The sequence below is a fragment of the Aythya fuligula genome, chromosome Z, assembly GCF_009819795.1.
Source record: "Aythya fuligula isolate bAytFul2 chromosome Z, bAytFul2.pri, whole genome shotgun sequence".
NCBI lineage: Eukaryota > Metazoa > Chordata > Aves > Anseriformes > Anatidae > Aythya > Aythya fuligula.
In genome coordinates this window covers 38,364,573-38,425,520 of record NC_045593.1, presented here as the reverse complement: position 1 = coordinate 38,425,520, position 60,948 = coordinate 38,364,573, and the positions used below count along the sequence as shown (strand labels likewise).

Here is a 60,948-nt window from a genome sequence, read left to right as displayed (position 1 = left end):
TTTAGACATTGTTCATGGAGCAGGGTTGATTAATGGAGTTAAATCCTGTTGGTACAGTGTAGGAAGAAGAAATAGTTCAAGTAAAGCTCTAACTGAAAACTTCTGTAGTCCAGAAGCCTTTGCTCTCAATAAGGATTCCGAGCAGAGAGAGGCATAGTATTGTAACATCCATGGTCACTCTCTTTCATATGCAGTGTTGAAATTATTTAAAAAAAAAAAAAAAAAAGTTGTGTTTTTCCTCCATGCAAACTTTCGGCTTAGAAATGAAGGCACAAATGTCCGGCCTTAACAGGAAAAATCCATTAGTTAATAATGGAACTATTAAAGTAACTATGACATCATCCTGCAAAAAGGGACTAGAAATAATGGAAAGCATTTAAACAAGTTATTGTCCAGTGCCATAATGTTCAAATACTAAAAACAACCTTGATTCCTTACCACAAGCTTCTTGCATTTTAAAGAAAGTTCTGAGTAAGGATGAAGGTTGGTACTGAAATTAACCAATACATTAAGAAAACAAATGGCTACCATGACACTTCCTCTCAGTACAGTAATTATTAATGTTTTCTCATTTATATAACTTGAGTGACAGAAGATTCAGCTTTTCTTGTATGAAGATTCAGACAGGATAAATATCCACCAAAGCCTCATTAGACAGGAAAAAAGTTAGGATAAGGAACCAAGAAGTAAGCCAGGGTAGCATGGGTAAGGTGCCTAAAGCTACAATGAAATTGCCTGCCAATTGTCCTGCATATGTTGACTTAGACAATGAAGCCACGAGGTTACAGTACATTATATTTCACAAGTAGCTTTTTTTTTTTTCTTTTGAGAAAGAAGGATTTTTTTTCTGTCAAAATTAAGATATATGGCATGGATAACAGCTTTGTTATTAACTTTAAGAAAGAGAAGAGTTTTCTGTTAGTTACACCTTTAAAACTTTGGCTTAAGCAGGAAGTGGGTGACTCAAAAATCAATTCATTTTTAAGACTGCAAAGCATCCAATATTTCAATTTCAACACTAAGGGACTAATCAGAACTGGTTTATTCCTGAACTGAGGTTAGTATACTGGTTTTCTGTTACATGCTGCTCTTCTTCACTTGGTTCTCCACTTTAACTGAGTATTTCAAACTGCCTACCGATTCTGCGTGTCAATAAAACTGTTAACACTGTTACAGGCAAAAATTATAATTTTTAACAATAATCTACTTCCTTCTTATTTTTGGTTCCACAGAGAACACTGTAACAATTCTTTTGGTTATTTTATCTGTTCAGAATCATATTATCACTTTTGAACCATTTCAGATTTTGTAATTTTAAATGTATGTTTAAAAATACTTTCTTAAACATGACACAGAAAGTACATTAAGTACCTCCAAGCAGAGAAAAAAGGAAATCACTATGGATCTGAGAAAAATGAAGCAGCATATGCGGAAAACTAGCCTGATTCTGGTGAACATTAAGTTTTATACCCAATAAAACATTTTTGTTTTTAAATTCATTCCAAAGCATAAAGACAGTGTATGCAAACATTTCCTCCTCCATTTTCACTATAGTACAAATATGCATGGCATAGTACATGTCTGGATAGCAACATAGATATTAAGAAAATAGACACTATCTAAATCTTATTAGGAATAAGAAGGCACCACTGATTTGAGGTTGTGTCCAGACAGCACATCACTCAGTCCATTTTACATTTGATTCTAGCATTCAAGTCAACTTTTTTTTTTCTTTTCTGACTAACCTACTCAAATCACTCTTATTCTGGTTTTCTCACCACAAACAACACACATTCATAGTAGTATTTCATCATGGAGAGTTCATTCACAGTGTAAGTTGACAGTACAGATTCTTTTTCCACCTGGAAAAAAAAAGCTCAAGTTTTCAAAACACCCTCTCTTCAAGCACTACACAAGTTTCTCTTAGTATGAAAGAAAATGCTATAAATTTACTACCCACTGATTTTTAAGTCCATCTGTACACTTTCCAACACACGACGAATGTAAATTTGCAACATAATTACACACATTTACCTCTCCTAGAAGTCATTAGTCTGTGGCATTAGCGTGAACTAACTTCAAGGTAAAAAATCATTGAAGGAGTTTGACCAGTCTCTACAAATAGTACTTAGTCCAAACTGTATCTTCTTACCTCTATATGGAATCCATACTGCAGTATAACATTTTTTATATCCTCGTAGCTTAATTCTATAGAAAGCTCATTTGCCAAGTTTTCAAAGTGGTAAAGTAGAGGACCTACAGTACAGAGATACAGTGAAAATGCTATAAACTTCTTTAAAATCAAAAGCACATACTGAAAGTGTGAAAAATGTTAATACCCAGACTCACTAAATTCAAACATGCTGCTATTACTCAAGTATAATTCTTATAATACATTTCAGAATCAGGGCAAAATTAAAAACAAATAGTTCAACTGCTTATTCAAGAATGAAGTCTCCTATGCCACCAAACTATGTTTTCTGTATCCTAAACTTCTGTATCCTAAACTCCCTTCTACCAGTCTAGCACCATTGCTGTCTGTACAAAAGAGAAGGCAGGATACCTGTGGTCTACTCAAGAGCTACGCTCACTATGACTGATCAGTGACTGATGAGTTTCTACTGTACAAACTACACAAAAGTCTCTCTCTGTCATACTGTACAAATGTCTGAGTTTTGTCTGCCAGTCCCTCACCATGGGAGACCTAATAATTTAAGTCTGTCTTCTTTCAAACTAAGGCATCCATAAATCTCCTTCCCAAACCTTCTACTTCGGAGGATTAATTAGACAACTGACTAAGAAAAAAAATCAAGGATTTCTACAGGCAGAACAAGTTTTATTTTCCTAGGAAAACAGCAAGAAGAATATAGAACACTATACTTGTGATGCATAAATGAGAAACTTGCCACTGGTAAGCCATACTTTTCTATTTAATATCAGGTGTTGACTTGTTTGTAACTAACAAACACATGCTGAACACAGTTATTATATTATCTCAGATAATTTTGAAGCCATGTTTTTAGCTCCACAGAGTTTTCAATACAGACACTAATTCCACTACTCCTTTCAATTACTGGATGCCTAGTACTTGTGAGCAAACAGAAGTCAAGGGTTGCAGGAAGAAAGGTTGGTCATACTTGCCTACGTTTATCCATATTCCGCCAGGCTTTAGTATTTTCCATATAGTATCAATATAATCAATAACATTATGTGCCGTATCGATGAAAAAGCAAGTTGCTATGCAGTCCCAAGTATCTGTGCAAGAAGAACAGATTGTATAGATTAAATTGTTTCTTCCTCTGTAAAAATTCTTCATTTAACACTAATGTTTGTTTACACACTCAGGATTTCCTTTAACTAATAGTAACAGTTGAACACTTTTCATTCAGTTGTAAACTTCAGTTTAGAAGAAACTAAGTGTGAAACATTTTGTTCTATGCTAAAGACATTTCAGCTTAGACCTTTGCAGTCTACATCCATATATATACACACACCCACAAATTCTAAAATAGCAAACACATATTAATTATACATTTTATAATTAATTCATATATTGTAAAATATAAGAATCATATAACATCCGAAGTTAGAAGGGACCTAGAGGGACCACCCAAAAATCAGACCTTGTCTGAGAGTGCTGTAACATTATAACATGTTTTATATAAATGAAAACCCAAGCATCCCATTATGCACTCACCTGTCCTAAGAACCTCATTACCAAACTGTTAAAATACAAATGCAAAAATATCCTGTGATTTTGGGCCTTTCTAGATACATTAATATCTAGAAGAATACTAGCCTGTACACTAAGCTGTACTTCCACAAATAACACAGCTTTAAAACATGCGCATATTTCTCCATTTGTTATTTATTAGCAAAATTTAGCAAGCAGGATCTTTCAAGAACTACCTTTTAAAGCATGTCTCCCTGTCTGTCTCTAGATGTACACCTGAATTTGTAAATTTAAAACTTCTGAAATATTAAAAAAAAAAAATAAAAGTCTTAATTTATTTCCAGCAATGGATACTCTAATATAAAATCACATCTTCACAAAAGCAGACAACTGTAAGGAAGACAACCTAGAAGAAAATACCTGGAAGACTACCTATGCGGAAAAAAAAAAAAAAAAAAAAGAAAAGGTTGATTAAAAACTATTTTGTTCTGGTGAAGAACTGCTATAGGAATAAAAAGGATGGAGAGCTGAAGCCAGAAAACAGATACACTAAAAGGTAATCCAATACTGTGTAAGGAAAAGCAGAGTAAAAGCTATTTAAGCTTACTATATAAGCTTACTTCATGTTTTCTTATTATTTACTCAACCAACTCTAGAAGTGTTAATATACGTATAAAAGAAGTGGGTAATTGCTACCTTTGATTAAATCATGAATATGTAACTGGAAGTATTAAATAAGGTCATCTGCAGGTTAATCCAACAAGGGGTTAGTCACAGAAGATTACTTCATAGCTGCAATGAGGACAGCACAACTAACCTGATACCACAAGAAAAAATACTGGTATTTGTACTAATGTAAGTTTCAATCTTTGCTCCTTATTAACCCCATCACATTTATCTGAAATACTATTAAGTATTGTAAGTATATATACTTATACATAATATTTATATGTATATCCAATAAGTATCTATTTGCTTTTACAATAGAAAACGAATCAATACAAAGTACTTGTCTTTGTATGTTTTACACTGAAGAAGAAAATGGACTCACTATATTGTTCTTTGAAACACCATTTTTCTAAATGAAGTAAATTTTTCCTAAATACTCCCATGTTGTCTTTTTCTGAAAGAGATGACTGCAACTGTTATGTTAGGATGTGTTTTTGTTTTTGTTTTTTTTTTTTAATAATCAAAAAGAAAGGAAAAGCTGACTTGGAATAAAAAAATCTTGCTACAGCTAGCCCTTCCTCCTTAATGCTTGTAGATACAGTTTTATTCTATTTATAATGATTTCTTAACTGCCTCATAACAAATACTCTGAAGATAAAGCTACACACAGTCTAAAGGATGCTTTTACTCACTGCACTCAGAGTAAATCTCTTGAAAATCCCCTGCCGTCATAGAGAAGTTTGAACCAGAAGGAAGACTGTGAGGATCAACATCAGGGAAATAAATTGGACGTATCTGATCAGCAGATCTTCTGTTATTGCTAAACTGATGAATCCAGGGATAAAGCTTACATGAGTTAACTTCAGAACATCTGCAAAATACAGAAATGAGAACAATTCAGTTTCAACGAATTACTTACGTATTATCTAGAAATGCAGGTGACAAACTTTCAACATGCATTGCTGTTTTAATGATGAAAAAGCACATCTCTAAAGCTAGAAGTTTTCTAAGGCACTTACCTAGCTCGTAACATTTCAGACAGTTCATCAATTTATGAACTGAACAAAATGCCAGTGTGACACACAACCACAAGTTGGTGCCGTACAGTTGGCACAACACAGTAACTACCTTTTGTTCTCTTTTTCTTTTCTCCTTTTCACCATTTTTATCATCTTTTCAACTGAAAACTATTAAGATTCTTTCATTGGAATTATGAAGTTTGTGATTTGGTATATGTAGCAAAGCTAAGTCTTTTTTTTTTTTTTTCCTGTTTTAAAAAGGACAACATTAGTACCATGCTTGTTTTCAATTTCCTTGGCAACACTGGCTTTTCTGCCTTTTCTGGACCACAGCCATATGGGTTTTGAAAACAAAAAAGCATTTTTCAGATGCTAACTGAAAGCATGTGTTTAAATTTAAAAAATAATAATCCTATTTTGCAAAGGGTAATAGTTTTGTGCTAGATGTCACTAAGTTAGTAGTATCTGGAGTGTTGCAGTTATGCTATAAGCATATGCTAAGTATGTAGTAAAACAGAATTTGTGGGTTGACATGACCAATGAAGTGAATATCTATTTTTGAAAGTGATAATAGCATAAAAGTTTATTTCTAAACTTTTCCCACAGTCCTGCAAAATCAGTATATAATTTTAAAAATGAAGATTTTTTCTTTCCCTGTGCATCACCAAATTTTGCAGTCAAGCTCACTTACGAAGGCATAACACAGTTACACAGGCATAACTAAATATTCAGGGAGAACAAAGGACACATCTGTCCCATAAAACACACAAATATCTTTGTACTGGAAGCAGTCTTACCATGTTATAGAAAATGCACTTTATGCTGGTAGATAGGAAACATCCGTGGCAAAGACTTTGAAATAAAAGGTCTTACTTGCTCCATGATGTCATATTTCATTTTATCAATAAAAAAACACAGAACTCCTGTGTTATGAGCAGCAGTATACAGAGATAATTAACCATTTCTATACATAACAGATATATAAATATCAGATTTATGCAGTCAATCAAAGAAAACAATTAGGCATAAAGCCCTGATAACATGGGCACCATTTTCTTAAAGACATTTCTGGTTTGGCTGACAAAAAAAAAAAGTCGGCCAACTGCATTAACTATTTTAGCATTCTCCATGTGCTCACAGTCAATCTGTATTAACTTCAGAATATTTTTGTGTAACAATGAAATTTTCCAAAAAGCAATGTAAAGGTGAGGTACAAGTAAATCAGAAAGGAAAATGTTCCTGAACTATAAGGGAAAACACACCTCACAGTATTTTTTTCAGCACGAAGTATTTTCATGCAGACTTCTCAACAGTTTTATAAGGAAGTATCAGTTTAATATAAACAGACAAAAACCTGTCCATAGTCATGCTTGTAAACTCTCCTTTGCACTTCAGCTAAATACTGCAGTCCTTTAGAATTCCATTCTTTCAACACAAAGTGTTACTGAAGTTAAAAGCTTTAACTAAGACTGTGATGCTTTTTGTTTCTTTCCAAGTAGGAGCAGGTAGTTTTTATTGTGCATCATTCAGTATAAAAACACTGCTCTGACAAAGATGGCTAGGTCCAATCTTACTTTTAAGCACTGATTTCAAAATAAAATTTTGAACTGTTTTCATTCTAAGGCATTCATGGACATGCAACAGATAAAATTTATTTTAAATATTCACAGTGACCACTGTTAGGCATTGATGCACTTTCTATGTACAATGCTATGAAATTTCATCCCCAGTGAGAAAATCTCACAACTTCAGAGAATTAAGTTTTGTATATATGTTAAAAATTAGCTGTTATCACTCTTCATACAGAAGACTTAAGCTGCTGTATCACATCTAGAAGTCCACTGTAGAAGTTGGCTTGATATTCAAGACAGTATTTTTTTTTCCTAAAAATAAAATGCGGTCGGACAGAGGAAGAACACAGATTCAAACTGTAAGCATACAGTAGCAAAATCCTCAATTTTATCAACTGAAAACAAAATTTAATTAAGTTTAGATTGTAGTTAAAGGCTAATTTGCAAATTTTTCAAGATCCTTCTTATCCATCCTTAACTATTATGTTCAGCTCATATTGACCATTGCTGTTTCTTCCAGTTTCGGGAAGGCAAACATCCATTCCAGAAGGCTAACTAGGAACAGACAATAAAGACTAGATCCAAGTTCTCAAATGTCCCTAAAAACTTCCTCGCAGACATCTGATCATCTAGTTAAAGCAAAGACCATGGTCACATCTGGCAGAAAGGAATCAACTGAAATGACTGGAATTCAGTCAGCTTAGCAGTTATCTGTAATCTCTTTCATGCTAATAAGAAAACTTTTAACTGATAACTCACTCAGCAAAGGTAAAGATTACAGAAGCTGAGCCAAACTCAGTTTGACTGTATAAAATCTAATATTGTTAGCAAGTCTATGATACATATTTAGCAAAATTGTGTATATTTTATATAAATAGGAAATATCCCATAAGTGTCAGATGCTAAGAATTATTACTATTGCAAACTAAAAATACTTTCAGGGGAATTCCACATATAGAAATGCCATATTTAAGGTAGATGAAAAACATGTCATAGGTTTGAACCAATATGACAGCTTACTGGTGCTCCTAGGCATGGTAAATGAATAATTTTATAATACTTTGTATTGCTTCAAACACTATATAGAGCTAAGAGTCAAAAGGGGGATGTAAAGCTAGGGAGGAGTGGGAGGTGAATTTCTTTCAGTAACTGCAAGGTATTAGATCAGCTCAACTGTAACATGCAATTGCAGATGACAGTCATTTGAGAATGTAAGAAAAAAAGGAGTAAATATATTCTTAGCAACTACCTATTTTCTTTGCAGTGACTACCACTGTTTTACCCAGACATGCAACAGACCAGAAACAGTGTTTGCTAGCACCCGTCCTCCCCCTTTTATTTTTGAAGAGTAAGCTATAACAAATCTGGTATCATCACAGTCTGTGGAGGACAATCACTGTCTACAAACAGGGCTCAAGTATCATGACAATATAGAATACAAGTTCAGGTGTTTTCATCAAAGAGATTCAGATTGAAGAACCAGCAAACTGTATACTTGGTCTCTGAACTGGCTACAAACTCACCAGGAATACAACAAAACTCAGTCCTCTTTCATATATCCAGTCTCCCCACCCTCAATCTTACAGGAACAGTTGCATTCAGTGCCTTGTTTCCTCTCTAAAAAGCTCCTTATGAGATAAGTAATTTCCATCACAAGTGACAGAAAACCAAATACTAAAATGTACTTCAGATTAAGCCTACGTAGTGCAATTTATTAATTCAAATTTATAGCATAATTGTAGAACTATTAGCTTTAACATTTTAGCTGTTGTCCAGCAACAAACTTGCTTACAAAGCTGTGTTTGTAAAATAGTTTTTCATTTAGAAACAGTGTCTAAAATCTCAGTACGGAATGTAACATTGGAAGAGGTTTCCTCTGCTACTAAACATCACCACTAAATACTATGCATAGTTAGTCCCTGTTTGAAACCTGAGATAGGTGTGCTTTTTCTTTCAGAAACAGGTGTGAAATAAAAGCCATAACATTCAAGATTACACAGGAAATCTGTGGTAGAATCCAGACATTTCATGTTTCATAACTTAACACCCATGCACCCTGATGTAATCTTAATGACTTACCCATTTAACTCAGATACGTTTCTCTTCACCCAATTATCCCACTAATTATTTTCATCAAGACATTCTAAAAAATAGTTGTTTGCATCCTGTGTTATGAATTAGAAACCCATTCTTTTGAGTTTTATATATTCAACTTTTTCTCATTCATAACTTTGCCTCACTGATTCATACCTGCAGGTTTTGGCCAAAAAGTAAAACATAAGCTATGTACCTGTTGAGTACGAAGTTAGAAGAAAAGAGCATAAAGAGGCTCCACTCGTTTCCTTGGCAAGCATAACCGAGCATAGCTATTTCCCACGCCAATCTACCCAGCCCAGCACCAGGTACCAAGATATTGACTTTGGAGAAATCCCTGCAACAGAATAAAAACAATAGTTAAATCTTGATCTGATACTTCTTAAAACTTACAGAGGTTCAGTCAAACATTTTCCCCCATGTATTTAGATATTATAAATATTTCCTGTAAGGTTTTACTTCTTAAAGGCAAATGGAGCCAGTTCAGGTCAGATCAGTTTTTTACAGTCAGAATAACTCATAGGAAATGACACAGAAGAACATATGCAACCCTTATTGAATAAAGTACATAATTATAAAACAAAATATTTCTTTTGAAAACTTACAATTATCAAACTAAAACAATCGCCTAAGTGAACTGCAGGAAGGAAGAACATGATTATATATCACCATTTCTTTTTCTGTGGTGCCTGTTGATAGCTCCTAAATATCTTCTCGCTAACATCGCATTGAAAAATAAACAAGTATTTTGACATCAGCAAAACTTTCCTGATTGTCCTGGTTTCAGTTAGCACAGAATTAATTTTCTTCCTAGTAGCTGGTGGAATGCTGTGTTTTGGCTTAGAATGAGAAGAGTGCTGATAACACCCCGATGCTTTAATTGTTGCAGAGCAGTGCTTATACTAAGCCAAGGACATCTCAGCCTTTGCTCTGTCCTGCCAACGGGCAGGCTGGGGGGTGCAGTAAGAGCTGGGAGGGGACAGACCCAGGACAGGTGACCCAAACTAGCCAAAGGGGTATTCCATACCATCTGACGTCATGCTAAACAATATATAGGGGTGGCTAGCCGGGGGGAGGGGGCCGGACTGCTCGGGGTTAGGCTGGGCATCGGTCAGCGGGTGGTGAGCAATTGCATTGTGCATCACTTGTTTGTACATACTATTATTACTTTCGTATTATCACCATTGTATCATCATTATTATTATTATTATTATTATTTTCCTGTCTTATTAAACTGTCTTTATCTCAACTCACGGGCTTCACTTTCCATTTCTCTCCCCCGTCCCAGAGAGGGAGGGGGGAGGGTGAGCGAACGGCTGCGTGGTGTTTAGCTGCCAGCCGGGTTAAACCACGACAGTCTTTTTGGCGCCCAACGTGGGGCACGAAAGGTTGAGATAACGGCAGATCTGACCAGAGTGTGTTAAACTAAAATTGGTATAAGTATTAGACCTGCTTAATAGTCACTTGTCATAATGCTGATTGCTTTAATCTCAACTGTGCTGCGCCTGTTTTCCAAATTGAGTATTATAGCACGTTATTTTCCGTATGTGCTCTCTGTCATGTTGTTTATCCTCTCCGGGCCCTGGTTTCAGACCATTATGGTACTGTGTGTTGTATCAGTGGCTTATGAGATGATGAAATATCTGGCCATGACTCTAACCTGGTATTTGTACTCAGTAACATCTTCGATTCTATACTTTGGAAACTGTATTTTGGAAACTATTAGCAATTGTATCTGTTGCCTTTTTTCATTAGGGAGTCAATCTGTGGAGGGGAAAGGGGAAGATAATTTTTCTTACTTGATCACTCTCCCTTTCTCCTTCACCACCCCTGTACCCTCCTTGATCACTCTCCCTTCCTCCTTCACCACCCTCTTATCCTCCGAGTTTATTACAGTAGCTCTCCAAGATATTGAATATCCTTGGGATACTCAGACCAGCATAGTCCTGTTGTTCTGCCTCCTGAATGCACTTCAGGTTCTGCTTAAAGTTAAACAACTACTTAGGAAGCTCATCCGGAGATCTGCCCGGAGGCAGTATAGTTGTGGGTGGCAGGGAGTATGGGAGGATATGGGCAGGCATCTAGACCAGTTGGCACCCCCAGTGTTTTGGAAATTCACCCCTGAACAAGTGCAAAATCCTCAAAAACTGGCAGAATGCTTGAATAAAAGGTGTCGCGATTCGGGAAGTTCCAAAGTAACACAAATCATTGTAACATGCTGGGGCCTGGCTTACGCCTATCGAGCTGCCATGGATACTGCTATCAACTTAGTGACAGACCCTGCGGCCACTCCAGTCCCAGCTCCTGCAGCTGCTCCAGTCCCAGTTCCTGCAGTCGCTCCAGTTCCAGCTCCGGCCGCTACTCCAGTCCCAGTTCCTGCAACTGCTCCAGTCCCAGCTCCTGAAGCTGCTCCAGCTCCAGCTCCTGAAGCCGCTCCAGCTCCAGCTCCTGCAGCTGCTCCAGTCCCAGTTCCTGCAGTCGCTCCAGTTCCAGCTCCGGCCGCTACTCCAGTCCCAGTTCCTGCAACTGCTCCAGTCCCAGCTCCTGAAGTCGCTCCAGCTCCAGCTCCTGAAGCCGCTCCAGCTCCAGCTCCTACTGCTGCTCCAGTCCCAGCTCCTGCAACTGCTCCAGCTCCAACTCCAGCTCCTGTAGCCGCTACAGCTCCGGTTCCTGCAACTGCTCCAGCTCCTGTAGCCGCTCCAGCTCCTGTGGCCGTGTCAGAGAAACGAGCTGTAGCAGTGCAAGTTGACCCTGCAGAGGGCATTCCAACCCCTGTGGCAGACCCTGTAACAAAGTCAGAGAAACGAGCAGTAGCAGTGCAAGCTGCCCCTGTAGAGAAGGTGAAAATATGGTATAGAAATTCAAGTCGTTTAGAACGCAGAGAGTCTTCTGCCAATCCAGGTAAGGCTTCTGCCAAAACTAAGTATAGAGATGACGAAGATGATGACGACGCTGGGCCGTCAAGGATTCAGGAGGAGGAAGATGAGGATGCCGAAAGAGCAACAGTAACTACCCGAAGCCTAAACGAGCGCGAGCTACGAGATGTGCGAAAAGATTTTGGTCGCTGTATAGGTGAGCAGCTTGTCACCTGGCTGCTCCGGTGCTGGGACTCTGGAGCCAATTGTGTGGAATTAGACGGCAGGGAAGCCAAGCGGCTGGGATCCCTTGCTCGAGACGCCGGCATTGACAAAGCAATTGCAGATGGAGCACGACCCACCAGCCTCTGGAGGCGTCTCCTCTCAGCTGTGAGGGAAAGGTATCCCTTCAAGGAAGATATTTTATGTCTACCAGGCAAGTGGACCACTATGGAGAAGGGAATCCAGTACCTGAGGGAATTAGCCGTACGGGAAGTGATTTATGAGGATCCAGACCTCAAACAAACATCCACAGATCCAGATGAAGTCAAGTGTACACGACCCATGTGGCGGAAGTTTGTACGGAGTGCACCATCATCATATGCCAGCTCATTGGCAATAATGGCCTGGAAAGAGGATGAGGAACCCACAGTGGGTGAAGCGGCTAAACAACTCCGGCAGTACGAAGAAAGTCTCTCCTCTTCCTTACAGGCCTGCGTCTCAGCTGTGGAGAAACTTTCTGAAAAGGTTCACCAACTTGAAGAGAATCTATTGTCCTCCCCACCTGAACCAACCAGTGCCCACCGACCAAAGGAGAACACTTGGGAGAAACTTTCTGAAAAGGTTCACCAACTTGAAGAGAGATTATTCTCCTTCGCACCTGTACAAAGCAGTGTCTCAGCTGTCAGGGGTAGGCGTTCACCCACACAAGGAAGACGATATGGTGGGTACTCACCCCGTGCCACCCTGTGGTTTTACTTACGAGACCATGGAGAGGACATGAGAAAGTGGGATGGAAAATCTACTGCGACCCTAGAGGCACGGGTACGTGAGTTGCAAAAGAAAACAATCAGGAAAAAGGGATTCTCCGAAAAGTTTGCTGCTCCAACTTCCAGCAGACAGTCCTTCAAACACAGAAACGAGGAAGATTCTGACCAGGATTAGGGGGGCCCTGCCTCCAGCCAGGGGGAGGAAAGGGACAATCGAGTTTATTGGACTGTGTGGATTCGATGGCCTGGCACATCACGCGCACAGAAGTATAAGGCTTTAGTAGACACCGGTGCACAATGTACTATAATGCCATCGAGCTATAAAGGACCAGAGCCCATCTATATTTGTGGAGTGACAGGGGGATCTCAGCAGTTGACTGTATTGGAGGCTGAAGTGAGTCTGACTGGGAATGAGTGGGAAAAGCACCGCATTGTGACTGGTCCGGATGCTCCATGTATCCTTGGCATAGACTATCTTAGAAGAGGATACTGCAAGGACCCAAAAGGGTTCCGGTGGGCTTTTGGTATTGCTGCCTTAGAGACAGAGGGCATTAAACAATTATCTACCTTGCCTGGTCTCTCAGAGGACCCTTCTGTTGTGGGGTTGCTGAGGGTCGAAGAACAGCAAGTGCCAATTGCTACCACAACTGTGCACCGGCGGCAATATCGCACCAACCGAGACTCCCTGATTCCCATCCATAAGCTAATTCGTCAATTGGAGAGCCAAGGAGTGATCAGCAAGACTCATTCACCTTTCAATAGTCCCATATGGCCAGTGCGAAAGTCTAATGGCGAGTGGAGACTAACAGTGGACTATCGCGGCCTGAACGAAGTCACGCCACCACTGAGTGCTGCAGTGCCGGACATGCTGGAACTTCAGTATGAACTTGAATCGAAGGCAGCCAAGTGGTACGCCACAATTGATATCGCTAATGCATTTTTCTCCATCCCTCTAGCAGCAGAGTGCAGGCCACAATTTGCCTTCACTTGGAGGGGAGTCCAATATACCTGGAATAGGCTGCCCCAGGGGTGGAAACACAGCCCTACCATTTGCCATGGGCTGATCCAGTCTGCACTAGAGCAGGGGGAAGCTCCTGAACACCTGCAGTACATCGATGACATTATTGTGTGGGGTGACACAGCAGAGGAAGTTTTCGAGAAAGGGAAGAAAATAGTCCAAATCCTTCTGAAAGCCGGTTTTGCCATAAAACAAAATAAAGTCAAAGGACCTGCACGGGAGATCCAGTTTTTAGGAATAAAATGGCAAGATGGACGTCGTCAAATCCCAATGGATGTGATCAACAAAATAACAGCTATGTCTCCACCAACTAACAAAAAAGAAACACAGACTTTCCTAGGTGTTGTGGGGTTTTGGAGAATGCACATCCCAAATTACAGTCTGATTGTAAACCCACTCTACCAAGTAACTCGTAAGAAGAATGAGTTTGAATGGGGCCCTGAACAACGACAAGCCTTTGAACAAATCAAGCAGGAAATAGTCCATGCAGTAGCCCTTGGGCCAGTTCGAACAGGACCAGATGTAAAGAATGTGCTCTACACTGCAGCCGGGGAGAACGGCCCCACCTGGAGCCTCTGGCAGAAAGAACCTGGGGAAACTCGAGGTCGGCCTCTGGGGTTTTGGAGTCGGGGATACAGAGGATCTGAGGCCCGCTATACTCCAACTGAAAAGGAGATATTGGCAGCATATGAAGGAGTTCGATCTGCTTCGGAGGTGGTCGGTACTGAAGCGCAGCTCCTCCTAGCACCCCGATTACCGGTACTAGGCTGGATGTTCAAGGGAAGGGTCCCCTCTACGCATCATGCAACTGATGCTACATGGAGCAAGTGGGTTGCACTGATTACTCAGCGGGCTCGAATAGGAAACCCCAGTCGCCCAGGAATATTGGAAGTGATCATGGACTGGCCAGAAGGCAAATACTTTGGGATATCATCAGAGGAGGAGGTGGGTCGTGCTGAAGAAGCCCCACTGTACAACCAGTTGCCAGAGAATGAAAAGAAATATGCCCTGTTCACTGATGGGTCCTGTCGTATTGTGGGGAAGCATCGGAGATGGAAGGCTGCTGTATGGAGTCCTACGCGACGAGTTGCAGAAGCTGCTGAGGGAGAAGGTGAATCGAGTCAGTTTGCAGAAGTGAAAGCCATTCAGCTGGCTTTAGACATTGCTGAACGAGAAAAATGGCCAGTTCTCTATCTCTACACCGATTCATGGATGGTAGCAAATGCCCTGTGGGGATGGTTACAGCAATGGAAGCAAAACAACTGGCAGCGTAGGGGCAAACCTATCTGGGCTGCTGCATTGTGGCAAGATATTGCTGCTCGGGTAGAGAACCTGGCTGTGAAAGTACGCCACGTAGATGCTCATGTGCCCAAGAATCGGGCTACTGAAGAACATCAAAACAACCAGCAGGTGGATCAGGCTGCTAAGATTGAAGTAGCTCAGGTGGACCTGGATTGGCAGCATAAAGGTGAATTATTTATAGCCCGATGGGCCCATGACACCTCAGGCCATCAAGGTAGAGATGCAACATACAGATGGGCTCGTGATCGAGGGGTGGACTTGACCATGGACGCTATAGCACAGGTTATTCATGACTGTGAAACATGTGCTGCAATCAAGCAAGCCAAACGGTCAAAGCCTCTTTGGTATGGAGGACGATGGCTGAAATATAAATATGGAGAGGCCTGGCAGATTGATTACATCACACTCCCTCAAACTCGCAATGGCAAGCGCCACGTACTTACAATGGTGGAAGCAACCACCGGATGGCTGGAAACATATCCTGTGCCTCATGCTACCGCCCGGAACACCATCCTGGGCCTTGAAAAGCAAGTCCTATGGCGACATGGCACCCCAGAAAGAATAGAATCAGACAATGGGACTCACTTCCGAAACAACCTTATAGACACTTGGGCCAAAGAACATGGTATTGAATGGGTGTATCACATCCCCTATCATGCACCAGCCTCCGGGAAAGTTGAACGATACAATGGCCTGTTAAAGACTACCTTGAAAGCAATGGGCGCTGGGACGTTCAAAAACTGGGATACGCATTTGGCAAAGGCCACCTGGTTAGTCAATACTAGGGGATCTACCAACCGAGCTGGACCTGCCCAATCAAACCTGTTACGTACTGTAGATGGGGATAAAGTTCCTGTAGTGCATGTAAAAAATATGCTGGGTAAAACAGTCTGGGCTACTCCTGCCTCAGGAAAAGGCAAACCTATTCGTGGAATTGTTTTCGCTCAGGGACCTGGATATACTTGGTGGGTAATGCAAAAGAACGGAGAGGTCCGGTGTGTACCTCAAGGAGATTTAATACTGGGTGAGAATAGCCCATAAACTGAATTGCACCATGTTAAATAGTATATTATACTGTATATTATCACTACCATGATTACTATAGGTGACTAATTAGAATGTATGGAAAAGAGTGTAACCTGAGCATGACATAAATGGTATGGAATAAGGGGTGGATAGATGTCCTGGTTTCAGTTAGCACAGAATTAATTTTCTTCCTAGTAGCTGGTGGAATGCTGTGTTTTGGCTTAGAATGAGAAGAGTGCTGATAACACCCCGATGCTTTAATTGTTGCAGAGCAGTGCTTATACTAAGCCAAGGACATCTCAGCCTTTGCTCTGTCCTGCCAACGGGCAGGCTGGGGGGTGCAGTAAGAGCTGGGAGGGGACAGACCCAGGACAGGTGACCCAAACTAGCCAAAGGGGTATTCCATACCATCTGACGTCATGCTAAACAATATATAGGGGTGGCTAGCCGGGGGGAGGGGGCCGGACTGCTCGGGGTTAGGCTGGGCATCGGTCAGCGGGTGGTGAGCAATTGCATTGTGCATCACTTGTTTGTACATACTATTATTACTTTCGTATTATCACCATTGTATCATCATTATTATTATTATTATTATTATTTTCCTGTCTTATTAAACTGTCTTTATCTCAACTCACGGGCTTCACTTTCCATTTCTCTCCCCCGTCCCAGAGAGGGAGGGGGGAGGGTGAGCGAACGGCTGCGTGGTGTTTAGCTGCCAGCCGGGTTAAACCACGACACTGATCTGACGAGCAAATCAGACTGCAAACTTACAAGTAGCTACGTTCTCAGCAGCTAGGGGTGTTAAATGTGCTGTTCACCAACTTCAGTCAATACGGTTCACCAGCTGGTGAATGCTGTTCACCAACTCCAATCCAGTGACAAAGGATTTCCTAAACCAAAGTACAACACAGCTCTCTACCTCTTCACTTCCTGTAACTAGACATCATTTGAAGAATACTGGAAGATGTCCAGCACTGTGTAGTTACCAAGAGATTTAGAAAACCCCCTCCCAACTTCCAGGTCAAACAGCTAATAAATAGAAGAACTAAGAATCTAAAACCTTTTTCTCTTTCAGGCAGAAATGCAGTACACACACATTCTAATCAGTATATTTGCATCACAGCACAATTAAACTTGCATTCCTGAAGCAAAAACAACCCCAACACAAAGCTGAAAAGATACGCAATCTAAAAATCATTTTTCCAGTTTCCGTCCTGAAAAAAGACTTTTTAATTTCATATACCAAAAATGCTAGTTCACCTTCTCTTTTGCATGTTACCTTCAAAGACAAACATACATGTACATATATATATGCAACTATGGGAAGGAAGCCACAATAAACATTGTGAATATGATGAAGAATATGACAAAGAAAGCAAAATACAAAGCCTCTTACTATTTAAAAATCAGGATGCCAGAAAGGGTTCAAAAGACCTTGTATGCTGTGTAATCACGAAGATGAATCTGGGAGGTACATAAATTCTAAAAAGCAGTACATGAATGTGATGACCCTAACACGGGAGAAAGTACGATCCTCGTCTAAAGGCCTCACAAACTAACAAAGCAGTTTGAACACTGCCTGTTGGTGTACAGCTTAATCATGTAACCGGTGAATCCTTCCAAACTGAAAAATTGTGTTTCCTTTCATTCCTGATTTTCATTCCAGTATACATAGATATTTTGTTTTCTAATTATCCAGAAACAGGAAGCCAAGACTTTGCTATTATTTTAGAGTAGTTTTGTGAAGTAAGAATTCTCCTTATGTCTCTCCTAGATGAAAAACCTAAAGCTAACCATAAGCTAGCTGTGAAGTCTTATGCCACTTCCGAGAATATATTCCACTAATCAAAAGAGGCATTTTTTCTTAAAACAACCTAATGAAAAGTGTTGAACAGGCATAATTACAGCTTATAATCCAACGTTTATTTATTCATCCAAAAAAAAAAATCATCCAAAATAATATATTAATAATATTTAAATAATATAAAGCTCTTGCATTTCTGAACTATTTTCACAAATTCTCTCTCTAGAAAATAGTTGGTTTTAACTGCACTTTCCTGTGCACTTTTATCAAGGGACTGAAGTCTAATTTAATGTCTACCTATAGTCTTTGCATCAATTGCTAGGAACTGATGGTGGCCACCAACTTCATTTCAGTATACAGAACACAAAAAAATAAACTGAGTAAAGTAAAATCTGAGTCCAAGAGCACTGACATTAGTATTCCAAAATAGTTTAAGAGCATTTTTTTGAGCTATCATCCAGTAAATCAGGTATGCTTCAAACTCATGTTTAAAAAATCTCGAGCATTGATAGTGTCCTGATATCAAAAAAGTGCTCAAATACCTCTTGTTTATCAAGATTTAAATGGAATTGCTAGTGACAAGCTGTGATGAATTAAAAAAAAATGAAGGCATGAAACCAGTGGTAGTAGGAACACTCCAATGCCCTATACTATTTTTGAACCTTTAAAACTAAAATATTTAACTGCATGAAAACAATTTTCTTAGCGGCTGAATAGTTGTAAGACAACTAAAGAAGCAAGAAAAACTTGCCTTGCTGTGGTAGGTATGCAATTGCAGCAACAGTAAAAATCATAGAAAGACATAACCCCAGACTGTGATAACTGACAGTAACAACCAACAGTGATCCACAGTCAAACTAGCCTTGAACTAACAAGCATTAGCAGGCTTTCTAAGACACAGTGCCTGTGGGGCACTAAGGGAGAACTACTGTTAACCTATTGGGATGTGGGGATGACAGACGAGGAAGAGGTCTAACATTGGACTGCTTGGATCAACTATTGATCCCGCAGCAACCTCTCAGATAGAGGACAAATACTGGAAACAACTACAATCTCTCATGCGATTTTGCAGTGTGATATATCATCAGTTTTTAAAAGTTAAATGCTATTAATGAAGATGTATCTTTTTTAAGGGGAAAACTATACATGTTAAAAAGAGGCCAATCACACTTTAACTGAACAAAAAGATGGTATTGAAGCAGTAAACTGAAGTTAAGCAAAAAAAATTAGCATATGCAAACACAAACCGTTTTCATGAGAAACACTGAAATCCAATGTTATATAATGATAAGAAGGGATCAGAAATATACAGCCTGTAGAGAGAAGATCAATGGAAATATTGGCAAAGAATCACCCTGTGGGATTCAGACTAGTTCTTTCCTGATGTCTTATCTGCAATGTTTGTAAATTTAGACAGTGAACACATCCAGTTCTCAGTATTTTTAATTCTTTTACTGTAGTCTAATTTCAGAGGGTTTTTTTTGTTTGTTTGTTTGTTTGTTTTTAATACAACTGCTTTTCAGATAACATACTGAATAATGAAGTTAGCTAAAAAGTAAAATCACTTGAAAAGCAGCTCTTCTTCAAAGTTGTCAATTTAGGCTTACACACTTCCACAGACTTCAGTGGATTTACATGCATCAGTGGACTGGAGTAACACTGAAGATAACACTTGCTCTTAAATCCAACATTTAAAGCAAAGTTTCAGCTAAATCACAGATCTGGATTAAAAACTCTAAGTGGACAGATGTATTCTATGTTAAATAAAATTGTATAAAGCAGAAGCTTTACAGTCACTAAACTGTGTCTGAGTACATTCAAAAAGCCCTTAGACTGTGAATTAAAATTAAATTAATTTCCCCAAATTAAATGGAAACTAAGCACTGGCCACACTTCTTCTAAGCTGTCCTGACAGTATCTTGAAAATAAAGTACACTGCTGAACTAGAAAATACATTTAAATTTTAAGTTACAGCTGGTTTCAGAGGCCAAGTTAATGAATAGAAGCTTGGAGAAAATACCTAAGCCATAGAAATTTATAAACTAATTTAAAGGTTAATCATTTCTTTGGTTCCTTTCTGACAAGAAATTGGATCATAATATCCTTTCACATAAGTAGAAATGGTAACAGTAGAAAAGAAAAAACAAAAACAATGCCAAAAAGGAGGATGCTTACTTCGATTTTGAACTTTGTGTTTCCCCATAAAAACACTTTAACAATAATGTTCCATCAAGAAATAGAAGTGTTTTACTATTTTCTCCTACAGAAAACAGTGATCATAGTTCATTCAGGTCTAAGAAATTCAGATGAGTTCATTAAAAGGCAGATAATCCTGCGAGCTGAAACGTATGATGAAATTCCAACATAATTAATGCAGACAATCTACTGCTTCTTCAGGAAGAGTTTTATCTAATGGAACTTCACTTCAAACTGCCTTGTTGATGCTAGTAACATTTTCTGTACTAAGCAGAAAGAAGGAACTACTTCTGAAGAGGAATAAAAGGCAGGAACTGCTTTTGCCTTCTGACTTTAGTTTTAGGTGAGTCTTGTCAGAAGACTGGACTGAAACAAAAGATAACAGCAACTCCTACTCAAAAGAGTGTTCAGATTTACAGCTGCTTTCAAGCATGGCTCGCATCTCTTCCACATCCCAGAAGAGCAAGCATATAAAGCACCTCACTTCCATTGCCCACCAACAGAACTGAAGCAGGTGAGACTTGTAGAGAACAGCAACTACGTAACACCCACATGCATGAAGCAAAACATACTTGGACAGTTCCAAAAATTTATATTCCTTTTTCATATGATTCTAGCATAAGGAACAAATGATGTTGACCAGAAGCAGAATATATAAGTCCAATGAAGCCATTAAAAAAAAATAAGAGATTGACTGTAGGGACAGTCTCTCTAAAGTATTTGTTTCTCCATCTTTCTCACTGCAAGATACATCCAGGCAAATCTGCTTTCATTACCAAGTGCCAACACAATTACAGGAAGTTCACACGAAATATCTGAAGTGATACATCCACCTTGAGATAAGTTAGCCAAAAGCAAAAGAGAAACCAAGCAATCTGCCTGGTGTTGCCATTTCATCATACCAGATTCCACTCCACGTTCTGCTCTCACTAACTGAAAACTAAACAATAGCTAGTGTAAAGTATGTACAGGTGCATTATTAGCAATCACTGAAGAAGAATGTCCACAATTAATTGTCAGCTAAATCAAAAGCTTAGTTCTGGCCTATTATATTTTATAAATACAAGGTTAACAAATTATAGCATTACAAGTTTAAACTGAAATGTACTTTCTGGCTAAATGGCAGAATCATTAACTACGCAATTCTTACAGTAGCTGTTTCTTCCTAGCTTCTACCAGCACACTTCTACTTAAATTTACGTAAAAGAAACCACACATTACTATTTAGACAGTGTGCGTTGTTTTTTGTTTTAAACATGCCAACACAATTACAAAGGTACCCACACATGTGCAGCAGTTTTTATAAGACATGTAACTTCTGTTTGAAACTAAGGCTAGAAATACATAACTAACAAAAATCTACAGGAGGTTACCAGACGTCTTCCCTACTTTCACCTTCCAGAACGAAGTGCAATTCTCATACTTGCTGCTGTCACAAGTATCTTTCCCTTTATCAAGCCTGTCTGAATTTAAGAAGCTTAAGTGCAGACTGTGCACTTAGTTACATGGTCTAAAATTTTGGGTAGACCTGTGTGGTGCCAGGAGTTGGACTATACGATCCTTATGGGTCCCTTCCAGCTCGGGATATTCTACGATTCCATGATTCTGTGATCTGTAGCATGCACACTGAGAATCTACTAACCTGCAAACACGACCTCACTGAGCACAACTGAATTAACATAATGACTTTCTAAGGTCTATTACCTGAAAAGTGAACAGAATACAATCTGTGGTATCAAGCTACAGGAAAAAAAATAATCCTGGCTTACTATTTATGAAGTTTAAGATCTTGCTCTTTTCAATATGTTCTATTAATAACAAACTCTCTTGATTAAACAGAAAATTCCACATTCACAGCAATTTCTATACCTTTAAATCGAAACTTTTCATTACTCCATAAAAATCTCTGTTAGATTTGTGCAACAGTGTATGCCCACATAAAAAAAAAAAAAAAAAAAGGAATCTTAAAACACGATTACCATCTTTCTTTTGGAAAGTTCTTTACAATTTCACTTATGATTGGCTGGTAGCAGGAATCTCTTTCAGGCTTTCCCTCTTCACTCCAGTCTCTCACAAATTGTTTCAAGGTGGATTTCAATTTATCCATGTCAAACGTTGAAGCTGGTGTAATCTTCCCTCTTCCCTGATTAAAATGGGGGAAAAAAAAAAAAAAAAAGTTAATGAAAAAAAGCACCAAATATGTCTTGAAGAATAAAAAGTAAATCATAAACATACAAATGTCATGCTGTAATGGCTGTTGAGAGCTTTAGCTGACAAAGCACTAGTCTTTCACTTCTGAGACCAGTGCTTACATCCAGACTAGAATGCTAAATAAATTGAGTTTGGTGGTCTGAGTGAGACACCCAAGAGAGCAGTTTCTTCCACATCACAAAAGCACTAAGTAGCAGAGCACAGCTCCTAGTCCTTATTCAGGGAAGGACCAGGGTTTAGCTAGTGCAGAGGCTGAACTGCTTACCCTGAGATGATGATCTCTTTAGGTACTAATGAGGCAGCACTGAGAAGCTCACATTAGAGCTGCCCATTACTGTACCTTGCCTGTAGATATCAAAAAGGACTTCAGTTTCCATCTCTGCCACTCTTTTAACCCTGAATGCAATTTTTTTTTGATAGAGATGCCACACTGAAAAAGCAGATAAATAGTGAAAGTTTTATAGGTGATAACATTCAGAATATTCAGCCTAACTAAAACTGTAACTGATCTAGGATACTGTAACATAAAAGAACCTACAGAAGAATGGAGTACGCTATTTATGCTGTACATAGTTAACTGAAATATTAACTTTAAAATGTAACTAGGGTAGAGCTAGAACCCTGGAGCAAAAAAAAAAAAAAGGGTTTGTTTTGTTTTTCTTAAAAAAAGTAATCAGTGATTACTGTCATCTGCCAGATTCACAATTAGTTTTTGTAAGAGGAACTACAAATACTAACAACATTGTTTTCTTAACATCAGCTCTACAAGATGTTTATGAGAGTAAGAAAATGTAAGCAGTCAGGAATTAATAGAGGAGAAAGCAAAGAGGGCAAAAGGTAAGAAAGCTGGAGATCTAAAGGCATGAAAAACAAACACAGAAAATCCCAAGGCGTACAGAATTTAATTTTTTAGTATGAAAAAGTCCATTTTAACATACGTCTTCTCCATATTCTTTATTTTCAAACATATGAACGCAGTCATTCACAATAGTATGTAGTATTTCTTGATTATGATCGATGCACTTCCGAATCTTGTCCAGGTGAGGAAGGAATTGAGGAAGAAGACACTGTTGGTTAGCTGGGAGAGATTTAAACTGCCTTTCTGTTCTGTTGACTCGTTCATGCATATTCGTTCTAAAAAGCAAAAAGTTTAAGATCTTTAGATATCAGCAGAAATAAATGCACCAAGAGCAAGTAATTCATTCTAAGCTACACCAGTTAGAGTTATTAATTTATTTAAACTTAGAAAACGTTCAGACAATGTACTGCTTACTAGAGAACAAGTTTTCAGGAAGTTTTTAGGCAAAATGTTTGTTTTAAGCACTAGTTCTACAACATCATCATTTTAACATCTTTCAGTTTAGGGTGACCATTATTTTACTCTTACCATCCCATCACCCTTGCTAGCACAGGTGATCACGACCTTAATACATGGATCAACAAAATTTAATGAACAACCAAAACCAGTCACAAAAATAGCCAAATCCAATTTAAATTGAATGAACCAGCTGAATTATGTGGTAACCTTTGGAATAAAAAGAGCTGGTTATGTATCAGGAATAGGTATCCTCAAAGTCAATTGCTTCTACAGGAGCCATAAAAGTGAAGACTAGACACCGATGAAGTTCTGGTATGCCAACTAAGATACTAAACTACCGTAACAACATATTCCCACAAGTACGAGTACTGTGAATTTGATGTAACTAATCTGAGCTAAACATAACTCTTCCTTTTCCCAAAGTAACATTTTCACAAAAAAAAAAAAAGGTTAAGTTGCTGCCAAAAGAAAGAGGATTTATTATTTTTTTGGTATTTTTTCTTCCCTTTCCTTTTTTCTTCCTTCTCCTCAGCAACAGTTTAACATCATGTGACAGTTCTGGCACTCACCAGGCCTGCCATAAAGCTGGTTTGACTTGCTAACTGTGAAGAGAGCTGTATAGGATAACGCTGTTTGATTTCTGTCAGTTTAGTAAATCAAGCTAGCTAAGCAGAGTCATAGCAACTCTGGGAGGGAGCGGCTGTGATGCCAAGTCAAGGGAGATTGCCCCTTTTGGCAGGAGCAAATCATTTTATTGAGTTAAGCCACCCTGCAGTTTCTCAAACTTTTGTGTCATCGTACTGCTGTAGAGTTGAGAACTAGCGATCAGCAATGGCAAAGTACTGCATTGCTTTTGACTGGGTTAGAGTTAATTTTCCCTACAGCAGCTCACATAGTGCTGTATTTTGGCTTTGTCACCAAAACACTGTTGACAACACACAGATGTTTTAGCTGTTGCTTTACTGCATCAAGGCTTTCTCTCATGCTGCCCCACCAGCGAGGAGGCTAGAGGTACACAAGAAGCTTGAAAGGGACACAGCCAGGACAGCTGGCCCAGACTGGCCGAAGGGATATCCCCTACCATGCAATGGTATGGTCAGCAATTAAAGTTGGGTAAAAGAAGGAGGAAAGGGAGGTATTCACTGTTACAGCACCTGCCTTCCCCAGTAGCTATTACACGCGATGAAGCTCTGCTTTCCTGGAAATGGGTAAACACCTCTCTGGTCATGGGAAGTCATGAATGCATTGTTTTTGCTTTTTTTTTTTTTTTTTTTTTTTTGCTTTGCATGGTTACACAGCTGTTGCTTTACCTGCTGTCTGTGTCTCAACCCATGAGTTTTCTCTCTTTTACCCCTTCCTCTCTCCTCCCTGTTGCACTGTGGGAGAGTGAGCAAGCCACTGTGTGGGGCTCAGCTGCTCACAACAGGTGTAGCTACTGTGGTTTTAGTTGCAACCTCAGACTGGAAATATGACCAGTTAACATTTCCAACATTACATTCACACTACTGAAAATGTTCATTTTAATATATACACAGGGTTTAAGTGACATTTAAAAATAAGGTAGAAAATATCAGTAGGAAAAATAAACTGATCCTCTATAAAAAACACAATGTCTCATTATCAACATCTGTTGGATGTTTTGTCAGTAACGTCCTTTGAATCATCACTAGAAGGATGGACGATGAGTTGACACCTGTTAGCAGAATGAATAATTCACTGAAATCAGAAGAACTATAAAGGATGAATTTAGGCCCGTATGTCTGCAGACCTTAATATGGACTGAACTGAAAATGTTGCCTTGTTCACACAGGTGTTCCCATATGATTTTTAACTACCAATACACAAAATTCCACTTAAAGTCAGAGTTATTTATTTGAAGCAGAATTTAATTCAATTCCTGTAACGGAATTTAGGTCATATCCTTTCATTACAGTTTCCTACTGAAACTGAAGGATTCAAAGGCAACCCAGAATCACAATTTGAGCATGAGGTTGACAGGGATGTTCCTGCTTTCTGAGGCCAGAAGATACAGTTACATCACTGACATCAGTAAATGACAGCTGCCTGTTATTAGAGAATTCTGTATGGAGGAAACATCCAAGGTGTCATCCAGTCCAACCTCCTGCTCAAATGTAAATCCTGGAAAACAAAAAAATCCATGATACAGAAACAATAAGCAGGAAAAAATACTTAAAATGTCACTTACCCATCCAAAGAACCTCACTGTCACTTAAAAGTTCTGGATATGTTTGTCATTGACATTGACAAAAAGCAGTGCATAACAATGGCTCGGGTGACAGGGTCTGTCAACGGGAGCGTACAATATGCGGCACAGCTATATCTTATATCTCATTCTAAAGCCTAAAGTAACATAGGAGGGTTTATGAAAATATGAAAACGAGTGGACTTTTCCAGCCAGTCCCACCCCTTTTCTCTGTCACTGGGATGAGTTGTCACCCCTTCACTGAAGTTGGTTATTTCCTACTTTTGTCTCAATCCTAAAGGCCCAATGAACCCTTTCTTCTGACTGAACAAATGTTTAGGGAGCTAAGCTGATTAGAAAATGGCATCCGTTAGCCCTGCTAAGAGGACTCATCTGCCGTACAAAGTAACGAATATCTGGGAGCTGTCTCCGCAGAGGAAGCATCCTTCTCGCCCCTCGGAGGGCAGGACCCCGCTGCACCCCCTACAAGGCGGAGCCCCGCGGGGCGGCTCCGTGGGTGTGTGTGGGGGTGTGTGGGGGTCCGCCCGCAGCACGCGCGGCGCCGGTTACCCGTAGTATCGGAAGGCGTTGATGATCCTGCGGAAGTGCTCCCGCTCCATGCGCTCCTCCTCCGCCTCGGCCGCCGCCGCCGCCGCCGCCGCCGCCAGCGCCCTGGGCTCGTGCGGCTGCCGCCGCCGCCGCTCGTCGCCGCGCTCGGCCGCCCGCCCGGCCTGCCGCTCGCCGCCCCCGCCGCCCGCGCCCTCCGCCGGCCACGACAGCTGCTCGCGCTCCTCCTCGTGGCCCCGCCGCAGCCCCCTGCGCATGGCCTTGGCGGGCGGGTCCCTCTCGCCCCGGGGGGGAGGCGGCGGCGGCGGCAGCGCCGGCTGCGCTTTGCGGGACACGGCGCACGCGGCCGACATCCCCCCGCCGCCCGCCCGCCCGCCCGCAACGATCGCGCACGGCCGCTCGCTTCCGGCGAGGGGCGGCCCCGCGGCGAGAGACGGCCCACGGCGAGTATCGCGAGAGCGGGCGCGGCGCCGTGACGGCGAGGCGGGGTGGGGAGCGGAGGGGAAGGGAAGGGCGCGGCGGCCGGCGCAGGCGTGGTGCTGCCGGCGGGCGGTGCCGCACGACAGGGAGGGGCCCGCCGTTACCCCGGGGGCGGGGGGCTTGGGCAGGGTCGCCCCGTGCTCTGCAAGCATCGATCCCACACGGCTCCGTGCCACGGGGTCCATCCATCCCCCAGGAGCAAACTGCTCCAGCACGGGGCCCCCACGGGTGGGCGGCAGCTCCCCCCAGACCCCTGCTCCTGCGTGGGCTCCTCTCCACGGGCTGCAGCTTTAGAAGTACTTCATCTTAAACACGGATTTAACCGCTCTGATCTGTTTAAGGCCTTTTTTTTATTTACAGTTTTGTGACTCTGAATAAAAGCAATACCTTTCAATCACCATTAGTTCACTTGAAGCGTAAGTAATACAGTCTATCCTTTGCTTATCTCATCTGCAGCTAGATTTTTATTCTGGCTTTTTTATTTTAATTAAACATATTTTTTAATAAAAAGGCTTTTTATTAATTTTAATTTTCATTTATTAAATAAAATTTAAGAGATCATATACAAAAAGTATGGGTTGATACGTTACTTATCCAGCAACTGAAGACAATTAAATCTGCTAGTCTCCCAGTTTATCTTAATATATATGTACAGATTCTGTAACAAAATTTTAACATACATTTCGTATGCCTGCTTTCTGAACACTTTCATTGTATATGTAATATATAATTACATACATAACTTCATCCTGAGTTCTGAATATTAGTAAGAAATACTTCTTACTTCTTCCTCCCCAAAGCATGGGTTTATCATCTTGTGCTTTATACCATTCTAATCCATGATCTTTCTATGATATATGTAATTTAGCTTGTTAGTGATGCATATCTATTCAGAGATGTTAGTCCCCCACATTTTCCCAACAATCTTTCTTTTTAAAACAATACATTCTCAACTGGTCCAAACATGTAACATAGAAATTACTTGAGAAACACCACACGGGTATTGAGCAAGTCTAAGTTCAGTTACAATGCATTCAGTAACAGATTCAGTTACTGAATGAGCAGAGTAACAGCTTACACAATTTTAAAGTTAGCATTGCCACAGCTTACAGCTAGTTCCTCTAACCATGTCTATCAGTGATTAATATTTAATTATCATTTCCAAGTACTATATGAACATTTCAAATTGCATTCATCCATTTTCAGATGATCTTACTAATCCAACAGAACTGCATCTTTATAGTTTAGTTCTGTATACAAGTGTTTATATTATTTAAAATACGCAATTTCAATCACATATGAAGATCTGCCAAGGCATAACTGATGGAAGGAATCCTAAGGAATAATGCACTGTTGATAGTTAACTCAGTATCTGAGGCTTACAGAGCTAATACTTGCTACAAATCAATTTGCGTTGTATGAACTACCATTACGGGCATAAACATGGACATCTGCTCAGTTGGGTGGCTTGCCGAGCACCATTCCTGGGGTTTTAAATCTGTATCAAACAGAATCCAGGCCTTCTACATTATCATGCCATGAGACCTGATATGAAACAAAAATAAAGTACATGTTTAACTTGCGGTGTCATTTCTCTGTTTGCATGTGACATCACTGTATATTCGAACCTACCGTTACCACAACATCTGCTTTCATTGATGTTTTTCCTCACCTTACTTTCTATTTTTTTTTTTTTTAATTATTATTATTCTACCAGCAGATAGCAGTGGGTTCACCTATTACCCAAGAGAACCCAACAATGCGCTTAAAGCTATACCTCATTATGATGCAGAGTAACAGGCAAGTATGCATAAAGACATAGGAATATATGTATATGTATCACATAATCCTAGAATGGTTTGGGCTGGAAGAGACCTTAAAGATCATCTAGTTCTAACCCTCCTGTTGGTAAGGATGTCACCCACTAGATCAGGTTGGCCAAAGCGCCATCCAGCCTGGCCTTGAACACCTCCAGGGATGGGGTATCCGCAGCCTCTCTGGGCAGCTTGTGCCAGTGCCTCACCACCCTCTGAGTGAAGAATTTGCTCCTAACATCTAATTAAATTTCTTCTCTTTTAGTTTAAAACAAATCCCCCTTGTCCCATCACTACCTTGCCCATGTAAAAGTCTCTCTCCATCTTTTTAATAAGCCCCATTTAAGTACTGAAAGGCCTCAAGGAGGTTCCCCTGGAGCCATCTCTTCTGTGGGCTGAACATCCCCAGCTCTCTCAGCCTTTCTTCACAAGTGAGGTGCTCCAGCCCTCTGATCAACTTCATGGCCCTCCTCTGGACCTGCACTAACAACTACACATCTTTCTTGTGCTGGAAGCCCCAGACCTGGATGCAGCACTCCAGGTGGGGCCTCACAAGGGCAGAGCAGAGGGGGACAATCACCTCCCTCAACCTTCTGTCCACTTTTGATGCAGCCCAGAATTTGGCTGGCTTTCTGGGCTGCAAGTGCACAGTGCTACCTCATGTTGAGCTTTTTGTCCACAAGACCCCCAAGTCCTTCTCTGCAGGACTGATCTACCCCCAGTCTGTACTCATGCCCGGGTTTGCCCCAACCCAGATGCAGTGCCTTGCATTATGAAAATATAGTCAGATATAGATCTGTACAATCCTTGCAGTGTTTCCCTACACAGTAATAAGCTTCTTGTTAACTTCAAATTCTATAAGCACATCCAATTTCCAATAAAATAACTTACTTCCTTCCCTCAGCTTCTTTAATTCCTGTATTATATCACTATACACACAGGATAAAAGCTCTTCTTGGGGTTTAGTTCCATCCAAATAAACTAAGAAAAAAGAAAAAGTTTTCATGAGTTCTGTTATCTACAGTAGCAGTTGGTAACATTTTCAGTATTCCTATGAATGCAATCAGAAGAGATGAAAAAAATAGAAAGCAAGAGCCACTCCTCCCTTTGTTTCTTTCCCAAATTGAATATGAATGTTAAAAACTAACGTAATGGAAAGGTATTACAGTTAGGAATTAGATTACAAATATTTATGGTAAAAAAATCTCCAAAAGAGTGGCAGTAATACCATTAGGACAGTAGAGCAATCGAATAATTCAGCAGAAAGGTTCCTATGCAAGGCAAGATCTCAGGTTCTTCCTCAACTTCAGGGCTTGAGGAAGTCAAGGAAGAGCATTGTAGTTCTCCCCCTCACTGCACAGTAAACAGCAGTGCCCTAGTCTGCATGCTCATGAAAGGCCACCTGATGTCTTTCCTCTGAGACCCACTCCAGAAGCAGGCACTCCCAAGAGCAGTAAAATTGACAATGTCACACAAACTCACAGCACCACCATAGCAGCAAGCAAGGCTTTGACATTCCCCATGCAAGACAAGTGACTGTAGTATGTACAAAAAGCATCTGTGAACTATCCTATAGCTTTTAATGGGACTTCAGCCAGGATTTTAATTTTGAAGAATTCAGCCAGGGCATCAGCTATTGTCTCAGAAGTTTCCTGTTTAGCCACAGACATTTATGCACACGTGAACATGCAAACTAGCTTATTAAATGGTCATAACTGATGATCAAAACATTTATACTTTTTAACCTTATAATTTTCACAATTTAAAAAAAAATAAAAAAAATAAAACAAAACTATAAAGACTTAGAACATAAACCAACAGATGGGGCAAAACCTACCGTGCAAGTGCCACACTAATATTTGAAGAAAATGTTGCCCCTTTTAAAAATACATAAACAAACAAAACAAACAAACAAAACAGACAAGAACCACACTTTATCGTTTTATAAGTTTAAAATTAAGGACACCATACCAATGTTACTTGTGTTTTCTTCCAATTCATTTTTGTATTTCAGATACATAGGCCACACGTGTCCATCGAAGTACCCCGGTGTATCTGCTGGCTGATAGACTCTGGTGCTACACAGAAATATATCTGCATTCCCATGCAAGTTTTGCATTTCCCACACAACACCCAATGTTAGCTGGTTTAATAAGAGCATGTATCCAAAACACATATATGCAAGGAGGTTGCATAACTGCTGGAGCAAAAGAGGGGTTTTTGTTGTAATAATATTATCTGTGATATGAACTCTTGCTAACTTACCTATTTCTGCCAATCAAATTATATTTAAGACAACATAAAAGGAGTTTTAACTGAAGAGATTATATAATTAAGCTGCATCGAAAAGAACCTAAAGTGGAGTCAGCTAAAGTCAGCTGAATGGAGGACTGCTTTACTCAGAGAGCAGTTTCTGACTTCATGCACATGTATTGCTCCAAGCACACAGTAGCACTACAAATCTGGAGCCAAGTCAGACACTGGCTTAATAATCTAAATCAAATACACAGTGTAACTAATATATTATATACTTTAAAATGAATTATACAATAAAACTATGCATAAACATTGTTACTTTAACATTAATCACATAGCTATTTTCACCCAAGGATAAGACTACTTTATGTTTTTTATTTTTTTCTCTTTTGAAGAGGAATTTTATCTCCAATATACAGTTAGTAATCTAAATAATTTATCTGGACACCGAATTCCATTTTGGAATTTGTAAGACACTGAACATTTTAATATCTCAGTGATCTCAGTGCTTTAAAATGAAAAAACAAAACAAAACAAAAAACAAAACAAAACAAAAAAAAACCACCACATTTGTTAATATTTTTTAAATACCCACAGCGTCTTGCCCAGGAACCACAGAAAACAGAAAACCTGTTCTCTGCGATCTGCAAACTGTTAAGCTTACATCTGCCAAGCACAAGCTGGTAAAAACAAACCACTCCAGGTTAGATGATACAGCAACCCTCTGTGAACAATAATTGAATAATCTTACCTCCTTCTCCTTTTGCACTCTTCATAAGGAAGCGTCAAAAAGTATCTTCTATTCCAGAGTTCATTAAGTGGCCTAAGAAAAAAATATATTTAGTTCTCCCTTCCTTTTTAGGGCAGCTCTTAACATACCAGTTTACATACTGCTGCTTACTCATAGTTATACAGCAGAAAGCCTTCAACAATCAAAATACAAACATCTTCTGTATTTTTAACACTGTCAAGTGTATTCTGTGGTTCTTCAGTCACAACAGCTGAGCATGTATGGCTGTTCATCCAATTGCGAATACTTTTCACCATTTCATCCATATAGAGAGCATCAAGTACTAGATGAAAAGAAAAAGTTAGGCACCTCTTAAAAACAAAGAATTTGTTTACTGATTAACCTAAATCAGTAAAAAACAAACAATCCACATATAAGTCTAAATGATAGGGAGCAGTATTACCCCTCAAAAGTCTCTCTCACACATGTAGGCAGTTCTGTGTTGGCAACAGATGATACCCTAAAACAGAAGCGTTTCCTAAGATTGGGGTGTCTGGTTGGTGTGGTCCCTCTGAATCCCGTGACACCAAAAACTGTGTGAGTTCCCTCACAGCCTTTTTCTCCATGGAATAAATTCCAGCGATTGCTCTCTTATTCTACAGAACTTGTAAAAAAAAAAAATCTAATACCTCCACCTTTCAGTCAATTGTCACTGAAATAGGCCAAGGGCGGGGGCTCATTTTTTTTTTTTCTTTTTGCTTTGAGTTTTCATTGGGTTTCAAGTATTTGGATGGTTGTGAGGGATGGATTGGTTTGAAAGGAGGATGGCATACAAAGCAAAACAGCATAGTGTAGCACCTGTTTTTGTGCAGAGATGAAAGAACATACCAGGTAAGTACTAAACAGAAGGCAGACTTTGCATAAGGTAGGAGCAAATACATTTTAAAGGAATATTTAAGCGCAGCATTAAGTCCAGATACTTGAACCAGACTGTCCAACTTATCCCTCCAGTTTCACATACCAGTTTCATTTAGCCTAGAAGATGTGTCAAAGACTGCACTAACTGATGAAAGTCAGTTTTCAGATGTAAGTTAAGTTTCTGGCCAATGTTTAGAACAATATATTTTGTTATCACCGAATATCAAAATAGAGTAGCTAATAATCAACTGTTTGTAACTAGGTATGATCTGAACCAAATTACTGGCATAAAGTAGATCTGGATCTAGAAGTTCACACAGCTGAATTGGCATACTGAGCCAGCATTACCTATGAAGTTGGAAACATTTGGTCTCCATGTAAGATCTGACTTGAGATCAGATCCAAGCTTAACTTCTTTAGAATATAACAATGCAAGAAACTCAATGGTGAATATATCCAATGAGATCAAAGTGAAAAAAATCCATCATTACACAGAAAGTGATGAGGCTTAGCTTATGCCAGTGCTGTAAGTCAAGAGACTTTCAACTGAACTGAAGCATTTGCTACTGCACCAGGTGCAACTTGAGAAAAGATTAAAAAGAGGAAAGGGTAAGACAAAGCACTAGCTTCAGCAATTTGCTAATTCATCAAGTTTTCTATTTTGATTTCAGTGAGCTGAGAGAAACTGAGGTAAGGATCACTTTGACACAATCATTTGTTTACAGCCTTTCTCTGAAGGGACGGTGTCAGAGGATGGAGGGGAACAAAGTCTTGAAGCTCAGCACAGTGGAGTTTCAGTAAAATCTTCAGAAACAATGCTTCAAAGTTACTGACCATCATACAGCTTAAATCCGCGCTCATCTGTTTCTACTTCAGACTCTGGCTGAAAAGAAAAAAAATCAGCACTTTCAACGGTGCTTTGTATCCTAACTGATAAAATTTGTGTTCAAAATTAAACTGCTGTATACAACAATTTTGATGTCATACAAACACTTTATTTGATCTAGAAAGAGTCTCCAAATCATAGCTCTTAAGTTCACTAGAACTTTACCCTTCAGAAATCAGAACCTATTCAACCTCTTTAACAACTCTGATATTAATATTTTTTTTTTTCTTTTTTGATTTGGGAAACGATGAATTACATATTACCACATGGATGTATGCTAAACTCAACAATATTACAAATCCCATTAGTATAAAGTATCTGCAAGAAATGTATCCAAGGTACACCCATTCCTTACTTTGAAAGAGTATCAAAAATACAGTTAATTTCTTTTTCCCAAATATACTCAGTGGTTTTGGACACTGAAAGTTCAGTTACCCAAGTGCTGGTTTTATTTCTCGTTCTTGCAGAGTTATTATTTTAAGCAGCGTCAATTTTAACAATCCATCAATAGCTAAACTGGGAATAGTACAAATGATAGTAAATAGCAAAATCTACCCAAACCCACTTTAATCTAATAGGTCTTTTCACTAATAATGTTACCTTAAAGAAGTCATCTTGAGAGATTATATCACAGTTGGGAAGCATTTTCTTAAGCTTTTCTGCCAGTGTTGTTTTTCCTCCATTTGTTACTCTGATTTAGAAAACACAGTAGAAACTGCATCAAGATATAATCTGTCTTTTACACACATACACATATACACATGTAAATGGAGTAAACCACAAAGACACTGCCCCCACTCCCATAAAGTTTATTCACATTAAATATTCTCTTGAAATTTTGTATAAGGTTCTAACAGCTTCCAGGCAGTAAATCCAGCAAAGATAACAAAGAAATCAGAAGAAATTAGAGAGAGATGATACCTGAGATCTTCAACAGAGACAGGAACAATTTCTTAAGAGTTACACACAATAAAAAAATACAATAATATGATATATTTGTAATCTGTTTTCACAAGTTATCTATCCAGAAATAAAAATTATACCGCTATTCATTATGCAAGGAAGACTAGTCTTGAGCAGTACAGGAAATTTAATTTGCTAATACTTACCCTCCAAGGCCAATAACCAGTACTTTCATAGCTTTTCTCCTCGGTTCTTCCTTTCCACTGTCAAAAATAGCAACTCAGTTAAAACTCTTAATTTATAGATATAACAGACTTCAATGCATTTTAACTTTGACAGTATTTTAATAATTTGAGATTAACTTTGAGAGACTAATTTACACCAATATTGATTACCACAGAAGTACCTTGAAGAAAAGCACAATCGCTAGCTCAAACATCAACTCTATCCAAAGGACTACATAAATAGATGCTGCAGTGGCAAAACAAACAAACATAAAACTTAGAAAGCAACCTGGTGACATATGCTGAGGAAAGAAAGACGTTTCAAAAATTCTTTAAGAGTTATAACAGAACATGTCCAAAGACTCTTACAAATCTTGGTCTTGGCAGTGTATAAGAATGCACCACTCCCTTGTTATAGTTAACAGCACTGATCACATAAGTGTTCCTCATCCGCTCCACCACAGAACAGTCTGGATTCAAGATCAAAGACTGAAACTCCAAAACAGGTTGCATTTGTCCACCTACGTCCCTATTGCTGCCAAGAAACCTATCCTACGACTCTGACTGTCAGCTGTTAACTGTCAAAAGACGCAATTCTATCTTTCCCTAACTTTTTCCCAAAACTTTCTTCTGGAACAGGTGTTTGCAGAGCCCAAGGTGCACTGCAGCAGAAAACTACTCCAGCTGAAAAACAGTTCTGCAGAATGGGAGGGAAAGGATGAATGTTAGTTTTCAGCTGAATGAACTCCTTCTAGTTTACCATCCAATTAACTGCTGTAGTGTTGCAGAAGGATAGGTAGCAAGGGCTGACTGAACACCTTCCTATGTCAGAGCCGCCAAAACACACAATCCTGTCTTTCTCTAACTCTTAACCCAGAACTTTCTTCCAGAACAGGTTTTTCTCTTGACTGTATCACTAGTCTATGGACTTTGTCAAGCATTTGTCAGACATAATTTTCCAAGAGCACACACAAATCAGTAAGTGCTTAACCACACACAAATGCCCCAATCTGAGAGTTTAGCCTTTTGCATTTGTTTCACAGATCTGCACTGCAATCTTTGCGTGGCTGCCTTAAGTGTTTTCTCTGTTAGGAAAAAAAATGAGGATGTACTGACTAGTCCAAGAGTCATCGCCAGTATGACAAGACACAGTTCTGCAATCACGCTGCATACTGGGTAAACTTTACAAATCAGCATGCAAGGGTTTTCTAAGAATCTAATAATTCTCTAGGTCAATGATATGTTCATGGTATTGACTATCTATTTAGAGAGTGTAAGCAGATTACCCATTCTCAGGATATGATAAGACTTGGTCCATGAAAACACAATGCTATTAAAGAAAATCAGTAAGATTCGTGCTGTTGAGGGTTAGCCTTTGACCCACAAAAAAAAGCTGTTACAAACTAACATCTGGACACAGGTGCCGAGCTTTGGACCCAAATTTACGTCACTGTCTACACAAAAGTTAATCCCACCTCATGAGCAAGAACCACCACGATGCAAAAAAACTATCAACCCTTCCTCCCCCGGAATAACGTGTAGCCCCAAGTAGGAAGGCACGTTTGTCTCCAGTGTTGTAACACGGAACTCCTACGTTAGCCTACCCACCTCGGCTCAGCACCTTTAAACAGAACACAGATTCACTCTGGCTCCCCCAAGCCGGTGCCCTCGCCCTGTTTCTAACGGCATGGGGTGACAGAGCTGCAGCACCAGCGGCCACACCACGTTTCCCCTCGGTCACCACAGACCGGGCACCGAACCCGCCCGCCCGTTTCGCGGAGCTGCCGGAGGGCTCACGCAGCTCGCCCCCCGCCGCTGCCCGGGCGCAGCACCGCCCGCGAACCGCCGCCGACACACACCGGCAGAGCGGCCAGCGCCAACCGCCCCGCCCGCGGCCCTTCCGCAGGGCAGCAGCCGGCCCGCAGGGCACCGAGCCCCCGTCACGCAGCGGGGACGGGGCACCGCGCACCTCACGCCTGCCGCCGCTACTCGCCCGCGCTCCAACCGCCGCCAACGGCCGCCAACCGCCGCCAGGGCGACGGGGGCGAGCCAGGAGGGGCGGGGCCTCGGCGCGCAGGGGGTGGCTGCGCACGGCACCACGCGGCCGCCGCTAGGGGGCGCTGCGCACGGCACGGGCGCTGCACACGCCCATCGCCGCCGCCCTCCCCCCCTCCCTCCTTCCTCCTCCCGCTCCCCGTCCTCGCCTTCCTCGTCCGCCGCCGCCGCCGCCGCCGCCGGGAGCCCGCAGAGGGCTCGCCCCGCCGCCCGCAGCCATGTCCAAGCCGCCGCCGCCCAAGCCGGCCAAGCCAGGTAAGGCGCGAGGGAGGGTCCCGGCGGCCCGCGGAGCAGCCGGGTGCCGGCTGACGGAGCCCCGCGGAGGGGGGCGCGGGGCCGAGCCGCCCTCCCGCTGCCTTCCTCTTCCTCGGCTGGGCGCCGCGGCGCCGGGGAAGCTTCCAGAAGGCCCCGTCAGGCCCCCGCTGGCCGGGAAGCCGTCAGGGAGGCGGTGCGGGGCGAGCCCCGCGGCCGAGGCTCGGGAGCAGCCCCGCGGGGAGCCCCCGCCGCCCGCCCCTACTCCCCTGCCAGCGCCCTGAGGCGGAGCTCTTGCCCCGGGCCCCTGTCGCGGAGAGTTAGCTTCCACGGCCTGACAAAAAAACAACACATAAAAGCACATCTTTCTTTTTCTTTTTCCTTCTAAAAACGTGCTGAAAAGAATGATTAGAAGTGGCGTAGTTTTCAAACTTAGCGTAAAGATGTCTTCCTGCGGGTCAACGTACACGCTCCTCTGTCAAAATTTAAGCCATTAGGTTTAGCTTTCTTCTTAACGCTTTCCAAAAATACCTCGAGCCTAACCAAACACTTGAACAGCTTGTAACTTTTGAATTCGTTTAGAGGAAGTGCAACACCGGTTTAGGACACTTAACCCATCTATCTACCTACCTGCAGAAGCAAAATCTGTGAAAGCTCCCTGAATGCGGAGTTCCACCCTTGGGGGAATTTCCTCTGCTCTTTAATCTGCTAAGCATCTTTCAAAACTGACCTTGCCCACGGGGAAAATAAGGCAGTACTAGAAGTATGGCCCTTGTGGTCTGCTATTGAAAACCTGTATGAGGAAATCTGTGGGCTTCTGAAAGGGTGTGGTGTTATTTTAACAGCCAAATATGTACAAAAAAAAAAAAAAAATCTAGAGTGGGTAACTCAGTGTCGATTTGCAGAAAGATGGGTTAAAGTTAAGATTCTTAAGGAATTTCAGGAATCAAACTATTTAACCTCCCAGAGCTACAAGGCTAACTCCGGCGTTTTATGTCTAATGTTGGGCATTCTTCACGAGTTTACTGCGATGCAGTTTTGTGGTACGACTGATCTGATAAAATGCAGGCTGCCATCAGAAGGTGAGGTTCTCTGTACCTGCACCATATCCCTTTTCCATTCTGTTTAGTGATGGGGCAAGCTGGATTGGTGTTCCGACACTACAGAACACTTTCTTGTTAGGTTATTCTTATATTACAATGAACTTGCTGATCTGGTTTACCACATGATTGCTTGACACAGCAAAAGGAAATGGGTAGAAATAAATGGCAGAAGAAGAAAGAGGAAGAGAATAAGGCTTTCTTAGTAGTTGTTCTCAGGGTCGATTAATGAAAGTCTTTTTGAAAAACGTCTTCTTTTTGAAAAGAGAAAGTGAGGCTATTGTGTTAATGTAATTCCAAGGCAGGAAGAGACTGTCTTCTAGTTTACTTCAAAATATTTTGTACAGCTGGCTTCTTTCTGTGTAGAATACCAGTTATGTTTTTAATACTGTCATTGGATCTCTTGGGGTTATAGGCATTAAAATGTAGCAACTTAAAGACATAAATATAGGGGCTGCATGTTGTGAAACAATTCCTGTAGCTTTTGATACAAATTGATGTATCTGTTAGCAACTTCTAGGCTGCAGATGATGGAATGTTTTCTCAGTGCATTTGATGAGGCTGTTAATTTTTCTTCGTTATTATTAGGTATCCAGACTGTAACCTGATATGTAGCCTGTCTCAGAGGACATCAAACCTGCTTGCCTTGCCACTGAATAGTTACAATTCAAGACAGATAGAAAACAAGACTTCGGCTGCTGCAGTTCTCTACAAATTTATTTATTTATTTATTTTTTAAATAGGAAAAACTGCAAACTAGGTAGAAATGGAGGGAGATGCAGCCAGTGGTAGAGAAGTATGTGTAGTGAAATACTCATTTCTAAAACAGTGAGAGTGTTCATCATGGGGCTGTTGGAGATTACAGCTGGAAGGCCAGACAGTGCTTTGAAAATGTGCAAAACAGGACGTGCTAAGGGAAGAATACTAATTACAGCATTAAATGTGGTTTTCTTCTGTACATGAGAGATTTTTACCTGATCAAATACTCTTCACTTCTAATAATCCTGCTGCATGAGCAGTGCATTGGATTTCTTTGTGAAGAGGGGGTTTTGTCATTTTAGATTTTAGACAGTTGTCTGATACATTTGTCAGCTCTTGAGCTATATTTTGGCAACTGTGGTTAACCTTTGAGTAAGGGGCTGTGGTTGTTTTTAGTGGCTTTAGGAAGCTTCTAATTTTTATCGTTTTGTGACTTTTTCCTTTAAAACAATCCAGCTTTCAAAGAAGCCATCTCCTCACTTTGCTTTTCTGCTGAGGCTCTTCATACCATTCTTGCTTTCAGGCCTGTTTTTCTATTTAGACCTGCCACTGGAGATACAAAAGAGTGGAGTGGGAGCTGAGAATAGTTGAAGCTTTCTTCTAGCTTTCCTTCACTACGCAAGGGTAGGATTTCTCCTCCGTCTTTCAAAAGCTCTATTGATGTCTCAAACTACATTATTCTTTTTAGAGTTCATTAACCTCTTAAACATTCTGTGTCTGATGTTGATTCTATTTACAAAAACTACTTAATAAATCCTTTGAACCTGACAAGCTGTATTGACTTGTGCTAGTTTTTTCCTTAAACAGTGTTCTGTGATTACACTTTTTTGACTTGAGCCTTACACTTCGTGCAGCAACATCTTTTCGGGACCTGAAAATGTTATGTTAATATTTTTAAAGAAATCTTCCTTATTTTCTTACTATCCCGATAAGGTAAGATTTATTGATCCTGCCACAGAGTCCACATAATACTTACATTTTACAGAGAAAGACAGGATTTTGTCCCAAGGAAATTACAATTTAAAATGATTCCAATTGAGAGGAAGGGAGGCAGAAGGAAACATAACATATGTAACAGAACGGCTCACTGCCTTAAAGTAGGTCTGTTGCCTTCGCAGCCACTAGTAGCTTTCACAGTTAAAAATAGAATTTTGAATATAAATATTTAGTTTGAACCACAGTCAAGTACTTTTCATGTTACTGAGATGAAGTAGGAGCTGTGGCACTTACAGGAGTCACAGAAGCAGAAAATATACCCTGAGTGGTACGCTAAGGTCTTGACAGCCAGATGGCTCAAACTGATCCCTTTTGTAGTCACTGAAAGGTTTCTGTCAGCTAGGGAGAGGTGAGCATGTGAGTGTGGGGAGCTGTGCCTTAGCCTCGAGCTTGAAAGTGGGAGGCTGTGGGGCGGACATTAGCACAACTATTAAACAGCACCAACATGAATGCTAAATTTCCGTTTCTGACCCCGGACCCTCCATTTACTGCAAGCGGCTTGCTGGGGCTACAAACAGGCTTCCTGCAAGTGAAGGCATTCTCTGTATTTGGAAAATTAAACTGCTAAGAAGAGGAAGATTAAAACATCAAACTGCTGGTCAAAATTAATTTATGAAATTGTATGCATCAAACACAAAGTGTCCACATATATCTTCACTGAGAATATTCTTAATTCTGATTTTCTGTAAACAAACGCTGTTTGTTCTTTCTGCTCCAGTTATTGATGGGTGCAGTCCATGGTTGTTGCTGGGCTACCCCACTTTGTCATCTATGCTGGTACCAGTCTGTCCTTTGGATTCATTTCTGTGTATCCCTAAACAGAGTCCCAGTCTTTTTTGCTGGATTAATGCCCCCCTGCCCTTCCCCCCTCCCATTTGTGTGCCCTTGTTCACTTTTCTAACAGAGCGCTATTTAAAAGTGGAAGATGGCTCTCTAAACACTGATACCTCTACTTTTTGTCTGTCTTAAAGTGGTCCTTAAATGTTGTATTGTACTCAGTTGTGTCTCTATGCAAAAATCTTTGAGCAAAATGCCAGATTTCAAGCAGCAGTCCTGTAAAACATATTCCCACTCTTTAATCCTTCTTGAACGTCTGAGTGTAACAGCACCTTATTTTCCTGTTCCTGAAAAGTCAGGGGAGGAAAGTTTCCATCTGCCCTTAATGTCCTTCTAAGAAAACAGCATGCTTCCAAAGACGCATGCATTATCATAACACAAGCATTACTTTCCTTGTTAAAGTGAAGTGCAAGCATATCACAAATGATCCTGATCTATAGTTTTCCCATAATGCCAGCTCTTACAAAAAGCATCGTGGCTTCCAATTGCTGCTGTTGCCAGGCTGTGTAATTCCTTTGTAGGGTCCTAAATCAACACTGAGAAAGCACCAACTGTTTGTGACAGCACATCATCTGTGAGGCAGAAGATGTCTTGCATGCTTCAGAGAAAATCATCTGAATGTGCATCAAAATGCACAATTTGTGTTCTGGGAGGAGACTCTGAAACTTGCATAGGCCCTTGAACCTGTCCTTTTTCTCCCTACCCTGGAGCTTATTCATACTTTCTCTTTTTGGTCAAATTGTTACAGGTGGGGATTGAAATTAGTTGTTGTTAATCAAATTTCTGCTAGACTCTCCCTTATTCTCAGCTTTGTCTGTGCAGCCTTGGAGGATGGTCGCTGCCTAATGGCTGGTGACAGTTAGCCAAGAATTAGTTTGAACTCTTATGGAAGTTGATGGACTTGAAGTTTTCTAATTTGTGTGTAGAAGACCAGGGTCCGCAGTGCGGAGAGTATCCCATTCCCTCTGTTACAGGCACTGTAACAGTGCGCTGTGATATCCAGGGAGTCTTTATCTAAAGAAAGTTAATTACTCTGATTTTTATGGTAGTCTAGTGCTACTCACTCTAAATGTAGTCGATGAAAAGATGCTCCATCGTGACCAATATCTGATTTGTAAAATGTTGTTTGGATCATTCAGTGAAATTTGATTGTGTCTGTCTCTGGCAGGAGAACGAGGATGTAAAATTCTAGCAAAAGACCTGTATTGGTTCACTGGAGCCAAGCCTTGATTGGCTTATAATCATGATTATTTTAACTAAAATAAATGGCTCTCACATCCAGGAAGGTGTCGTGCTGTGTGTTTTTTGTTATTGTTAGTTTTGTTTGTTTGTTTGTTTTTGCTGAATAAGTAATACAAATTGACTAACAAAGTTGTTTTCCCTCCCCTTTAGTGCTAGAAGTTTGGCCTCACTGAGATGGCTAAATAAATAATGCCATGCAAGAATCAGTCTCTTTTCTTTCTTTCACAGGTGAAAGCAAATAAGAGGAAAGCAGAAAATGCTTTAGGTGCAAGTTGAGTGGAATTTTAATGCTGGTGTCTGTAACAGCATTGAGAAGCTGGTGTAAAAGGACAGAAGGGAAGTGGGGGGGGGGGGGAACATTACTGAGAGAAACTAAATCTGCTGCAACTAAATTTGTTGCAAAAACACTTAGCACTTCTTTGAAAACAACTTTCTATTAATGATACTGCAATTAAAATCAAAATTGTTAGGAAACAAAGTTTCTAGTCCTTTGAAAAAAAACTTTTTTTTTTTTTTTAAACTTTGTATTGGAAAACCCAGTAGAGGTCTTGTGTAGTTCAGTATATATCAGAAGCTGCATTTTTAAACTGTTGTTACTGTTTAGTACCACAGTTTCTTTCCTTTCATGAGTGTTATTTGTTACTCAACTGTTAAGAGGAATCTGAGTTGCCTGTTCCCTTTCTTGATGAAAGCATTCTGTAGGAGAAATTATCAGAAAGAATTCAGAGGAATTTAGGTTGACTCACCTTGTCCTGCTGCTGGGTGAGGGTTTGTTAAATTGTGACGTGGGTGTTTTGTATGCTGAGTTCACTTGACTGTGTGGTGTGTGTATAAATTATCCTTTTTTGTCAGATAGTTGTATTATAGATGTTTAATAAAAATCCTGTGAAAAGGGAAAAGGCAGACTTGTGGCTGAAGTACGGAACTGAAAAGGACTGTTCAGATTTGTCCCTGCAGTTACTGTGAGATATCTCTGCACTGTGCTTCTATTTTTTATTTTCAGAAGTGATACTGCCTTTGTTAGTTATGCTGATAACAAAGTTGTTAATCTTAGCCTGATACCTTGAGACCTCAAAAATAAAATAAAATAAGAAAGTAGATGTGTCTTTTGCATTTTGGTTATTTTGTTCTAGAAATACCCGTTCAGGAGGTGCAGCCAGTCTACTTAAGCAAATCTAAATCAGTGCTAATAACCATCGTCTCCATCCTACCGGAATCTTACAAAGTGGTTAGTGAAAGGAGAGTAGTAAAGAGGAGCACAGCAGGTCCTCAAGCACTTTCTAATTTTGTGCTTATTCCAGAGGACACTAGCCAGGAAAAGATGTAATTTTGTATGCAAGCCTAGGGATGTGCATTGCTAGATAAAAGTACTTGTATTCAAGTGATTGTGGCTAGTCGTGTGCCTAGTAAAAAACAGGTTATTGGTATTTCCAGAATGGGGGCACTAGTTTAATATGCCCCTTGAGTCCCTATGTTTTGTTGTTTTAAATCTCATTAATTTATGAGATTTAATTAATCTCTGGGAGAAAAGAAAATTTACCCTGTGAAGTGCTAAAATCATATTGTTCTTTGCTCTTAAATGCAGCAATGTAAACAGGCTTAACATCTGTTTATCAATAAATACTTAAAAGATAATTTGAAAATGCCAGTAGTAAGTAGTGTTTAACTCCATATGAAGTACTGTAAAACTAAAGTTTACCAGACTTACTGTTTTGTAGATGCAGATCTGTACTTCATCAGAGGGAAATGTTCAGGAATGTGCTGTGCTGTGAAGCCATGAATAAACATTTGGGGAAGTAACTCTGTATTTCTATTGTATAGAATAAAACATAAACAGAAAACAAATTACCTTTAGTTTAAAAAACATTTCAACAGTGCTTTTATCAGCTTCAGTATTTACATTTTCTAAAACCTCCCCAGTTCTAGAAAACTGTTAAACTCTGGGTATGCATGTAGTACATTATTACTGGAAATGCATGCTGTACAAAGATCTATATTTCTTGCTTTTCTCTATCTTCTGCCATCTTATCATTTCTGCTTTATTATTTGTTATTCTTCCCTTTTGGTTTCCAGTTTCTCCTTTTACTTAAGTAGAACCTTGAAAAGTAGTGTTTGATGCTTAAAGTCATCAAAGTATATAGTGTGCAGTCCTTTTGTGCATTTTACTGCCATCTATTCAAGAAAAAGTCTTAGATAAGGAACAGTATTCTGTACCACCCACCCCTTTATGTTACCCATCCTGGTTTGTCATCCCTTGTTCTTTCTCCATATGTGTGTTTTTTTTTTTTTTTTTTTTTTTTTATTGACTACTAGTCACAGTTTGGACACTTAATTCTGAAGCACTTGCGTCTATGACACATTATTGTTTGCTTGTTTTGTTTTCATCATTTCAATCCATGTAATGAATAGGGGTTTCATTCTTTTTAGCTGCTGCCACAGTACAGGTAGTTAGTTTCTGGAGTGTGGGTCTGTAAAGTGTTGAACCCATTATGTCTAAGTAATGGCTGCTGTGTGAGAGAGAATTCTAATGGTATTACTCAAGGAGAAAAAAAAATGTCTGGGAGAAGCATGGGATATAGCTACAAACTGGAAGAAAAATAGTATTTTCAGTGTCTGCATACGTTTGGTAATTAAGAAAGTTAACAGTTCAATTTTATGGATATATCATTACATGTACTTAGACATAAAAAAAAGCTTAATAGAGAGTACTAGATAAATGTTTTGCATAGCAGTTACACATTGATAGATGCCCCCATATAAACATAGACTGTGCTATGGCTCTTGCCCAAGAACATCTAGAGGTATTTGAAGATGTCTTTCAAAAGCTACTCCAAGACTTCAGGATATCGATCAAAATGGCAGACTGATCAATATGGCAGCTTATACAGTTGAGTACCATCCCTCTTTCTCAAGCCTGTCAGCATATATATGTATTTAGACTGAGATTTCTAAAGCCCTTAAGTTAGCCAAAATGCTTAAACTCTAAAACTCCCGTCAGTAGGCTATTTGCGGTCAGAAAGAGTACCTCTATTAAGAAAGTATCTCGAGACATTTTTTGCCTCCTCTTCTTTAGAGAAGGATAAGGGGTTATTCTTAAGAGGTAGGGAAACTTACTCTCTTGTTGCTCAATTCTTTCCACATAATTTACACCTTAATATACTGTGCAAGAGTCTGTGTAACCACACTTTGTTGTACAGTGTGAATCTTTGGCAGTAAATTCATCAGTGACAGAAAATATAAATAGCCTTTTCTAAGTAGTGCATTGTCTTAATGAACCAAAGAACTGCTTTGATTATAAGTTAGTCTGCATAACGTGAAATATAATTTAAGAACCTGCAGTACAGTGTGGCTTACTTACATAGTTGTGATATTTAAAAGCAAACAAATGTGTGTATATTTTTCCATCCAGCTCAGTATATTTCAGCAGTTCAATTAATAAAATTATAGAATGTACGTGTTTCTTCTCCTGAACCCATCTTATACCTTTTGCTTTGTATGCTCGAAATACACCTAGATTGAATATTTTTAAATGTTTACAGGGATGCTTCTCTTGCAGTTAATGTAGTTAAATTTCTGCCTCTCTGTGCTAAAGTTACGTTTTCCGGGCCTGGATGCTGCTATAAGAGTCTCTTAAAACTGCCCTATTAAAATAAACATTGCTTACTCAGTGGAATTATAAACACTAGGTTATTTTAAGCATGTAAGCAGAATACCTTATAAGTTGTACATTACATAAATAGGACTTGCTGACCATGATCATTTTACTTCAAGTCCTTCAATGATTTTTGTGCCATTGTGTTATTTTTTTGATTAATAATGACTGCAAGTATGAGAGCATAGGACAGACATCAGTCATTGCTTTGTTTCTTTATTCCTTCCTTAATTCTGTAGAATTTGACATTATTTAAAAAAAACAACAACAACAACAAAAAAAAAACACAAGTATATGGGTGAGTAAATGATTGAAACTGCAATTTATCTCAGAAACCAGTGACAATACTTAAGTTGATTTACATGGTTAGCCATGAAGACTGTTAGATGTGTAGGACTGGTCAGTTGACCCATTTCCTTCAGAATCACGCTGCTTGGTTCAGTGTTTTCATCATTACTTTCATTGATAAAAATTCGTACCACAAACTCATTCAGCAAGCAGTTTTAAGGGTTAAGAAAAGGAATTTACTTGGATTTGGGGGCTGTATGTGTATGCAGTGTTTAGAAAGCATGGTATTAATAATTTTTATTTTTTTAATATTTTTTTAGGGCAGGTTAAAGTGTTCAGAGCCCTGTATACGTTTGAACCCAGAACAGTAAGTATATCCAGATTTTGGGATTTGGAGGGGCTTCTTTTAAAACTTTTCTATAATAAGATTTCTTTAGTTCTGCTAGGATTGGACTATCAGACTTGCTGTACTACTTTTTCATTGAAAACGTGTGTTGATGGGTACTGGTTCTTAAACATGACTTTTCTTTTCTTCCAAAGGCAACAAGGATAATTGAGAGAGAACTGAGAGAGTTGATGAACTGTGACCAGCCAAGAAAGGGGAAGAAGTTAACAAACAAGATATATTACACTGCTTTTGTTGCACAGTGTTCAGTTGGAAAGACCACAGTCTTTCTTTAGCAGTCAGGAAGATGACAGATCCAAAAAGTTAGCTGCAGGCAAGTCAAACTACAGTATCAGACTGTCAGGCAGTTGTCTAGTACCTACAGAATTAGAACTATGGTCATTTTGAAAGAAATACTGAATAGACTCTGCTTTTTACAGGTATTTATTTTACTTAATTATACACACCCAGATTTCTGTTTACCCTTACTTTTATTTTAATTATTTTTTTAAGCCAGATGAACTGTACTTTGAAGAAGGAGATATCATTTACATCTCAGACATGGTGAGTCTGACACATCCCGTACAGACTATATACTTCTGAGATGCAGTATATCCCTTATAAACTCTTTTCTCCTTTCTCTTCAGAGTGATACAAACTGGTGGAAAGGAACTTGCAAAGGGAGAACTGGACTAATTCCAAGCAACTATGGTAATGTCTAGAATAATTTCATTTGATAAGATCATTCACAATCAAAGGAAATGGCCAAATGAAAATTACTGATACACTTTCTTTCAGACACTGTTAACAATATTGGCATTTAACAGTACTCTGCCAGGGTATTTTGGAATACTTCTGCAATATCACTTACACTATGAATATCACTATTCATCAGCAGTGTACAGGCTGTGAGTTTGCCAAGTATTTGTTTCTAAGTGTGCATGTAACAGCAGGAGATGTTCTTAGTTTTGAGAGGAAGAACACATGGATATAAGGGAGGATTCTATAGGATGCACGCAACTCATGGGCTTACATTTTTGATATCCTTAGTGAATGTATTCCAACTTTTAAGATCTTAGTAGCAGTGTCTTAGATGTATTCTTTCCGTTTGCATATTGCTTTTGGTTTGAGGTGTTTTTTTTTTTTGTTTGTTTGTTTTTAAATAAATCTAATGATGGACACAAGTCCTTTCATAACTTGGAGCTCGAGAAGCTGGCAGAGCTTCTGGGTGGCTTCTTAGACAGATAGATTATCAATAGTTGAAATGTTAAGTAAATACTGTATGTGGACAGGAGTCTAAAGCAGATGAGCAGTTCTGTAGATATCCTTTGCTTTTTTGTCTTTTTTTTACTCTGCTGAAGAAATAGGGCTGTTTTGTTTGACATTTGTTGGTTTTTAATGAACCTATTCAGCCACAGAAGGAAATGTTTCTTGATTGCACCAACATTAAACATACCTGTTTTGACAGAATAGAAATTGCTTTTTCACATTCAACTAAAATCATTTTGAAAAGCCATGAGTATGGTAATCACAGCACAATTCTTCCAAGTCCACCCAGGAAATGTAGGCAGAGTAGCAGAGTCACGTGACAGGTTGCATCAGAACTGTTAGTATTTTGGTAACTGTGTGGTTGCTCTGTGTTGTCCCTTCTTCACTAGGAGACATGGTAGCAATGCTATATGGTTCCCCACCCTGAACTGTACTTAGTAGAATTATATGAGTAGAGGACTACAGTGCAGTTATTGAGACCATAGTGTACAATTTCACTTGCAGAAAAACTTTGTGACTTCTAGAATGACTATTCCTGCCAGAGATGATTGCTGTTATATACAAGAGTAGTTTAAAGGTGCTTACCTGCACTCAAATTTCTTTTGGACATTGAAGTGTGCTGTATTTAAAATAAAAGCAGCAACTATCAATTTGGAGAACTTGCTTCCAGTCTTTCACTGCAAAAATTATCCGAGCAGCATTAAGCTTTCATCAGCATTGGTGAGTCTGTACCTGGAGTACTGTGTGTAGTTCTCAGCTCCCCTGTACAAAAGGGACATGGAGTTACTGGAGCGAACACAGTGAAGGGCCATAAAGATGAAGGGACTGGAGCACCTCTCCTATGAAGAAGTGGTGTGGTCTTCTTCCTTGGCAGTCTTCAAAAGCTGTCTGGACATGGTCCTGGGCAACCTGCTCTGGGTGGCTTTACCTGAGTAGGGGCACGGGACTAGATGACTTTCAGAGGACCCTTCCAACCTCAACCGCTCTGATTTTAGGCCAGAAGGATATGTCTGTGCGCATGCTTTTGCAAAATTTCATGTGTAAGCAGAACAGAAACCTATGTAGAACCTAAGAATGAAGAGTGCTAGGAACATGTTTTCCAATTTAGACATACAAAATCTTCATAAATTTGCTTCCGCTGGTCATCACGATTAGGTCTGCCTAGGTTTTTAGTCTTAACTACTGAAACAGTGATACCTCCTCGTGTGCTTCAGCAACCTTTTTGAGGAAGGTGGAGACAGGCGTGAAACTGCTGAGTCTCTGGTGGGGTCTTGTACTCCACTTGCTGGGCTTGAAGGAACATGTCTGAATAGAAAAGCTGATGAAGCTAGAGTTATGAGCAAGTGTTATCTGCATTAAAAATACTTATTACTGAACTTCTGACAGTTTTATAAGGACAAAATTATTTTTAGGTTTCTGAGAGAGTGTTATGCTTTATGAAAGTTAATGCTTTCTGCTGTGCATTACAAGCACTACCAAATATCACTAGGGCATTCTGCTAATGTGATGGCTGTCCACTTCTGCTCTACTTCAGGATTCTGTTCACTGCTGGCACAAACTTTTGGAACCTGAAGTACTGGAATCTAGCAGTTCTATTTTATTCACGGTTAGAGAAACATGAAATAAGAATACGTTATGACAATCTTCAGACTTCTGTTTCTGATAATTGAAATATATTTGCCTGCATTGCATCTGATTGTAGTAGCAGTTGGATCTGAGAAACATACTCTTATATTCTCCCTGCCTAGGGTAACAAGCTGTAGAGCAAGGACATAGGGAGTCTACTCATCTCAGATTGTATTTATCCGTTTGCATAGTAGTAACAAGCTTTTTCACCTAAAAACTACTAAAAAAAAAAAGGAGTTGCCAAATCACAGCTGCACTTCCAGCTGTTCCACAGTGCTGTTCAGTTTCTTTTTTTCTGTTGCAACAGCACAGTGACCAGGAACTTGTTGGCTTCTCTTCTCTAGTAAAACCTAAAGCTTGTGAGATGAAGCAAAGACCTACAGAAGCCTCAACTTGAATCTGCTTACTGCTATATTCATTGCTTCTGCAGTTATGATTTGCAGATCTCCTGTAAGTTTTCCAGGGAAAATAAAAACCTCTGTTAAATAAGTTGTAAGTCTGTTGACAGTGGGTTTTCTTAGCTATCTTTCAGAGACCCCTTGGAAATAATTCACTTATAACTACAGAAGGCAAGCTGTAGGTTGAAAGCCTAGTCACATGCAGTTACTTAGGAACATTCCAATTGTGGAAAGGCAAGTAACAACTGAGATAAAATATTACCAGATACCTAATGCCTTGCAACCTCTGATCAACTCAGTGCTGTGCTTTGAAGTTTTTACAAGCGCTTTTCTGAATTGCTTTACCATACATAAGAAATTGAAGTGTATCTGACTAGTCCATCAGGCACAAGTCCCCTTTCATATGTGAATCAAATATGTATTACTGTCTCCTGTAGAACAAATAGCAAGTTTTATTTCTGTACAGAAATCAAGTATCTCTTCAGTTTCAGATGTAGTTAGAATGTACTGTCTGTTTCATTTCAGTGGCCGAGCAAGCTGAATCTATTGATAATCCATTGCATGAAGCTGCCAAGCGAGGTAAGTGTGACTTGGATTTTAGTTGTGTAATGCTAAAAGACTGTTTTGTGTTAAAATAATGTATTTAGAATGAAGTTACCCTGTCTGTTTTGTTTATCTGATATCTTGAACTGTCAAGATAGTTACTTGCTGAAGTTCAGCAGCTTTCAGAAGCTGGTTTACAGTCTGGGAAAATTGCCACTCTCTGTGACATGATTGTATATACAGCAGAAGAAGTTGGTGTCATCCATTTAGCTGTGCAGGGACCTGAAGGTCTCCTGAGAAGGAGGAAGAGATGTTTGCTATGAGTTGGACAGGTTGTTTTACAAATTATAGTTGTTTCTGATAACTTTTTCTCCTTGTATGTTCATGGCAGGACTGGCGGTTTTCATAAAGAACCAAGTAATGTTTCTATTAGCTTTTAAAAGAAAAAACAAATCAGTAAAACAGAATTGTTTTTCAGGCAATCTAAGCTGGTTGAGAGAATGTTTGGATAACCGAGTTGGGGTCAATGGCTTAGACAAAGCTGGAAACACAGCTCTGTACTGGGCATGCCACGGAGGCCACAAAGGTATGGGAGAATTCATTGGAGATAACTGTCCTCTGATTTTCTTGATTTGCTTGTTAGATAGATTGCTAAATAATAAAGCAAGGATTTTATATATATGTACATATATATACATATATTATTTTTTTTTTTAAGAGAAGTTAAAGCTATAAGGGAAGTTCAGGTCTGTCAAATGCTATGTGTTTTGATGTTGCTGTTGAAGTGGGCTTTCTAATCACTGTAACTGGTAGAAGTGGAGCGGGAAGGACAGACAAAAAAAGTGTTGCTTATTTTGTTGTAGTGACTGGTGACTGGTTGTTTCCTGAACATGTTCTGGCTGTTAGAGATTTTCATTAGCTGATTAGATCTCTCTTTCCTTGCATCTTAACTAAAATCTGTACTATGAATGTAAATAAGACCATTTTGTTTCCAGTAAACTCTTTTTTTCCTGTTCTTTGCAGATATAGTGGATGTTCTGTTTACCCAAGCAAACCTAGAGTTAAACCAACAGGTAGGAGGACCCTTACACTACAGATCTGATTTTATTTGTCCTTGGTACAGGCTGAAAGGTTTTTTTTTTTTCTGTATTTTAATCCTGTTGCTTTTCCCTCTAACTCCACAGAACAAATTGGGAGACACAGCTTTGCATGCTGCTGCATGGAAAGGTTATGCAGATATTGTAGAGATGCTGCTGGCAAAGGGTAAAGATCTTCACCAAGATTTCAACAACCTGTGTGGCAGACGAGCTTCCTGAATTTTTATTAATGTGTATATTTAAACTTTTTTCCTATAACCCAGGTACAATCTCTAGCCAGCTTACCTGCCATGACTTTATATGCCTTACAGAAAATTCTGGCAGCTGTTTAGAAAGTAGACACGTCACCTGCTTAAATTAAATTTCATCCTGCTATGTGGACAAAATTAGGCACTTAACCCCAGAACAGCAGTTCCGTTTCCTTCTTGGAAAGGGAGAGCAGACAGCAATTTCCCTAGCCAGCTGTAGCTTTTGGAAGCTCATCCATATCTTTTAGTCTACTTCAGATCAGTCCATAGATAAGATTTCCTTGTCCATTATTCTGAGCTGTTTTACCCATGCTACTGAAACTCATGTCTTACTTAATGTCATTGTTCAAGGCATACCTGGGACAGTGATTAATAGTGGAAATTTTGTGTTATAAAGGGGCAAGAACAGATCTGAAGAACAACGAGAAGAAACTGGCTTTAGACATGGCAACCAATGCAGCTTGTGCTTCACTGCTTAAGAAGAAACAGAGTGCAGGTATCTATAATTTTGTTCTTCAGATAATTTTTTCCTCTTTGGAGGACACACTATTTCAGCTGAGTATCAAGATGTTGTTAGTCATAATCACTCTGGAGCTAAGAGTGTTCTTTGGAAGGGTTTGTTTGAATGAGGTGGTTCAGCAGAGGTGTGATAGGCCTGTGGTTCATCACATCCAGTGTAGTTGACTCCACACGAAATGCCATCCTACTTAGCAAGAGGCAAAGGAATTTGTGGAAACAGTAAGGGCTATTCAGAAGAAAAGTGAGGATGGAAACTTCCTTTAGGAGCAGTATACTACAAGGAACAGGGTGTGAGAATAAAGCAGTGTGGCATGTTTTCTCTGTTCTTCTAAACTAAATCAATATCTGCAGAAGCTCCTTTTTTTTTCTGTTTGTTTGGTTTGTTTGTTTGTTTTTGTCTTGCTGCTTTTACAACTTTTTACTCCTATGTCTTTCTAAGTGATGTTCAATGGAGGAATAAAGAAAGAATGATTTCAGGTATTTATCAAAATAGTCTCTCTGCCTCGCACTTGTGTTCTTCTTTCCTAACAGCCCAATGTCTGTGTACAAAGGCTTCTGGGAGGTAAAAAGGACATTTTACAAAAGTGAACAAATACTGAATTGTTCAGCGTCACATAAGCAACATCACCTGTGACTTTCAGGATGCTGAAATTTGTGTGGAAACCCTAAGTGAATTACACATACATGTAAGATGAGAAATGTCTTAATGACACAGGCAGTGACAACTTGTACCAATGGAATGCAGTCTAGCAACTGTACTGTTGAAGGGCTAGCATGGAAAACATGGGAACAGAAGGAATTATTTGTGGGTAATACGCAGTTGTGGGAGTTAAATGATGGAACATCTGACAGTAGCTTTGAAGAATGATGATCAGTTGCAGCAAAAATACTGATCAGCTTTTTCATAGAGGTAATACCCAGATTTCCTAGAAAATGTTGACAAACTATTTCTCTCAATTTTGGCTCTGAAGAAAACAGTTGTAACCAGGGGCAGACTTTCCTCTGTTTCAATATGTGTTGTTGTTTTTTTTTTTTCCTAATGTTATCTAATCCCTGTTAGAACGACTTATTTTTTTTCCTGTCTTGTTTAGACACCTCGTATGGGACTATCTTCTGTTCTAATGTCCCAGATAATTATATTAATATTTCATTTTGTGGCTCTAGAAACTTTACCTACTTTTGGTTCATTTGCTTCACTCCTAAATTATTTTGTTTCACAGCTGACTAATTTTTCATCCTTAGTCACGTCATCTGTTGCCAGGCTCTGATACTCTCGCACAGTTTTCTTGTTTGTCTTGATATGAGAGCCGATGTTAGTTTTTTAACTGCAGGTTCAATATTAGCTTCCTTGCTTGTTTTTCTCTGTAAATTTGGTCATTTATAACCTATGTGATACTGCTAGTCTGTTCTTGTTTGCTCTATTTTCTTGGTCATTTGTATTCATTCCTTTTTTTCTATGACTGGATTCTACATTTCAGTATTTCAAGTATCTCTCAGTTAAAATATGTTTCTTTTTCAGAAGCTCAGTCCTATTTCAGTGGTCTTCCTGTCCCCATTTTCAAATTTGTTCCTATTTATATGGACCAGATATGGCTTATATCACAGTCTGTCTATAAAACGTTTTGTTTTCTCCAAGGAAGGTTACTTACATTTAACTTCCACAAGTTAAATGTCCAATTTTGCTTTACGTTTTTACACACAGATTCATGTGTACATGTCACAACTATTGAAGTATATTCTAAGAAATGAGAGTTATTAAAATTGCGCCATACGAATGCAAAAAGATTGTGTCGCTTTTGCTTTTGAGAAGACAGAATCTGTCCTTTCCTAAAGCATGGTCCCTTGAGCACAGGGCTCTACTGTTTCTTGTTTCTTTCCTTCCTTTTCTTTTCCTACTAAAGAGAAAAAACTTTCATATATTTCTTTTATCAAAATGATACAGCAGGTCAGTTTAAATTTACTCGTTTTTATTCTAGAAGTCTGGTATAGCATGGTGATTATTTCTGTGCGTTACATAAGTCTGCACTTGATATTAATAATTAAATATATTATTGCAAAATTATGACTAGGATCTTATGATTCTTTGCTCCCAGTAGTACAGAATATTATACATTATATACGATATATGTTACTGTATATTTGAAAATCTGCTGGAAAATAATTATTTATTACAGAAAGCCTTTGCAGTTTATCTTTGTTTAGTCCCAAAGATAGATGTAGTTCTCCAGGTGGTACTGCACTTCAGTACTCCTGTGTTCCACTTACCATTTTTTCAAAAGCATAAGCTCATAAAGTAGATCTAAGAAATGCTTGCTTAGGAAAAAATGTAGGTGAGGAAAGAGAAGACAATGATGGAGTGTGTTCGATTTTAAGTGGAGAATTGTAGCCATCTAAGCACTTGGAAGAAAATTACATAAACTCTTCTGCCAGTGCAGCCCTCCTTTCCTTTTTGATTTGAAGTTAACATATACAGAAAATACAACTAGAGCGTTCCATCTCTGCTGTACAGCTCCTAACAAGCCAGGAGGTGGCTCCTGAGGGTCACTGAGGACAGACTACATTACATACATATGAGATGTGACTGGCTTAGCCCTACCTTTGCAATCCAGATCTTCAGTCCCAGCATCTGTATAGTGCTAGCATCCCAGAATGATACAGAAATCAGTTTTCTCAGATACTGATTTACAAGCATTGCAAATCTTTTTTTTTTTTTTTTTGTCTGATTTTTATCCCAGGCTAAAAGAGATCTTTTTTGCTTTTTTTCTAGGTACAGTCCGAACATTAAGTAATGCGGAGGAATACCTCGATGATGAAGACTCCGATTAGCTTTTTTCATTCAGCCTGAAGAACTGTAACCTATGCTATTTCCAAAGCGTATCTCTAAAACTGTAAAATTATCTTACTTAAAGTATTGCAGTCTTCCAATATAGCTTTCCAAGGGAGCAATCTTCATGTGTATCAGAAGATGCCACATTATAAGTCAGAGTTCCTTTGGAATTATCTGACAGGGGATGCGTGGCTTAGCCTTTCCTTTCTTATCTCTTGAATGGGCAGAGGGGACAGTCTTTTGAACTCACAGTTTTCATCTCAGGCCTTCCCAGCAAGTGCCTTGCATCTCTGGAATACAATCCTCAAATTTGAAAGGTCCCTCTGGGACAGCAGGACACCATTGCTAACATTCCCCAAAGTACCCCTGGGTACAGGTTCCATTGTGCAGCAAGATAATACTGGCAGCGTCAGTACTGGCTGACAGGCGTGAATGCAGATGCTGCTATAGAGCTCCATGTGGAGCCAGTACAACAACATACGGTTTTGGAGGCTTGAGCCTAGGAGTGTTTTGTTGTTGTTGCTTGTTTTTTTTTTTTTTTTTTTAATTCCCTATTCATCTCTCTCAGTGTAAGGGGTAGTAGGATCTGGATCTGTCCCTGGATGCTTTTTCTTCTCTACTGCTGTGGGCCCAATCCCTGAAATATAAACTCAGGTGAAATAATTGCTTAAGTCAGTTTTGCTTCAGAAATACACTTAATTTTGGACTTAGTGACTTGATTATTTTGCTTTTGAAATGCATTCTATTGAAACAATTCATAGTGAAAAGAAGGCTGAATATTTTTCTATTTATCCTGCCTACATTTTTTTTACTGATCTCTTGCTTTTATTTTTTAAGTGTTCTTATATTTGTCCTAAATTACCTCAAAGCTTGACTGTTTTTGAAGGAATGAGGGAAAAGATGTATATCTTTGAAAGAGGTGTGTGAATAAACATTTTTAAAATGTGTGGTTTCTTCCTGTGAATTAAAGACGGCTAAGAATTTGAGCCACTTTCAAGCTTTCCTGCAGAGTTAAAGAAATATTTCATTCAGATTGCTGAAATAGTTTCAGCCAAAGACTATACCCTACTGAGGAGTACTTGTGACGGTAGGAGAGTTTGGCAAGTATTTGTGATACAGTCTTACTTTTTAAATTTTTTGGCTAAATTTGCTGTTAGCAACTTTGACAGATTCAGTCCAATATGAAATAGTCTGTGATAATTAAAAATAATAATAATAATAATTGTGAAAGGTAGGGTAAAAATGAAAATTGGAATTTTAGAGATTAAAAGTAGCTCTAGACCATTGAACCAGATACTCGTATTTTTATTATCCTGGAAAGAACTAAATACAGATAAAGGTTTTCAAATGAATGCCTTCCAAAGAAGGCAGCTTTAGATTTACCAGAACAATGCAAGACTGAGGCATTGCACAAATCTGCAGATAGTTTCCTCTGCTGTTAGTGACCTGGTCTCAAAAGAAGAATTTGAAGAGTCAAAACATTTCTATTCTGAACTGTTTAAACAATAAACCTGTAGAACAAGTGTTCTAGCCCTGTAAAATGCTGTGATCAGCTGAACAATGGTACTTTATTTTGTGTGAACTAAAAGTGAAAATCCTGGTGAGGGGGAGAGAGAAGAAAAAGCAAAGCCACCAAGTTTTTCTCTCCCATCTTTCATTAAAACAGTTGTTGAGAGTGACTCAGAGGCAGAGTTGAGAGGCAGAGACTGTCCTGCCTCACATTTTATCGGCTAGATATTTTTACTAGCTCAAACTTAACACATTCAGCCCATGTGTTGTTCTGAATGCTGTTGATTAACATCATGCAATTTCACAGTGCAAGCAAAAGAGCTGTACAAAGAAGCTAGAGAAAGAAGGTGGTTCGTATGTCTGTTAAACGAGTCTTGTTTCCTGCATAAATGAAGCTCACAGGGTGCCATGGAACATGGAGAGAATGGCTTTTCCCCAAGATTACTGTTTGCCTATCAAAGTTTTGTGGCAGAGTTTGTATTAATAACTCTAATCTGATGTCTTCTGATGCCATAGGTTCAACATCCTGAACGTTAATTGCAGCTTTGAATTAAAAAAAGTTAGGTTATACTCACGTTTGTGGAATTAATGGCTGCCAGAAGACTGGCTCTTGTCAACTTGTATTCTACAGGCAAGTCTAGGTGCTGCAAGGGAATACTGGTGACAGAAACACAAGTTGGGCCCCTGAAGTATTCCTGTTAAGTTGTTACTGGAATGTCCTGAAGGGGAAATGCATCACAAGGCAGCTTAATGCTTTAATCAATTTCTGTGATGAAAATTACTGCTAATTTTTCAAAACTTCATTTTTCCTCATGCATCTTCCTCCTCACTGTGTAAGATATAAATCACTGTGAAAAATTCAGGCAATAAATGACTTCTTGCCTAGATAGGAGTTAAGTTGTTTGTTTGTTTGTTTTTCTTTTGGTTTGGCTTGTTTTAAGCAAAACTCATATAGCTAGATGGAGATTTACAGCCAGAGTAAGATGATATTCTATTTTACCATTTATACAAATACACTTACTCCATTTTTCTCCAAAGTACCACTGCAGGCACTTGGACAAATTTAAGAGTCTCCAATGACAGCTGGATGCAGGTTTGTGAAAAGTAATTTTTCAAGAAGAATGGTAAAGTGATAATTGCTGAGCTCCTGGTGTCACCTACGTGGACATTGAAGGACATTATTCTGTGTACTTTTGGCTGAATGATGTGTGCCCTTCTGTTGGCTGAATGGCATGTGCCTTCCTATTGAAAAACAGCTGAGTTCAAGTTAGAAATGCTGTACTCTCTGGGGACAGAAATTATTCTGATTTATTTAGGGATTTTTCCAGCCAAAACAGTACATTGTCTGTCTGCTTCAAGAACAAGCAAATGCTTAATACCTGTTTTGTAGAAAGGACGATGGGACATTTTTGTAACTGTCCTTGGTATAGTTCTTAGGCAATCACTCCATGTGGATAATCTTCAAGTTATTACACTGTGTCGCTAAAGAAGAAAAAACACCTTACTTGAATTCAGCTCTCAAACTTCCCATTGCAGTGGCAGCTGGTATAAACTTGAACATGGCAAGATCTTAATCTGGTTTTAATTGGCTCTGTCTCATCAGCATCCACAGATATACAGTTGTTGCCAATCTGGCCTTAACTTCAGATGTGAAAAAATGTGTTCAATACTTAAAGGGGTAAGATGGGGAAGGGCTCAGCTAGATAATGTTAGGACAAGGGGCAATGGTCTTAAACTAAAAGGGGAAATTTGGATTATTAAGAGGAAATTTGTCACTCAGAGGGTGGTGAGGCACTGAAACAGGTTTCTCAGAGAAGATGTGAATGCCCCAGGAAGTCCCTGGTGTTGTTCACAGCCAGGTTGGATGGGGCTTTGGGCAACCTGATCCAGTGGGTGGCATCCCTGCCTACAGCAGGGGGGGGTTGGAATGAGATGATCTTCAAGATCCCTTTCAACCCAAGCTACTCCGTGAAATGTAATTTGCTTAAAATAATTAAAGTCACATTAAATAATTGCACTTCAGTGGCCCATTGCCTAATACCCTCTTCAGTTTTAGGCCCTCCCTATCCCTAATTTATGCTAATTTGTAAAGACAACACGGTGCTTCTTCTGCTTGGATTTTATATCAAGGAGCAAAGACTGCTTAAAGTTGAGTTATCTTGACCTTGTTATCATTTCAGTTAAATGCTGCTAAGTCAGGTGGTTTTGAGTGTGCAGCATACACCACTGAATTAAAGATTTGTCTTCAGTTGCTGTCTTCTAATGAAGCCATTGAAATGGAAGACATCTATGGAGTAGAGTAAGAAGTAACAGGCTGTGGTTCCAGTGCTTCCTAAAACAGAAATAAACTGAATTACGTGCTTGAGGACAATGTTAGCTGTACTATACTTTGATCTTGGGAGACAGAGATGAGTAGAAATGGTTTAATCTGAAACAGGATAGCAGGATGTTTCAAAAGAAAATCATTTGATATCAATACGATATAAAATCTTGTATGCTCATTTGCTGAGCAGATTTTTTTTAAAGCCATATTTTACGAGTAGAGTAGCTTAAAACAAGACTAAACATAGTAGAAAAGCCATTCAGAAAAACAAAATCTTACACGTACTGGGGCAGAACTTGAACTGGTGGTAGAGAAACAGATACAAGGTACCAAGCTGCAGCGTCTCCTGGAAGGCTACATTACTACTCTTTCCCTATATGAAACTTGGGAGGCTTGCTTTGGGTTCTCTAGTGCAAGATTGATAGCACACCAGAAAACTCTGCTGGAAGATATGGAAGGTACATTTTATGAGATGCTCTTCAAATATCAGGTGAGCTGTAAATATCAATGTCACTGTAAAAAACTGTGGTCCAGCTAGTATTGACCCGCAGTTACAAAAGTGGTGGCAGTTTCCTTTGGTCTTGAGGAACTTGAAGTTTTGTCAGAGGCTGAGGGAACTCATTGCAAAGATAACTGATGCTTTTTCAGTGCGTGCAGAACAGCACAGGTCTTCAAGTATACTGGTGTTCAATTCTTCTGCATATGTGAAATTCATGCATATGGGAAAAGGTCCATAACTTATCCTATTCCCTTGTGGGGTACAGATTTTCACTTAAATCATGAAGCATACAAGAGGAATTTATTTTTTCTTATTAGCAATTATCATCCCATTTCTTTACTGTTGTCTGTGGATATACTGGGACAATAGCCTGTATCTGTTCTTTATCATCACTTGGGATCTTTTTGTTACAGAGATGGATTATTTGGGATATGTTTTATTACTTTGCATGAAAATCCATATTTGTTCCTCTTACAAAGGCTGACTCTGAAAAAGGGCTGTTGTAAGATTTAACATAAAACAGATGTGAAGACTTTACAGTGCCATGAGGGAATTGGACATTTAAAAGTTTATCATGATCACATTTTTTACTTCATAGTCTAAAGGGAGTTGTTTGGAAATGGTGAAGCTATATGGGGAGGACCTCTGTCTTGAAGTTCAGCACAGTCCTATTTTGGCTTTTTTGATATGTGTTGCTTAGTATATTGTATATTTGTTCACAGTTCTACTGTGGTCACATCTTCACTTGACTTCATGTCTACAAAGAAATCTCACACTGAAATTAACCTTTAGCCCTCTTTGGAGATGTTCAATGTAAAATTATAATTGCATCCTCAAAATTTACATCTAAGTTTCATGTGTCTCTTGAGTTCAGCAGACTCCTATAACACAAGTAATTCCTCTGTTAGTAATCTACATGCAATTTTTCTTTTATTGAAGATTTTCATTTTATCCTTTCATATAATTTCCTTAATGTTGGTAAAGACATGGCATCAGAAATTCATGAAAGAGTACATTTCTTTCTCTTTCAAATTTTTACTTCTCTACAACAGTATTTTATTTTTATTTTTTATTTTATTTTTCCCATAAGATTACTATTTCCAGTTATTTTGCTAGAAAATCCCACGGAGATCTGACATCCTACTGCCTAGCTCAGGGTTTAAAACAGAAGAGGAACAAAGGAACAAAAAATGTGTCTGGACCACATGCAGTTATGCTGAAAGCAGCAGTGTGGTAAACACTTTGTTAATGAAAAGGTTGCGCAAGAAGCAGGTTGAGTAGCAAGCATGACACATGAGAAACTTGCACAGATTAATTAAAGCCCTGAGCTAGCACATACTTTGGTTTTAGGATTCCATCTAATCAGAGACAGCATCCAATTCAGTTACAGTATTGTAAGTACTCTTCTAAGAAATAGACTCCACATGGAGCCAAATTTGTCTAGCTAAAAGACTTTAGATTTCCCTTAAGTTGGCCAAGAATGATTCAAAAGCATGAACCGCTGCAGTGGCTGAACAAATGCAAATAATTTCTCATCAGAAGGAAGATCTCTGAAGATTAGCAGTTTACATCTGCTCCTTCAAACTGGTGCTGAAAATGCTCAAATTACTTCAGTAGATGTGGCAAGGTTGCTGTGATAAATGAGTTTGAAAAGCAAAGCCTTCTCATACAGGAGAAAAGTTAAAAGGGTCCGATGATGCTTACTGAAGAGTTATTTCCACACATAGCGTAGAGTCCTTAACTCCTTAACAAGGAGTCATTTCCACTGTGTTTCACCCAAATCCTGGCTATACCACAT

The 60,948-nt window shown here is 39.4% G+C and overlaps 3 protein-coding genes across 4 annotated transcripts; 1 reads left to right on the top strand and 2 right to left on the bottom strand.

Annotated features, from left to right (window-relative positions):
* Positions 1-234: 234 nt before the first annotated feature.
* On the bottom strand, positions 235-26,868 carry CARNMT1 (carnosine N-methyltransferase 1). The gene is made up of 8 exons (XM_032206423.1): positions 26,519-26,868; positions 23,366-23,561; positions 22,196-22,359; positions 9,223-9,363; positions 5,035-5,213; positions 3,142-3,255; positions 2,153-2,256; positions 235-1,862 (listed from the first exon to the last, which is right to left on the bottom strand). The coding sequence occupies exons 1-8, from the start codon at positions 26,866-26,868 to the stop codon at positions 1,761-1,763; spliced, it is 1,350 nt and encodes a 449-aa protein (XP_032062314.1). The 3' UTR covers positions 235-1,760.
* A 662-nt stretch (positions 26,869-27,530) lies between these two features.
* Positions 27,531-36,739, bottom strand: NMRK1 (nicotinamide riboside kinase 1). 2 transcript variants are annotated; one of them, XM_032206559.1, is made up of 9 exons: positions 36,696-36,739; positions 34,709-34,765; positions 34,200-34,290; positions 33,548-33,596; positions 31,967-32,138; positions 31,817-31,888; positions 30,781-30,887; positions 29,701-29,790; positions 27,531-28,540 (listed from the first exon to the last, which is right to left on the bottom strand). In XM_032206559.1, the coding sequence occupies exons 2-9, from the start codon at positions 34,735-34,737 to the stop codon at positions 28,527-28,529; spliced, it is 624 nt and encodes a 207-aa protein (XP_032062450.1). In that variant the 5' UTR covers positions 34,738-34,765; positions 36,696-36,739; the 3' UTR covers positions 27,531-28,526. The 2 variants fall into 2 exon arrangements, with proteins under 2 accessions (XP_032062450.1, XP_032062451.1); XM_032206560.1 differs by lacking the exon at positions 36,696-36,739 and adding an exon at positions 36,586-36,662.
* Positions 36,740-36,996: 257 nt separating this feature from the next.
* On the top strand, positions 36,997-55,317 carry OSTF1 (osteoclast stimulating factor 1). Its single transcript, XM_032206377.1, has 10 exons — positions 36,997-37,036; positions 46,228-46,274; positions 46,806-46,856; positions 46,940-47,003; positions 50,111-50,164; positions 50,607-50,714; positions 51,152-51,201; positions 51,313-51,391; positions 51,871-51,969; positions 54,760-55,317. Exons 1-10 carry the CDS (start codon positions 37,000-37,002, stop codon positions 54,816-54,818), a joined length of 648 nt encoding a protein of 215 aa, XP_032062268.1. The 5' UTR covers positions 36,997-36,999; the 3' UTR covers positions 54,819-55,317.
* Positions 55,318-60,948: the final 5,631 nt, after the last annotated feature.

Bases quoted from the DNA above. Each gene is read 5' to 3' on its own strand.
- NMRK1 (XM_032206559.1), bottom strand. From the start codon at position 34,737: ATGAAAGTACTGGTTATTGGCCTTGGAGG. The intron at 34,291-34,708 runs GTAAGTATTAGC...TTTCTAAATCAG, and splicing joins CTGGTTATTGGCCTTGGAGG to AGTAACAAATGGAGGAAAAA. The intron at 32,139-33,547 runs GTCAGTAACTTT...CTTTTCATCTAG, and splicing joins CGGATTTAAGCTGTATGATG to TACTTGATGCTCTCTATATG.
- OSTF1 (XM_032206377.1), top strand. From the start codon at position 37,000: ATGTCCAAGCCGCCGCCGCCCAAGCCGGCCAAGCCAG. The intron at 51,202-51,312 runs GTAGGAGGACCC...CTAACTCCACAG, and splicing joins ACCTAGAGTTAAACCAACAG to AACAAATTGGGAGACACAGC. The intron at 51,970-54,759 runs GTATCTATAATT...CTTTTTTTCTAG, and splicing joins TAAGAAGAAACAGAGTGCAG to GTACAGTCCGAACATTAAGT.
- CARNMT1 (XM_032206423.1), bottom strand. From the start codon at position 26,868: ATGTCGGCCGCGTGCGCCGTGTCCCGCAAAGCGCAGCCGGCGCTGCCG. The intron at 5,214-9,222 runs GTACATAGCTTA...TGTATTTTGCAG, and splicing joins TCTAACTTCGTACTCAACAG to ATGTTCTGAAGTTAACTCAT. The intron at 2,257-3,141 runs GCAAGTATGACC...TCTGTACTGTAG, and splicing joins CGGAATATGGATAAACGTAG to GTCCTCTACTTTACCACTTT.